This window comes from Haliotis rufescens, unplaced genomic scaffold (genome assembly GCF_023055435.1).
Source record: "Haliotis rufescens isolate VD_foot unplaced genomic scaffold, xgHalRufe1.0.p SCAF_26, whole genome shotgun sequence".
Lineage (NCBI taxonomy): Eukaryota > Metazoa > Mollusca > Gastropoda > Lepetellida > Haliotidae > Haliotis > Haliotis rufescens.
The window spans coordinates 5,118,622-5,190,710 of NW_025963957.1; the positions used below are offsets into that span (position 1 = coordinate 5,118,622).

Genomic DNA, 72,089 nt, shown 5'->3' on the forward strand with positions numbered 1-72,089 from the left:
AGCACATCATGATGGACCGTCTCCCGAACACCTCCAAGGATATTGTAGTGTTATATTTGTACGTTCACTTCACGCTTGTCCACCCGGATGTGTTTAGGCGACATGTTCGGGGACTTGTTCCCTCTGCAAAGAACCTCTGATTACGCGTTCCTAATTGCAGTTCGTGGCCCACATGCATTTCTTCAGATCAGCGCCTGGTTTGTTATCTTACTGGGGTCTTCTGTACACTGATATTTGGCATCAGAAATTTGCTTCTTTGCAAGACAAGATTGTCTAAATGTAGATTTCTGGGACTTGACTATGGCAAAGACATCTCGAGATTTTCACCCACACACTGACACAGTTGATAAAATGATTCACAACATGATGTCATTTCTACGCTTTAGAAAGTGAAAGATTTGTTTTTTTCGTGTGGATATATACTCAGTTGCCTGTATTGTAGCATGAGGGTTGTATTTCAACAATAAACTCACACAACAATTACAAATGTGCATGCATACGTCCGTCACTGCGCTAAGTCTGAGTGAGTATTGTTTAACGCCACTCTGTACAGTGTGGGAGAAAAGTCGAAAGTCATGTAGGTGAACAACATAATCAGGGCGAATCGGGAGTTCGAACACACGCTCAGAGAGAGAGGAGAGAGAGAGAGAGAGAGAGAGAGAGAGAGAGAGGCTCAGAGAGAGAGAGAGAGAGAGAGAGAGAGAGAGAGAGAGATGCTTTTCATTCATTGATGTATTTATGTATATATTTAGCGACAGACGATATTTAAACAATGTAGTGCTTAACTCTTCATCCAATCCAATGCAAATCATATCACCTAACCGAGCCTGATCACCCCTGCATTGAGTGAGTGAGTGAGTGAGTGAGTATGGTTTTACGCAACTTTTAACAATATTCTAGCAATACATTGGCTCCATACATGGTACCAAGGTCTTCGGCGTGACGAGTGAACGCTTTAACCACTTGGCTACTCGACCGCCCCCTCCCCCCCCTCTGGATTGAGACCCATATTGTAATCCAGAATCCCCATGGGGTGTCAGTGATGTAATACCGAAAATGAAAACGACACAATGTATTTCGTTGCCACACTTTCTTTTATGACACGATGTCACCCAGAAGGGCCAGATAATACAAGTCCCGCGTCCGTTGCCATCTGATAGAACATCCCCCTTTCTTCAAGGAGTCGTGTCGGGGAGTCCAGCTCCTTCACAGAACCGTGATCCAACACAAGGATCCTGAAATGGGGAAGTGTTATCATGATACCTCGAGTGTAGTAACTGGTGAATAATTGAGTTGGGTTAACGCCTGTTTAACATTGTTTTAGTTACATAAAGCCTCGGAAGCCAAAAATGATGTGCAGGTTGCAGTCGTTCCCTCGAAACCCACAATATTCAAACAAACTAATCTTAATTCTGATGTTTCTGATTGTCCGTTATCCTATACTGAGGGACCGACCATTTCATATTCGATAGGGGGCGAGGGTAGGGGTTGGGGTGGGTTGTCCTGGTGTGTGTGTGTGTGTGTGTGTGTGTGTGTGTGTGTGTGTGTGTGTGTGTGTGTGATTTTATAGGCTTGGTTTGTTTGTTTGTTGTTTAACGCCGCACCCAGCAATATTCCAGCTTTATGACGGCGATCTGTAAATAATCGAGTCTGGACCAGACAATCCAGTGATTGACATCATGAGCATCGATCCACGCAATTTGGGTACGATGGCATGCATCAACCAAGTCAGGGAGCCTGACCACCCAATCCCATTAGTCGCCTTTCACGACAAGCATAGTCGCCTTTTATGGCAAGCAAGACCTATTCTACCCCGGATCTTCACGGGTCCGATTTTTTATTGGAATAAGTAATGGTGCTTCAGGCTGTTGAAAAAGGAGAATCTGCCTGCCACAAAAAATACATTGTTGCAAAGTGTTATTTTAAAACAAAACAGGCACATATTTATAAACAAAAGAATATTTGGTTTTGAAGCTGAAGCCCCCATCCCCGAGTAAATCAAATGTAGGTCCTTAAATTGGATATGTTTTATTTTGAGATATAACTGTATCATGGTGCGTGAATTGTGTGCCGGAATACTATCACCTGTCGTAGTCCATGACCGTGTTGAGTCTGTGGGCGATAGTCAGCACCGTGCAATCCTTGAACTCTGACCTGATGGTCTGCTGGATCAAATCATCCGTTGCCATGTCAACAGCTGCTGTAGCCTCGTCTAGAACCAACACTTTAGCCTTTCGCAGTAGTGTTCTAGCTAGGCAGAGTAACTGTCGCTGACCAACACTGAAGATATGAACAGGGCAACTCAGATCTCTACTGTACGTGTATGCATTAAAGTATACCCATCCTCTAACTAGCCAGGCAAATTATGACACTTAAAGTCTTGTCTAAACCACGTAAACTACACACTGAAAGGAAGGTTATTGCCCTTAAGGCCTCATGACGTCACTCCGGGTTTAGTAACTTTAGTAAGGCACTTCTGTTTTATTCACATTGGCCAGAAAACATTTCAGCCGTTGAGGTAATTCTTGATTGTTTATTGTTGCCTCCTTTGGTGCCAACTCTTACGAACATGTCACATAACAGACGGATTGCTTCGGTACTAAAAAGGCAGAACTACCTTCAGACACTTTTCAGTGACCTTGACCTTAAATGAAGTACAGAATAAAGTTTGAAGTTAGTCGTTCTCCGTATCATTGATGTTTTTTTAATTTCACCCACCTGAAGTTGCTCCCGCCTTCTCCACAGTCAGTCTGCAGCTTGCTAGGGAGAGACACAACAAACTGTCGGAGATGGGTGTGGTCAAGAGCTGTCCATATCTCAGAATCTTTGTACAATTCCTGGGGGTCAAGATTCATCCTCAGTGATCCCGTAAACAAAACAGGATCCTGAAATAAATAAAGAATCGAAATAACACTCCAACAATTGAGTTGTTACATACAATAATAGATGACGTAGTCCATATGTAACAACGTTACGTTACTGGCACACCCTGTACTTCCAAGCACATGGACAATACGATATTAAATACAATACAAAAGTGTTTTTCCATACTTATAAACCGTCTAAATTGATTAAATGTTATAACGAGCATCTATAAATGAGGCGCTTCATTATAGCGCTTCCTTGAAGACGTGATATCATAACTTGCACGTGAAATTCGCTGACTTGCCAGGCGTTCAAGAGCACTTGGATGTGTCAACAACAAAACACAACTAAAATACTTACTTTTAAATGAAAGTGAAATCTTCGGTTTCTAAATGTTTGTGTTGCAATATCCCAATGAATAGGTTTATAAGTATGGTTTTCCACCAGATCTCTCTGATACACTGTTCATGAAAATTCGTATTTGCACTGCAGTGGATTTTAAAAAATATTCCTTGTCCCCTAACACAACTCACTTGTGGAATGATAGCAAGTTTCTCCCTCAGATCATGGAGTCCAATTTCTGATATGTCAATTCCGTCAATTAGAATTGCGCCCTCTGCTGGCTCAACGAGGCGGAAAAGGGAGAGCATCAGAGATGATTTCCCCGCCCCTGTTCTACCTACCACACCGACCTGTAATATTACAATGAAGGACATATTTACTAAAGGGGAGTGCATGTAATCAAAGTAGCTCAACATCATTGACCATGCACTGCAAACACGAAAAATCGATTTTTCTTTATTGTCAACGAATGTGTTTTTTCCGGAATCTGCGTTCAGCTCCAACATGGAATTTGCTGAAGAGAACTGACGCACTAGTAACTATAATCTTCAACCCTTATACAATGATGCAGGCACGCTGAAGCCCCCTTGAACTTCACTTGTGTTCCTTTAAACACAACGATCTGCTTGATCATTTACAGTTATAGAGATAAGCAGTTCACGTACTCATTCTAGTTTATTTGTAATATGTATTGGCTAGGTATTTTGTTTGTTTAATATTGTCGCACTCAGCAATAATCCAGCTTCATGACGGCTGTCTGTAAATAATCGAATCTGGACAGACAATCCAGTGATTGACATCATGAGCATCGATCCACGTAATTGGGATACGATGACATGCATCAACCATATGCATGTCAGCGTGCGTGACCACCCAATACCGTTAGTCTTACAAGCATAGTCGCCTTTTACAGCAAGCATGGATTGCTAAAGACCGATTCTAACCCGGGTCTTCACGCGTGACACGTGCGCTAATCTTCATTCGATTTAGCGAAATGACTTGATATTTCGGATTACTGTTGAGTGAGTGTTGTGTTACGACTGAGTCCAAGGTTATCACGTCACTCTTGGTCACTTAACAAGTGATTGATTGCATGGGCAACGATAAACGGTATCTATTCTAGAGCAGGGAGAAATAGGTAAATTGGTAAATTAAATATAATATTTGAATTCCTAATTGTACCATTATTTTAGAAAATACTAGATTCTGATCAGTCAATCAGAGGTTTCAAATCACAATAAACATCACTAATTGAAACAGCTGATGTAAAGGCGGCTGAGGCTGATGTTTGAAGAAAAGAACTTATCATTATCCGTCGGGATTTTGAAATAGTGATACGCGGAATTATATGTTACAGTGTGCAGAGTTTTAATGTAGAAACATCTTCCTGAGGCAAGAGAGTTAACTGACTATAAAAGTCCAGTTTTCACCCATGCCAAACTAGGCTTGAATTATGGAGTTATGTTTTGGCTGGACTAACGAGCCTGTGAATAGTCCAATCAAAATCTCGTAACGAAATCGACATCCGGTTCGTAAACTGATTTCGGTCGATTGCAGGATTTGCAAAGCATGGGTACCGTCAACTTGGTGTCAACAGATATTTTCCAAATCGTTTCATGTTATTAATCAAGGTGCTCACATGTTTTGATGCACTTCGCGAAGTAATACCCGTTTTATTACAATATAGATCCTTATTATTTATCAGATTCTCTTCACTGGGCGCCGTCATGTTGTTTGGAGCAAATGCATGTGATATCAGAGGTGGAATCTGATTGGGCGTTTGGATTGTCATAGAAGGGACATAACTCGTAATAGCCGCTGGTAGCGCCACGATCGAACCCATAAATTCTGGCTTAGTTCGGCAAGGTTGGGAACTGGAATATTTTAGTCAGTTAACTTCCTTGCCTCGGGAAGATGATGTAGAATGTACCATAATGCATTCTGTTCCCAAACTAAACGACCGTGTCACCTCTCAATGTTATAGCTTTCCATCCCAATAAATAACATTCCCTCACGATATTATACCAGTTCCGTGGTCCACTGGACAAAGACGTTAAAAGATGGTACTTGTTGTTACCCTGACTGACGCTCGGCTTTAGGGGACTGAAACAAGGATTGATCGGCTTGGAGTCAGGATACTGAGTGTGAGTGGGGTATTCATGTTAAACTACGTCGTGGTATCTCAGTGGCCTAGCACTATAAACTCGAAATTAGTCCAGACTAGTACAAACAGAAACACAGACACACTCGAATTACGAATTCTAGTATAATTCCCCTTGTATAAACACAATTCTACAAATATCTGGATGACATGATGCGTGTCATATTATCGTGAAATATTGATAGCATAGCCAATGAGTAAAAATTCAGCCGAAACTAGTTTTTGCATATTTCTACATTGTCAATTCCTCCTGCATTTCAATATCAAAAGGGAATTCCGACTATATGGTAAGCATGTTATATGCTTTATCACATTGGGATGCTGCCAGCTATACATCCCCCCGTCTGGCACCTTGAAAATAAATTCATATAAATGTCCTCCAGATGTTTGTCATAAAACTGTTTGAAAGCTTTACCGATGCCTTGATTGTTGTAACAAAGATCAAACAACAAGTCGTTTGACGGATAGTGCTCTTTTATATCTTCGTAGAAAGAGCACTGTGAAATGTAATTACAAAGACTGAAGCCGTTGGTATATTGTTTCACATAAAGGGCAAGTTGACCGCTGGAAAGTTGAAGCCATCCTTCACTCAATCTTTATGCATATATCTAAGCATGAAACAGGCCGGGTGGTTTAATAGGTCTTGTTCAGGTGCGTAATCAGAGCAAGCGAATTGGGTATTTGTACATTTTAGCACGATATCAGTTTCAATGAATTATCAGCCGATTCTTTTTCCAATGACCACAATAGACAACATTTCGTGTTTTCCGTATGCTACTGGATTGTGATATGAAAGGGTGACGAATGTTCTCAGCGACTCTGACACCAAAACCTACGAGGCGTCACACACTTGGTTCGTCTCAAACAAATTGCACCTAGACATGCTACGGCAGGATTCCATATTGGAATCACATGATTTAACCCCACTTGACATCTGTCAATCTTATTTAACTGTTCATACTGTTTGCGGGGCCTCCATCCAATTTCTGCTATACACAGAAAACAACGCAGGGGTTTCAAGCGCACTTTTCGCGGGACATGATGTTACACGGTTTATAGCCAAACCCTGCACTATCAACACCCCAGTGCTACGCAAGGTACCACATGTGTGGAGGAATCAGTCAAGTGGAACCTTGCGCTGTGGATGTATTGGACGAAACACCTTGATAAGCATTGGTAATACTCATCCTTACCTTTTCTCCCCCGTGAATTGTAAATGAGATATCCCGCAGTACCAAGTCAAGACCTGGGCGATATCGTAAACTGTAGTTCTGAAACTCAAGCTTTCCTGCGTCTGGCCAGCTTGGTGGCAACCGTACCGTGTCCTTTCTTCGTGCAGCCTATAACCAATGTGAGATCATGGCTTGAACATATAACGAAAGCTGGCTATTATTCATTCTCTGTTATCCAGTGTTGTATATCCCCATTATTTATCATCCAAAACTGGCTCCCACAGGAGATATTGCTTGGGTGAGATCAAGCGATATCTACACTGTAGATATCGCTGCAATGAAATTGTATCACAATGCTTTGCAGACCATTGTGACGTCATTGGTTACGATGACGTCACAATCAAATGACATCACTAATGGCTCTGCTAGTGAAGCTGTTAGCAGTACTTTTTACACTAAGACACTGCTTATTACTTTCTACAAACTGAAAAAGTTGTAAGAATGATGTTGGATGATAAATAAAATCGTGTCTTTTGATATCAAATATATCAACACTCGTTGATAAAAGTGGAAAAAAACCTCGGCAAGCATCGGAGTTTCCCCACTTTTATCAACTCGCGTTGATATATTTGATATCAAAAGACACTCAGGTGAGATTCTCTATATAATAGCTCGGAGCGATTCGCCACGACAGCTTCGTGTGGGAGTGACATTTCCTTCCCCATCTCCCGCATCGTAAACTTAGCACATAATGTCGCTCGTTCGTAAGAGGACTTTGATTGGGGGATATTTTTAGCGCTGTACCTTGAAATCGGGTTCAAAGCGAGGCCAGGGTATTTCTAATAACAGAATGGAGAAATACCCTGGATAATGGATCTGGGTTATAATTTAACGATGTGCATGTACTTCCCTGATGTTGGTTTCAGCCAAGGGCGTGAACCATTCGTGACCGACTCGTGTTATTCCGGGACAAGCCGAATAGCAGGTTACGGAAAGGGGCGAGTGGTGACGAATGGGGCGTGAACGCAAACTTAATACGACCGTGTAACTTTGTAACAACGCTGTACATGTAGGTTATTGTTTTTGTTTTTGTTTTTGATACATGCTCATGAAGGTAAATATACACCCGCAGCTAATTAGAGTGAAATTGCGCAACTTTCCTCAGATAATAATGAGCAGTTACCTCATTCGGGCTTTCAATGTACTCTTTGATTCTGTTCATAGAAATGAGGTTAGTTTCAACTTCACCCTGTAAAATCACAAACCATCCCATGCAGCCATTGATCTGAAACAGAGCAAAATAAGTAAATTACAAGTGATTCCAAGCCGTCGTGATTGGCTAACCAAGCAATTTACGTTTATTATTGTATAAACCGAAAAGAAATTAGGCCACACCCACTAGCGGACTACTTTTTCTGATTTGCTGATAATGGGCGGGGCTTGTGTTGCATTATCGCGCTGAACGATGTCGCTGATTTCGTACTTTATTCTACAGTTGTTTTGTATTGCTGAATACATAAACAGTTTGTGAAATATTATTGTTGGCTTATATATTTCATCATTTAAAGTTTTGAGTACATTGAGGTATACAAGTAAAACAACGATGTGTACGCTTTGCGTAAATTCGCATCGCATTTGAGTATTACGTTTAAACCTCCATAATGCACCAGTCTTTCCGATTGTCCCCAGTCCACCCTGGTTATAATGCCACCCTGATTATAATGCCACCTGTTTATAATGCCACCCTGATTATAATGCCCCTGGTTATAATGCCACCCTGATTATAATGCCACCCTGGTTATAATGCCCCTGGTTATAATGCCACCCTGATTATAATGCACCTGGTTATAATGACATGTTTTACTCAGAACGGATTTACTCAGAACGTGCAAAGTGCCCTGGTTATAATGCCAATGGCAATGTTTTCAGAACAAACGTTCCCATGGCCTGGTTATAATGCCTTTTTAAAAAATAATTTTGTCAAAATATTGGCAGTGTAGTTAATTTTATAATTAGGGTGGACTGTGCCTGAAATCAATTCTTACATAACCATCTGTTCTGCGTTACTTGGCTTACCTAAATCCCATAGGTCGGCTTGACAACTACTTGGATTCACTAGTTTCATTCGTTCACGTAACTATCACATGATACATCACAGTCTGGCAACAGTCGTGATCCTGATATCAATGATTCTCGATATTGAATAATTGAATTTCGCGCGAGGCAAACACAACCATCTTCGTGAGATTCTCACCACATCAGTAGACTACATGTACATGAAACACTTCCAAATGATTCATATGCTGTAATCCTCATTTAAGGCTGTCAAGAAGCAAACAATGTGAGTTCGAGGTTAACAATAATAAGACAGCTGTTCCAGTATGTCAGCACATATAAAAGCTGAACGCGCATGAAATCATTACACTTGTTCGTCATAAGGATATGTATTCGTGACTATTACACACAGTATATTATGTAAATGTGTTTTTAGTTTTGTGGTTAAAGGCATTCGCCCGTCACTCCTAATGTCGGGTTAGATTCAACGCCGTGAAAGTGATGGGATATTGATAAAAGCGGCGAAAACTATACTCTCACGAATCGGTTTCTATTTTTTATTGTCATATGTAGTCATTACCTCCATAGAGAAGGACGTCCCCAACCCAAGTAGAGCGCCAGACATGGGACCTTTGAAGACAGTACCGAGGAATGACGACATCGCGCATGCCAAGTTACCCACGCCAAGCATGTGTACACCCAACCATCTGCAAAACATTTGCAAGACTAAGTGCACAGAAATATAAATAAACGACAAAACCCTTTCCATATCCAATAGAAATGTCTGCATAAAGCAGAGTCGATTGTACGATTCAGTCTATATCATGAGCATGTGTTAATGAATCAGTATCAAATAGTTATGATACCAGGTGATCGCGAAAAGGTGAGCGTATCCTGCCCCACCGGTGGCACACGTCACAAACACATGCATAGGCAAGTCCTTTTTTCACCTGATAAAACACGGGAACATATGGTACAAGTCAAAATTTGGAAATGTCCTCCACATGTCTACCATAAAACGTTTTGAAAGCTTTACTGAGGCCTTGAATGTTGTACCCTTGAACAAACAACTTATGAGCAAGAGTCGTATGACGCTCTTTTAAATCTTGGTGGAAAGAGCATGCTCGATTGTATCTCAAAAGTTGTGAAATGAAAACACCAAAGGCTGGAGCTGGTGGAATATTGCTCGACATGGTAAAGCTGACTTTTGCAAAGTTGAAGTCATCCCTCTTGTCGTACAGTCTTGTTGAGAGTGTTTTGTAACCCTGAATCTGTATGCATAGATCTAAATATGAAACAGATGAGGCGGTCTCACTGGTCTCCTTTATTTCTAGTAGGTAGGTAAATCAGTGAGATGGAATTGGCTATTTGATTTTCATTGAACAGATCATCGATATACTACAAACTTAAGTTAAACTTCTTGGAGAATTGAAATTATTAATCAAATTTTAGGGAATTGGAGGAAAAGAAATTTAACATTGATAGGTAACATTACTGTTGTCAAAGCCTTGGCCCTGTCAACCTTAGTACATATATTTTCCTCTCTTCCAAACCAACCAAGTATATTCATTGATGAACTAAGCAAAATATTGTATAGATTCATCTGGAATGATGAAAGGGGCAAAATAATACGAACAACTTTAATTAGAAAATATGACGAAGGCGGACTGGAAATGATAGAGGAAAGGTATTTTATAATTTCTCTAAAACATCTCCAAAACAAGAACTTTCTACATGGGGCCAATATTGAAAACTGCATACACTTAGCTAACCTTCACTGGAGAGGGGGCGGTCGGGTAGCCTAGTGGTTAAAGCGTTAGCTCGTCACGCCGAAGACCCGGGTTCGATTCCCGACATGGGTACAATGTGTGAAGCCCATTTCTGGTATCCCCCGCCGTGATATTGCTGGAATATTGCTAAAAGCGGTGTAAAACCTCACTCACTCACTCACTCACTTCACTGGAGAGATGGTTTGGCTGCTTGGGGAACATTGTATAGAAGACACAAAACTAACTCCACAAACATTGAAGAAGTACATGTACTACCAGAACCTCTTTGGTGTAACCGTCAGTTTAAAAAAACTGATTTCATTATATGTAAGGATTTAGCTTAGTTAATAAGTATGGCAAATGTAACCTGCTCGTTTCACCTTTTATGAACATTGTTGTACACATGTAGCCAACTAAAATGTGCTGTCTGCTGTATAGTATAGGTATGTAACCTATACCTAATAAGTTTATCACCCGTGCTACTCTATGTATAACTATGTAACATCATATACTGAATTGAATAAAAAATATATTAAAAAAACCAATTTCCACTTTGGCTATAAACGTTTTGGAGGCACAGAGATGGACTTGACTCCGAAACTAGGCGATCAACTTAATAAATTTAACACATTCTTCTCTCAAACCCTCTTCGCCTCGGCTTGTCTGTTTCAACAAATGTAGCACTCGGCAAGAGTGACTGAGCTCTCAGACGTTTATCACTTTGAGTATGGTGCTGATAAACCTGGACACATGAACAGGCAGAATCGGGATTCGAACCCACAGTCATAAGTTCCTGGCTTTCCCAAGGGACGCAACTATGTAGAGTGATTTGCGGCGCCTAAGACGACTGGGTCACCCGTGCTCCCACTCGGCAAGAGGGTGACACATATGTTAGAAAGGTTTACAAATACCTGTTCGACAGCAAACCATAAAATTCCATCCTGTGCCAGTTGTCAATTACTTCCTCCAACTTTTTAGAAAACCTCCCTTGAGCTCTGTACGCCCTCACAATGTCAGCTCCTGCGACGGATTCGGTGAAGTGGCTCTCGATTGGCGACCGCAGCTTGGACTCCAAGCTCCTCATTTGACAACTTGTCTTGGTGTGACGCTTCTGTCGACATAACATTCTCCTCATTTTACAACTTGTCTTGGTGTGACGCTTCTGTCGACATAACATTCTCCTCATTTTAGACACATTGTATTTCTTTGAATGCTGCCTGGTATTTACCTGTATACTTTGTGCTGTGGAGGTAATACCGTATCGGATGGTTAACTTACCTGTATACTGTGGTAGTAATATCCTATTGGATGGTTAACTTACCCGTATACTGTGATTGTAATACTCTCAAGGAGGGTTAACTTACCTGTATACTGTGATTGTAATATCCTCAAGGAGGGTTAACTTACCTGTATACTGTGGTAGTAATATCCTCAAGGAGGGTTAACTTACCTGTATACTGTGGTAGTAATATCCTCAAGGAAGGTTAACTTACCTGTATACTATAGTAGTAATACGCCAGAGGAATGAGCAACGCCAGAACGTTGGGGGTGCTGTATGCAACCGCAAACATGGACACACTTATATTCATCGCACAGTCGAACCAATACTCGAGGCTATAGGGCAAATCTCCATCTATCTTCTCTATGTCTCGAGAGAAGCGATTGGTTATCCTGCCTATTGGCGTTGTTTCAAAGAATTCCATCGGTGAAGTCAGAATACTTGTCAGTAATCTGTGATGCAAGTCTCGGGACGCCCTTACAACACCTCGAGCCATTAACAGAGCATACGTCAGGATGCATAGCGCTGAAAAAATATTAGCAAAATAAATGTTTTTTCGTTTTCCCCTATATATTATAAAAATAAGCACTTCCGAACCAAGTATTGGTGATTTAAATAAATACATATATGGACAATAGAAAGACTACAGTTTTAGCAAGAAATAGTGGCGCACTTTTCGTAATAAATATGCATAAATGTTTTGGAAGGCCCGGTTAGAATCCAGGTTAGAATATGACCCCAGCAAGCTATTGCTTGCCGCAAATAAAATCGATAAAACCCTTTCCTTTATCATAAATAACTCTCTACCAAAAGAGTCCACTGTACAATGTGAGTGGTGCCATTGGTGTTTGGCAAACACGTGGTATCATCACTATTTGATAGTGATTCTTATAAACACATGCTCGTGATACAGTCGGAATCGTACAACGGAATCGTACAACCAACTCTGTGTTTTACATTTATTATGAATCACTATCAGGCTGTGATGATACCAGGTAAGAAATTAAATGGGATTTGGTCGGCTAGTTATTTGTTATTGCTGGCTGCATGTCATCGTATACGTACTCCAACAGCGTGAGAAGTTGCTTTTTTTATTCAGTAACTTGTAATCCTCTATATATCCAGAGCTAGTATTTCGGTAAACCCACACTAACGCCTGGATCCATTCCCGTGGTTGTATAGCTTCAGGGCGACTTGGACAAGAAATAAGTCTATTTGCGCCCAACACATCATACAATGTTTTACAATAAAAAATACAAGTAGATTCACTGAACGAAACATATAAACAATCTGACATAGTACCCGATTACTCTGATGAAATGACAGGATCGTCAGCTTATTGAAATGGATTAAAACATCAATCAAACACAAGTTGTTTTGAAAGGAAGCAGAAACTATAAGAAAAAGAGAAATGTTCAAACGATTTAAATTGATACATCTATTTGGCGCAAAGTTCATTTCTACCAGAGGACCTCATTAGATTGTCCCATATTTGCCTGATGCAGTCACATGCTGTAGTATGCCCTTTGAATGGAACCACAGAGCATGTTAGGGCCCGATATTGCCGGAAGGAAAAATGTTTCTCTTTTCGCCGCACTTCTAAGATTGTGTCTTATGTTAATACAACGCGGACATCCCAATAGGTAATGTTGAACTGTGGAAGGCGTCTTATTACAATGGTCACACAAATGAGATGCCTCCTTATCAATAACACCTGTGTCGGCATTTAGTGACATGTGACCAAGACGAAGCGCAGTTACAACAACTTCATCACGTCTCTTTTACTATTTTGTGTAACTAATAGACAGAGTCTGTACATATGATCCCAGTCGAACCAACATCCCACATTGTTGCAATTTTATGGAAACCGACTGCGCAATGGCATATTCGAAAATCCTTTGGCAAGGCCTCAACCTCATCCTTTAACAATTTAGCAAGATTATCCGCTATTTTATTATCCTCCATGACATTGAACCCCTACAATATCACATGAGAGATATCAAGTATTCACAATTGTGTCTTGTTTCAAAATTTCGTAAACCCGTGTACTCCTGATTGCAAATTACTTTCGGAGCTTCTGTCTGTAGTCTTACATGCATGAGTGGCCTCTTCGAAATCCTGATTGATTTTGCATAAAGTAGAGGTAAAGGAAATTGGTAAAACGAAGCAGGGTGGTGCCTTGACCTGGCTTTGGTACAGGTATACTTATGGCATGTCTCCAATCCTTTGGAACAGATCCAGACCGTCATCACATATTCAACAGCAAGCGAATAACTTCAAGAGCAGAATCAGGCATATTCTTAAACGAGACACGTCATGCTGTTTACGCTTTTTGTGAATATTTAAATAGTGTGAGTGAGTGAGTTGAGTTTAACGCCGCTTTTAACAGTATTCCAGTTATATCACGACGTGTGGTAGGAAAGCCCGACGTGATGCAGGTCTCAGACGTTTACCACTTCGGTGAAACACACGTGCACGGGTGTGGTACTTACAAACCTAGAAACATAATGGGGCGAACCGGGATTCGAACCCACAATCCTAGGTTTCTGGCGTGCCCAAAGAGCCATAGCCGGTCGTCCCCATTCCCGTGGTTCTCGCGATCTCAAATTATCCGTCCTTGATGTTCATGAACATTTTACTGGCTAATCAAAAGCCGAGATGGGCAAGGGAGAAAGATTTATGAGGGCTTTCTCTTGCGTGCCAGTCAGTTTTTCAAAGTGTCGAAATCAGTGGGACTGGTCGCCATGGTCGCCATGTTATGATATCACCCAACATTGAGGCTGGTTTGTAACTCGCATTCTAATTGGCCCGTTAGACTGAGTAGCGTAGCCAATCAAATTGGCTGATGGAAATCAAGGAGCGGGTGGGTGATCTACTTCATTGTGAACAGTATATACCATTGAGGAAGTTACTCGCAGTGACATTATACGTGAGCAAAATATCTAGTAGCACACATGCATTGAAACGTGCACGCTATTTTCAACAAATCATATCTTGTCTAGATTAGCAAAATGTAATCTAAGGGATTTTGGACGTTTGGGTCAACGCCAAAAAAGGTTTTACGCAACAGAAGTGCGATCATCTTCAGCCCCTATCGATTGTTAACATATGAAACAAAGATCACATCATTGCGTATAACAACCAAACTGAATATGCGTTCAACTATCAAATTTAGAACGGACATTTCTGCCAATTATGAAACATTGAAACTTCTATCTTCCAAATTAAGTAATGCTTGTGCGACATTTTTAATACATATGAAAACAATTAATTAAAAAAACATAAACAACATTTATGCCATGTAATTCTACGACGATACGTTCATTATTTATCAATACATTGTAAATTACGAACACAGAAGCATATAAACATATCTTATCGCATTGGGAATGTCATTATATCCTCTATATACGCGTTTGAACTTTGTGCATGGGTTTGGAAAATTACTAATTTTTAAAAATGGATTCCAATTATTGAATGGATTGGCAAGTCATGCAGCAAATTGACATGATACTTTCAGACAGACAGTATGAAATACGAAATGTTTCAGCTTGCTTTGACAACCCGATTGCATCAGTCAGGTACACGACTGAAGCGCACGCAAACACTTTCCAAGGGAGTTAACTCCCTGATCTTTTCAGTATAAATAGCCACAGACTTAACAATATAAACGCGGAAAATAAATGCTTGCTTCAGATTGCTTGCTCTTTTACAGAAGTTCGTAAATTTTATTTTACCAGAAGGTTCGTAGTATTTTAATAGGGGAAATTATGTTTTGATTTTAATTGGTTCAACAAAACTAAACTATAAATATTCTGGTTCGTAGTAGTATCTCATTAGGTAAAGTATGTTTGCTCAAAATATTTATGATCTCTATTTTCACAACATGTCTGTACGACTGCAAAACTTTTAATTAACTGTGATACCTGGTTTATCTACCGTAGCAAACCTTTATATCTTCACAGATGTTTAGAGAAGAAATTACAATTTTATCAACAAGTAAAGAATTTTTATTATCTTTGATATATCTTTTTAGAAACGATACCCGCACTATGGTGTAGAGTTAACATTTTGGGGAGCAATATACAATGTAGCGTAGCGCAATTGAGACCGGGGAACCAGGTTTGTTGTGTAGGAAATTAATAGACCAATCAACGTTCGCGTCTCACGGCGGAGAAGAGAGTTTTCCAGTCGTGTATATTGCACGGCATTGGTCCACTATTTGCACGATATCGTGTATATAGACGGTCCGGTGTGTGTGTGTGTGTGTGTGTGTGTGTGTGTGTGTGTGTGTGTGTGGTGTGTGGTGTGTGTGTGTGTGCGTGCGTGCGTGCGTGCGTGTGGTGTGCGTGGTGTGTGTGTGTGGTGTGTGTGTGTGGTGTGTGTGTGTGTGTTTGTGTGTGCGTGCGTGCGTGTGTGCGTGCGTGCGTGTGTGTATTTGAGATGATGGGAATGAATCAAGGGGTTAGTGCAGGTTTACCGAAACGCGAGTCCTGAAGATATAGAGGATGGTCACTCGTTTGCCTGACCCGGACTCCATTATTTACAGATCAGGCTCATATATATATCTCGAGTATAGCCCAGCCTAACTTCGGGATACAATAACAAAGACAAAAGTCTAATAAATGAAAATATCAATGCTCACACATGACCAGTCCAAATCCGCTGTAAACTCCAAGGTACTTCATGTTGATCCTCCATATGTCCTCCCGTGTTACATTCACCAGGTCCTCAACCCTAGCCCCCTTCAACAAAGGGTCCTCGGTCCAATTAGCGAGCCAGATGTTGGCCCAAACAAACAGGATATAGTAGAGCGCAAAGGCCACAACCAGCCCTAACATATGCCATTGACCAAAGGCTTTCATATAGTCAAAAAGCAGGATCCATTTTTCCTGTACGTGAAAAAAAGTACCACAAACATTTACACACTCATAAAATAAAAAAATGAATCAAAACTTGGAGAATGTACATATTATAGTGTCGCTTTTATTTTAATGACATGTAGGGCTTGGAGTTAATCTTTATAAACTTTATAAATGGCTGTTCTACTCTACCCATCCCCTATTATTTTGGATAGATCGAACATTCTTGCAATGTGTATGTATGTGTAACCTACGTTGCCACTAATATCTTTCGTCTCCTCCTCGTCAGCGACAGCGCCAGTCGTATCTTCAGTCTCCTCAGACGTAGACATGTGTCTGGAGGTCGTCGATGACTGCCTTTCGTATCCAGGCTCAGTGGAGTGCTCCTCACTGCATATAGATGGTGTTGGTAAACATATCACACAGTGAGGGAAGATGGTGTTGGTAAACATATCACAGTGGGGGAAGATGGTGTTGGTAAACATATCACAGTGAGGGAAGATGGTGTTGGTAAACATATCACAGTGAGGGAAGATGGTGTTGGTAAACATATCACAGTGAGGGAAGATGGTGTTGGTAAACATATCACAGTGAGGGAAGATGGTGTTGGTAAACATATCACAGTGAGGGAAGATGGTGTTGGTAAACATATCACAGTGAGGGAAGATGGTGTTGGTACACATATCACAGTGAGGGAAGATGGTGTTGGTAAACATATCACAGTGAGGGAAGATGGTGTTGGTAAACATATCACAGTGAGTGTGTGTGTGTGTGTGAGGGGGGGGGGGGGGGGGGGGGGGGGGCGTGTACAGGTGTTTTTTCGATACAATAACGACATAGTATAATTGGAAACTGTTAATTCAACACTACCAGCTATGCACTATCATCCCTATAAACCAGCCCCCTGTCTGCGACCTGTGTATAGTTGACGACACTAATTAGCAGGCGCAGCAGTCAGAGAACACCAGTTCAGCTTTTTGCATATTGCACTTTGCAGCTCTTCGGGATATTTTAGATCACTTAGGAAAGTACTTCCGAGTGTATGGTTGCAGTGTGTTATGTGAATTATGTCTGTTGAAGGAAAATATGAAATAACCCAAATGAGCCTTGAAGTCTAGGTATTGATGCCATTGTACATTTACTATATTTTGCAATCTTCAACACTATTGACCCTAATACTTTACAGAAATAAATATATTGATAATTAATTTGTCGACCTAAAGAACAACCGATTGTTTCATATGGCAAACATATGCCATGACAGATTAATTAGTGGGTTGGTGAGTTGGGTTTAACGCCGCTTTTAATAGTATTCCAGTTATATCACGTCATGTCAGCTTAATGTGGGAGGAAAGCCCAAAGTGATGCAGGTCTCTGAACGTTTACCACTTCGATGAGACCCACGAGCACGGGTATGGTGCTGACAAACCTAGAAACATAATCGGGGCGAACCGGGATTCGAACCCACATTCATAGGTTTCTGGCGTGCCGAAGGGACGCATCTCTGCACAGCGAAACGCGGCGCCTACGACTGGGCCACCCGCACCCCCAGATTAATTACTAAGATCGGGTGTCTATTATAGATTAAACTATGTGTACTACAGCATCAAACATTCACCGAATATTTTCAGTGAAGATAATAATAATAATAAGCATTTATAATGCGCCAGATTCCATTCACCAAGTGGATGCTCATAGCGCTACACTGTTATTACCCCGGTCAATGGATCAGTGGGCACTCGATGTTCATTGTCAGCTCCCTGGGGAGTATACAACCCAAAGCTGCCTGATTACTATTTGCTATGATAACGTGTATGATTACCACCACCACAGATAACGAGAGGTAATTTTACAAACCTTTTCAGCCTCTTTAGTGTACTTTTCAATTGATTTGATAAATCATCATCGTCAGTTGCCAAATCTGTTGAAAAAGAATGTTCAGTTTTCGGTTCAGTTTGTAGTTTTGAAACTATTTCAAGGCGGGTATCAACCTGACTTATGTATGAAAACACGAACACGCTGTTTTGTAAATGTCAGAACGTTTCAAAGAATTCTAGTCATGGTGTGACGGCACATTTTCAGTCATTGGATTGTTTTGCGCAGATTCAATTACTTACAGCCTGTCGTAATATTACTGGAATATGTAGTGTTAAACAACATTCAACATTCACTCAAACATTATAATGGCCAGCCCTTTTCTCCTGTTAAACGACTTAATTAAGACAGAAAAATCGCCAAAGAATGATTTGTCTTTGGGTAAATATTGTTCAAAAATCAGCTACAGATGTGGTGATTTAATATATACTAAGATATGAGGAATATTCGCGTTAAGGTTGATTGTCATGTTGAAGTCGAAAAGGTTAATCAATCTTCTGGTGATAATATTAACCACATCCATTGTTCAATATAAGAGTGTTACATTATCAACTATTGCATGTTTGTAAAATATAAGAAATATAAATAAAAATGTGTAAAAATATATGTTTCTTCGGCATCTTTGAAAACAATTTACTGTCATTCCCCGGCCTCAAATCGGCTGTTCACTATCGGAGCAAGACATAGAGAAATACATGTATGGTAGTTTACCTTCGATATCATCTCTATTGTCCTCGTACTCTGCCAGGCACGACTTGAGAACCTGGGTAAACGCCCCCTCGCTGTTGAGAAGGTCGCGGAAAGACCCTGTCTGTGCGACCGTGCCCCTCTCAAGGACGATGATGTTGTCAACGCCAGGTAGATATCGGACGTTGTGCGTCACCAAGATTCGTGTCTGTGTAGACAACAAGTTATGAATACAACGATTTAACTTACTACGTTGCACACATTTCATGTGTTTGCGTTCAAGGTGCGCATTTGGAGAACACTTCGATATCATTGTTTCATCGCCGTCCGATGCAGGTGTATGGTTTTAGTAGCTAGTGAGGTGAGGTGAGGTGAGGTGAGGTGAGGTGAGGTGAGGTGAGGTGAGGTCTTTTGGTATGACGCAGCCGGGGTTCGAACCCCCAACCTTCCGCTCTCCGGGCAGATGCTCTAACACTTGACCACGGGTGTGGTCTGTATGTAATGGGAATCACTGGGGGAGGGGTGGTCCAGTCATGTAACACACGTTGTGAGGTACCACTAGGGGGCCTCGGCTGGCCCAGTCGTATAAGGCGTCGGTATTCACTACGTAGAGTCCCTAAGGAGCTCCAGACACCTATGATGGTGAGTTCGAATCCCGTTCCACTCTAATTATGTTTCTATGTTTGTCAGCATCATACCCATGCTCGTCGTGTCATTCTGCAGCTAGTTGTCCTTTCCCTTCTCAGAAGACAGCCACATTGGACACTGTTCTAACAGGACAATGCAATGCCCTACACGGCTCGAATAATCCGGATTTTCTCAATATCAATAACGTACCCGTGTTACCCTCGCCGTCACACTCACCCGGCCTCTCATCGATCTGTGAGGTCATCTTCAGCGACACATAATACAACATCCACACCTGCCGAGCAACGTACAACATCCACACCTGCCGAGGAACGTACAACATCCACACCTGCCGAGCAACGTTCAACATCCACACCTGCCGAGCAACGTACAACATCCACACCTGCCGAGGAACGTACAACAGCTGAATCCTGCCGAGCAACGTACAACATCCACACCTGCTGAGCAACGTACAACATCCACACCTGCTGAGCAAAGTACAACATCAACACCTGCCGAGCAACGTACAACATCCACACCTGCCGAGCAACGTACAACATCCACACCTGCTGAGCAACGTACAACAGCTGGAACCTGCCGAGCAACGTACAACAGCTGGAACCTGCCGAGCAACGTACAACATCCACACCTGCCGAGCAACGTACAACATCCACACCTGCCGAGCAACGTACAACAGCTGGAACCTGCCGAGCAACGTACAACATCCACACCTGCTGAGCAACGTACAACATCCACACCTGCCGAGCAACGTACAACATCCACACCTGCCGAGCAACGTACAACATCCACACCTGCTGAGCAACGTACAACATTCACACCTGCCGAGCAAAGTACAACATCCACACCTGCCGAGCAACGTACAACATCCACACCTGCCGAGCAACGTACAACATCCACACCTGCTGAGCAACGTACAACATTCACACCTGCCGAGCAAAGTACAACATCCACACCTGCTGAGCAACGTACAACATCCACACCTGCCGAGCAACGTACAACATCCACACCTGCCGAGCAACGTACAACATCCACACCTGCCGAGCAACGTACAACATCCACACCTGCTGAGCAACGTACAACATCCACACCTGCTGAGCAACGTACAACATCCACACCTGCTGAGCAACGTACAACATTCACACCTGCCGAGCAAAGTACAACATCCACACCTGCTGAGCAACGTACAACATCCACACCTGCCGAGCAACGTACAACATCCACACCTGCCGAGCAACGTACAACATCCACACCTGCTGAGCAACGTACAACATTCACACCTGCCGAGCAAAGTACAACAGCTGGAACCTGCCGAGCAACGTACAACAGCTGGAACCTGCCGAGCAACGTACAACAGCTGGAACCTGCCGAGCAACGTACAACAGCTGGAACCTGCCGAGCAACGTACAACATCCACACCTGCTGAGCAACGTACAACATTCACACCTGCCGAGCAAAGTACAACAGCTGAATCCTGCCGAGCAACGTACAACATCCACACCTGCCGAGCAACGTACAACATCCACACCTGCCGAGCAACGTACAACATCCACACCTGCTGAGCAACGTACAACATTCACACCTGCCGAGCAAAGTACAACAGCTGAATCCTGCCGAGCAACGTACAACATCCACACCTGCCGAGCAACGTACAACATCCACACCTGCTGAGCAACGTACAACATTCACACCTGCCGAGCAAAGTACAACAGCTGGAACCTGCCGAGCAACGTACAACAGCTGGAACCTGCCGAGCAACGTACAACATCCACACCTGCTGAGCAACGTACAACATTCACACCTGCCGAGCAAAGTACAACATCCACACCTGCCGAGCAACGTACAACATCCACACCTGCCGAGCAACGTACAACATCCACACCTGCTGAGCAACGTACAACATTCACACCTGCCGAGCAAAGTACAACATCCACACCTGCTGAGCAACGTACAACATCCACACCTGCCGAGCAACGTACAACATCCACACCTGCCGAGCAACGTACAACATCCACACCTGCTGAGCAACGTACAACATTCACACCTGCCGAGCAAAGTACAACAGCTGAATCCTGCCGAGCAACGTACAACAGCTGGAACCTGCTTTATTGGAGGGGTTGGACCGCATACCCAATTAGTCATCAGAAGGCTTACATCATCGATCATGCGTTTGTTTCCAGGCCTGTCTGGACGCCCGAGGAGGACACACAAGACATTATTGCCCTTACTGAAGCTTTCAATTGTTATAAAATTTTCATCGTCTGTTTTGTGAAGCGACATTTAAGTCCGAAGATGTGATTGATAGCTTCTTATTCCTTCATCCCGAGTGCCATAAAATTGTCTTTTGGCTTGCTGTACCATAAATGATTGAACTTAATACATTCCAAATGACATGTGTACATTTTCTCGAATTCTTTTTATAAGCAGTCTAAGTCGATGCATACTTTCCTTTCATCAGTAGTTCATTATCTGGTAGAATTAACTGTCTTTGTAGGAGGTCCAGTGGCATTTCATACAGATACCCCCTATCAGAATTAACGTGATTAGTCATTACTGGATACTCCATGGAAACTACCTTGTTCCGTAACATGCTGCCGGCACCTATCACGTTGTCAAAGATGTGTTTGCCCACGTGGCTGTCCACAGCACTGAGGGGGTCGTCAAAGAGGTAAATGTCGGCGTCGTTGTAGACAGCTCTGGCTAGAGACACTCTCTGCTTCTGTCCCCCACTCAAGTTGATGCCCTGATGACAAGATTGGGAACACATAGAATACACAAGACACAGTAGACAGCTCTGGCTAGAGACACTCTCTACTTCTGTCCTCCGCTCAATTTGATACCCTGATGACCAGATAGGGAACATATAGAATGCACAAGACACAGTAGACAGCTCTGGCTAGAGACACTCTCTACTTCTGTCCTCCGCTCAATTTGATACCCTGATGATCAGATAGGGAACATATAGAATACACAAGACTCGGTAGTCAACTCTGGCTAAAGACACTATCTGCATCTGTCATCCCTCTATTTGATACACTGATGACATATTATATAGGAACATAAGTTTCTGTTGCAATTAAAATATTAAAATAATGCCATTAACGGGCTCATTGAGATAATCTAAACTTCTGCCAATGTCATCCAAAGTTGGAACTGACCCGCTCTCCGATCATTGTCAAGTCGCCATCAGACAGGACATCTATATCAGGTTGTAAAGCACAGGCGTGGATCACCCTCTTGTACAGCCCTTCGTCCAACGGTTTGCCAAATAAGATGTTGTTCTTCAAGGAGTCGTTCTGGATCCATGCTTGTTGTGAGACATAGGCTATACGACCCTGTGAGTGAGTGAATGGTTCAATAAATCTTACCAAGTTAACAAATTATGCAAGTTTTATCACAGCGACAAGTATCTAATGAAGTTGAGACCTGGTAAACCAGAGACTGAAAACACGAGCAACGGTCAAAGACATCGTCGACGATGAGCGTTAGTCAGCCAAACTAACATGGCTTGACCACATTATCCAATCTGGTTGACGCTTACGACAAGCATATTCTGCCACAAACAGACCTCACACATTGTATTAATATTGGGATCTTCGACATGGCAAGTAAATGTAATAACAACTATAGTTCCAATCGCCCTGGACAGGAAAGAGCTTTATTTACTAAAGGGTGGAATAGGCTTTGATTATTAATCCAGTGGTCACCACAAAAACCAGACTAACCTGCACTCCGAGATGACCTGTCACCTTGTCAATCTCACCAAGAACAGCTGCGACCAGGGACGTCTTACCAGATCCAACGTGGCCAACCACGCCCACTAAACTATTCTCGTATATGCTCATGTTTATCCTGAAATGATAAAGCGTACATCTCAAGCTATATAAGGCCTATATGTAGCACATCTCAAGCTATATAATGCCTATATGTAGCACATCCCAAGTTACATAAGCTTTATGTGTAGTACATCTCAAGCTATATAATGCCTATATGTAGCACATCTCAAGTTACATAAGCTCTATGTATAGTACATCTCAAGTTATATAAGGTTTATATGTAGTACATCTCAAGTTATATAAGGCATATATGTAGTACATCTGAAGTTATATAAGGTCTATATGTAGTACATATCAAGTTATATAAGGTCTATATGTAGTACATCTCAAGTTAAATAAGGTCTATATGTACTACATATCAAGTTATATAAGGTCTATATGTAGTACATCTCAAGTTATATAATGCCTATGTAGTACATTTCAAGTAATATATGGTCTATATGTAGTACATCTCAAGTTATATAAGGCATATATGTAGTACACCACAAGTTATATAAGGTCTATATGTAATACATTTCAAGTTATATGAGGCATATATGTAGGATATCATAAACTATATAATTCCGTGTGTTGGTGACAGGTGACTCACTTTCTTAGTGTTGGCTCGTGGTTGTCATGCCATGAGAAAGAAGCTTTTCTCATCTCTATTGCTACACCTGCAAAATACATATTCTAAACACTGACATACTCTTTGGTTTAGTGTGTTTGTTTGTTGTGTAACATCGACTCAACGACGTGGGACGGCTGTCTGTAAATAATCGAGTCTGGACCAAACAATCCAGTGACTGACATTATGAACATCGAAGGGGCGGTCGGGTAGCCCAGTGGTTAAAGCGTTCGCTCGTCACGCCGAAGACCCGGGTTCAATTCCCGACATGGGTACAATGTGTGAAGCCTATTTTTGGTGTCCCCAGCCGTGATATTGGTGGAATATTGCTAAAAGCGGCGTAAACCGCTAATACTCAATCTCTCCCTCACTATGAACATCGATCTATGCAATTGTTAACCAGTAAGCGAGTCTGGAAGGCTAGTAGTTCTAATCCGGGTCTTCAAGGGTCTCTTTGGTTCAGATGTACACGTTACGGTTAACTCTTTTCCTATGTCGATATTCATACAGTCTTCATCAAGCACATTGTAAGATATGTCATGGTTTAATGTTATATTCTATATCCTCTTCTCAGTGAACATAGAAAACCAACGATATTCCAAATGTAACATTTGCTCATGACCATCAGATAAATTTATTCACATTGTAAAGCAAGAAATATCTACTGTCTTCACATATTGTTTTCTTTTCAGATTACAGTTTACAGTTTCCATGGCATACATGAATGTACCTTTCGTATTTCCGCACTGATCCGGGTTTGTATCAAATTCTTCTTCCCTGAAAAACTTCTGTAGTCTCTGGATGCTGACGTCAGTCTGGAACAAATACAAGTGAGTACTGCTTCCCTCTCCTGTTTGTCCCAGCGAACATTTAGATTACGTGTATAAGTAAAGTTTTCATAGTACAATTCTTACCGTATTAAGTACAATTATACAATGTGGCATGATTGTGTTTCATTGCGGGGCCGGGGGCACGGGTGGCCCAGACGTCTAAGGCGCCGCGATTCGCTGTGCAGAGTTGCGCCCCTTGGGCACGACAGAAACCTATGATTGTGGGTTCGAATCCCGGTTCGCCCCGATTATGTCAGAACCATACCCGTGCTCGTGGGTTTCACCGAAGTGGTAAACGTCTGAGACCTGCATCACTTCAGGCTTTCCTCCCACATTAAGCTGATACGCCGCGATATAACTGGAATACTGTTAAAAGCGGCGTTAAACCCAACCCACTCACTCACTCATTGCGGGGCCAGTTCTTACCTTAATGAGATCGAAGATAACTTCAGGCGTTTGGTTGATGGCATATCGGAGTAGATTTAGGAGAGACACAACGGCGAATGCTGATTTAGGGGTCAAAATACTGTCTTCATTCAAGTAGAAGAAGCCACAGAACATCACTATGGAAATCTAGACAAAGGAAAAGACATCATGAGTAGCTCTAAACTCAAAACGGGAAAGGGTAAAAAACGGGTGCACATGACGTCCATTTTTGGATTTCGCGCAAGGACGAGGAACGATGAAGGCCGTTTCAGGCCCACGGGATCTGAGTAATGTACTTATACAGCGTTCAGAAATGGTTAAAACAAAATTATTAGATGTCATTGAGTTAATATGAATGAGGACAATTGAGTGTTATGTACTTGTAGCAACACTAAATGTATAGGTAGGAAATATGTCAGAAATGAGGATTTTAGAGGTTTTCAGGAAGCGCTGTTCCAATATTTAAACATGAGTCTTTGTCTCAAGCTTATTTTCAAAGGAGGGGCGGTCGGGTAGCCTAGTGGTTAAAGCGTTCGCTCGTCACGCTGAAGACTCGGGTTCGATTCCCGACATGGGTACAATGTGTGAAGCCCATTTCTGGTGTCCCCCGCCGTGATATTGCTGGAATATTGCTAAAAGCGGCGTAAAACCATACTCACTCACTCACTCACTCAAAGGAAATGTAGACAAAACTACAAATATAGGGTAAAAAACATGTTGGGTGACGGATTTATACTTACATTTTCATTTGAAGTTCGAAAAATCACTCACTTAAGCCACACTCATGTATTTCATGGTGTCAATTTATAATTGCAACTTAAATTCTGATGAAACTAGAGGGACTTAAATTTACCAGCAGAAACAAATCTGGGGCTAAACATCAACTAACAGCGAAAAGATGATGTCCAGGTATATTTCATTTCTTAACTATACGCATGATATATTTGTAGAAACACAGTTGCATGTGTCTACTAGGGTACGTCTCTGATGTTACCTACCTGTATAACTGGAAGTATGAACTGATGCCTGTCTAGTAGGTCTGTTAACATACCACAAAAGGCGCAGCGTTCCAGCTGAAGACGGTGAACGCCCTTGTATTAAACAACTGCTTTAGGACCACCAACTCCTTATTTCTGGCTGCATCAAGCTTGTCTCCAAAGCACTTCTCCCAGGCATAAAGCTTCAGTACCTAGGAAGGACGTTCTTGTAGAGTATTGTTTCCAAAATTATTGTCATTACAAGATCAGAATACACGTGGTAATATGTGTTTGTTTGTTTGTTGTTTAACGCCGCACTCAGCATTATTCCAGCTATATGATGGCGGTCTGTAAATAATCGAGTCTGGACCAGACAATCCAGTGATTGACATCATGAGGATCGATCAGGCAATTGGGATACAATGACATGCATCAACCAAGTCAGCAAGCCTGACCACCCGATCCCGTTAGTCGCCTCTTACTACAAACATAGTCGCCTTTTACAGCGCGCATGGGTTGCTGAGGACCTGTTGTACCTATTACACCTATATCGACCTTCTACACCCATTTACGGGTGTGGAGATGCTAATAATGCAGTAATAAGTCACAAATCACCCGTTTCTTGTATCCACATCTTCCCGAGGCAAGGGAGTTAACTGACATTAAAAGTCCAGTTTCCCCCCCTTGCCGAACTAGGCTGGAATTATGGAATTATAATTTGGCTGGACTGACGACTCCATGCACAGTCCAATCAAAACCCCGTACTTTATTACAATAAAGATCTTTATTATCGATCAGATCGTCTTGACAAGGCGCCGCTGTTTTGCTTAAAGCAAATTCAAGTGATATGAGAGGTGGAATCTGATTGGTCAGTAGGGGACAGAGACGGGACATAACTCGTAATAGCCAGAGCGAAATTTCAGCCTTGCTCGGCAAGGGTGGAAAATGGTCTCTTAAAGTCAGTTAAACTCCCTTGCCTCGAGGAGATGTGTATCCAATTATATACATGTATTGTACAACAACTGATCCATCGCCATCAAAGTACTGGAATTGTTATGACCATTCCACAAAACAATGTAAAACATACACTTTGGGAGGCAGTGGTAATTATGTTTTGTAGAATTTAATAATATATGGCATGAAATGGCAGGGATTTCCCGAATGTATTTACATTCCTGCAGCTCCGATCTTGGCTGTTTACACAACTTTTGGGGTACCATTAAAGCATGCTCTGCCTACAAATATTTTTAAGAGCGTCATGCGACTCTTGCTGAAATGTTGGTCAATCAGGGTTTCAACATTCAAGGCCTGAGTAAAGCTTGCAAAGGAGTTATTGTACACATGCGGAGGACGTTTCAAAATTTGACGTATCAGTGAATAAGCTGATGCCCTATGGAATTCCCCACTTTGATTTGAATCCTGCGTTCCAGTGTTGTTTTCAGGTGAACAGTTGGCTTAAGTTTGCATGTGTTTGTGATGTGTGCCACCGGTGGGGCAGGATATGCTTACCTTTTCGCAAACATCTGGTATCATCACTACAGTAAACTACGGTTATAACGAACACGCTTATAACGAACTGACGGATATAACGAACTTACTTTTTGGTCCCGACTATTTGCTGTAGTTATGATGTATATATGCTTATAACGAACTACGGTTATAACGAACTAAAATTAGTAGTCCCGTTGAGTTCGTTATAACCGTAGTTTACTGTATTTGATATTTATTCATTAACACGCGCTTATAATATGGCCTGAATAATACCACGGACTCTGGTTTTGAATAGATTTCGTAAGATACTGACCAAACCCACGGGGAATAGAAAGCGAAATTTCGGCGTGACGAGCAACCAGTCTTTCAAGCAAACGTTTCCTAAGCTATGAAGATGCTTATGTCTTCATCATTCAAACGGTAAATATCCAATACCTTCATCCCCGTGAGGACCTCATTGAGAAGTTTCATCTTTTCGTCCTTGTTTTTAGAGTTCTGATCGAACAAAGATCGCATCCTCACTGCGATATACACATTGATAGGCATTATAAGCAGCATAATGAAGAGGCCAAAGCCTGCTGATGGACCAAGGATGCTGAACAGCTGGTAGAAGACGACAATAAAATGGAGTGGAGTGAACACGACTTCTGTGAGATGGGCGAGGTGGTAGGCGATGGTTTCAGCATCACTGGACATGTAGTTTGTCATCTCGCCCATAGAGTATTTCTTCCTTGACCTCCAGTGGAGATTCATTGCCTGGAGAGGAACAACAGCGTTTAGATAGAACAAGAAATATGTATTATAAACTGCCATGCAACCATCTACACATGTCACCAGTTTATATATGTGTGGTCTCGTCGGGTCCTACCACTTGTGCCGGTCATACAGGTGTAGCCTCACGGCGTGTTCAATTCTAAATGTTGTAGCGAAATCAAGGAACCTTGAATAGCACTATTGCTATATTTAATATGCAGTGAGTGAGTGGGTAATTTGGGTTTGACGTCGCTTTTGATGTGTTCAAGTCATATCAAACCCAGAGTGATGCAGGTCGTTTACGACTTTGGTGAAACCACGTGCATGATATGGTGCTGACAAACCTAGGAGTGAGTGAGTGAGTTGGGTTTAACGCCGCTTTTAACAGTATTCCAGTTATATCGCGGCGTGTCAACTTAATGTTGGAGGAAAGCCCGAAGTGATGCAGGTCTTAGACGTAAACCACTTCGGTGAAAACCACGAGGACGGGTATGGTGCTGACAAACCTAGAAACATAATCGGGGCGAACCGGGATTCGAACCCACAATCATAGGTTTCTGGCGTGCCCAAGGGACGCAACTCTGCACATCGAATCGTGGCGCCTTAGACGACTGGGTGTGGTTATCGAGGGACATTTCCGTTACCTTCTTGAATACCGATGTCATGAGAGATGACCGAAGGTGCAATTCTAGCGTTTGGTTGTTGAAGAAAGCGTGTTCCACAAAAAGCCCTCCTGTCACGAGAAGTACCAGAAGCCCCGTGGAGAGGAGCACGCCAGTCCATGCACTGGAGGCAGTGTCATCGGCCACGTCCATGAGAACCCTGAAATATGAATCATGTCACATTGTGAAACTTATGATTTTTTATAAAGAAGATTATTATTTAATTTACATATTTTATAACATAAAGTTTGAATAGACTCAGATTAAAAATACATATCGGTATAAACATGGCAAGGAATGTTTTACAGAATGTTTATTCCTATTTTATGGCTTTAAATTTGCCATATTTGTTCGACAGAGCACAAAGGAGATTGAAACACTTCTGATACAGACTTCAGGTAAAAGGCGAGGCGGTCGGGTAGTCTAGTGGTTAAAGCGTTCGCTCGTCACGCCGAAGACCCGGGTTCTATTCCCGACATGGGTACAATGTGTGAAGCCCATTTCTGGTGTCCCCCGCCGTGATATTGCTGGAATATTGCTAAAAGTGGCGTAAAACTATACTCACTCACTCACTCACTCACTTCAGGTAGAAGGCCAGGCAAATGTTGCTTTGCCTTTCAAACCAAACTTACCTTCCGGCTTTAATATATTGCCGATATCACCAATTTTTTGTGGGCATATATGCCCATGTGAGTTGTCGAAAATAGATGCACTATATTATTAGTATAGATGCCTATTTTTCACGCTACATGCACCATGTCGGAATTATTCAATAATAATGTTCATCATCAATCCTAATTGTATGAATTATTAGCATTTCCACTGCAACGTTACATCTGAATATGAAATATAAGAATTGGATAAACATGTGTATTTGGGACCAACTACTTTTTGACATTCTTTGGGGCAGGGCTATAAATAAACAAACAAACAAACAAACAAACAAACAAACAAACAAACAAACAAACACATAATTGAAGAAAAACAAACAAACAAACAAACAAACAAATTATTGAAGAAAATGACTACAAAAACAAACTCCCCCACGTGTTCGGCTCCCCTGGTCACAGACAAATGCGTGTCCCGAATATTAAATGGTATGTCCCACATTTACTCACAGCATGAAATGTGGGTTTGTGATCCAGAATGTAAAATACTGCAGGAGCTTTAGACCCATGGCGCAGAATAATTGTCTCCAAAAGGTCTTCAGTATGGCAACCTTGAGAGATGGGCGTGTGATGCTGACCCCTGTGTCAGCAGGATCTACTCCCTGTCCTGATGGCGTCATCGATGAGTCATATAAATGCGTCACGTGACTAGCATTCCCATGTGATGATTTCTTCTCTTTCCTGTGTCTGATAGTGTCGTTGGAGCCACGGTTAGTTGATGATGATGATGATGATGATGATGATGATGATGATGATGATTGTGGAAGGATGTTGTTCGACTTATCATTTTTCCATCTGAAAATGAAATGGCACTCGTCAAACCTACATTATTATCAATATATATTTAAATACCGCATCTTATCCTGACATCTTTGCTCAAATGAGGTTTATGAGGTCACAGAACCATGCTCATTGACCTGACTTGTCAAAGCGAAACAATTTGCTATGCTGACACAGATTTCTGTGGATATACCTCAATCACATTATGTAATGTCCACAAGAATGATTTCACTAATACGCAATTTTATTCTATGTGAGGCTCAGGGCTTATAAATCAACCTCATATAACGTCCTTATTACATAGATGAGAACAATTTTTGTCAGTCATATCACGGCGTGCCGGTGTTATGTGTGCGGAAATCCCGACGTGAAACCCACGAGCACGGGTATAGTGCTGACAAATCTAGAAACATAATCAGAGTGAATCTGGGCTTCGAACCCACGAACGTAGGTTTCTAGCATGCCTACGCGACGCAACTCTGCATAGCGACGCCTCGGACGGAAAGGCTGCCCATGACCCGAAACGATAATGACATGAGAAAACACAAAACATGAGTTCTGGTGTTGTAGATTGCTATGCGATGCATCCGTGTTAAATATTGTCTCGAGTCATACTACTAAGTGTTAACATGGAGTTCAAATGGGATTCATTTTGAAGACGTCTACCATTACCTGCGAGCGTCTTGGTTCAACCTGCCTGCTGTCAGCATCCTTTCAAAGCTTGGGCACACATTGTGACACTTCTCTCTGGGGTTGAGGTCCCAGATGTTGTCTTCAGTTAGTATTTCCTTGTTAGCCTTCTTTACTAACCTGGATAACAACCAATGGTTAGCTGGATTCAGATACTTAGAGACTGTTAATGTTCGCCGCAGTCGGCGACATTTCAGCTATGCTATGGTCGCCTGTAAACAATCAAGTCGGGTCATTCCAGATAGTGGTCGATAGCATGAGTAACGAGCCACGATGACACACAATCATCCAGGTCACATACTGTAACCATCCTTGTATCGTAAGTCGGCTCTTGTGACGAGCATGGAGTATTGGTTGTCAGATTACAAACGTAATCAAGATACCTGGGAAATGTTGGTTTGTTATGAATAAAGCTAAGAATCAATAAATCCTATGTATACGGCCTTTATATTTCTGTTTTTATGTCATGTTTCCGAACTCGGTAGCTTGATTTTGTTTCATCAAATAACCAGGACTTTGTACTTCTAAGCGGGCTAAATAGAAGAGAGAAGACATTTAGTCACTTACAGAGCCACTAACAGAGGGGAACTGGCGACAGATGTTGATCAGATTTACAATACTCGATTTCAGTCAAGAAATGAAAGCAATGTGAGTTCAAATATGAAGTCACATCGACAATATATCAGTCATTTCATGGAAATATGAACAGTTGACCTCCTCAATAATCTTGTTCTCAATAAACATGCAGAAGTCCCTCAACAGTGTGGACAAATAGAATATGACTGAGTAGCCATGTAGCTTAACATTGAGAACTTGAGTTGGTACACAGCAGTGAATCAAGCAATATCGTTCACGGTATCAGAGCATGCGGAATGCCTAGTTGAAGCACATGTTAAATACTTACCTTTATCATATAATGGGTAGGTTTTTCGGCAGGATAAAGCCAACGGATAAAAACGATATCCGTTGGGGTCATATGCGGATAGAGATGCAAATATCAAAGGTCAAGTAGGGACTACTTTCACTGTTTATAAACAAACATGACGTCGCCCTTGTCACTCGGCAATTGAGTCAGAATTAACCATCGGGAATCTGGATAACCTACAGAGATAATTGGCCATGACGTCTCATAGACTAGGGTTAGAGTTGCTTCCCTTTGACAAAGGGCAGTTACTCTAGCGGACAGACCGATGGATTGCCGCGAAATGCAAGTAATTTTTTGTTGTTGTTATGCGTATATTTTGCTTCGCCACTGTGAAAGAAACAGATTTCAGTTGGAACTATATTGGCTACTGTCACTGTCCGACTGACACATCACTTATCCTGTGACTTAATAAATATTAATGCGCGCATTCCAGGAAAACTCGCAATGTTTAGGTAATGTTTGTGAGGGAGGGAAAGCGATTTTCAAGCACAAAATTAAAGAATGACATTATATGATAAAGAGGTTATCTCGCTTGTGTGTTTGGGGATGGTAAATATCCTGTATTAGGAATAAACACTATGTATTTTGCTCGCCAAGGCTCGCTAAATACAATGTTTATTCCTAATGCAGGATATTTACCATCCCGAAACACACTCGCGTGATAACCTCTATTTACCCAAGCCTGGGTTTGAAGCTGTACCTGCAAAATTATATAGTACCCATTTACAATCCCAACAATGTAAATAATTGCCCGCGTTGTACTGTAATGTGCACATGCTTACCCGTGAGACCAAAGGAAGAAGATCTTGGACAGCCTCGAGGCTGCTATCTCCGGACATGGCGCCAACTGATAATGTAGATGATATACTGTAATCAAACTTTATTTATTTATTTTTATTTACGATATCGAGCGACAGAGCCTAAGTCTACACAGTAAGAAATTGCAATTTGAATTAATTCTATTAGTTATCCTAATGCTATAGTCTTTGATTGATTCGGGAATTCAAGAAATTGTTAATTATTTGCTTTTTTATATTATGAAACTTGATTTATCTCACCGACATGTTTTAATATGACATTGTAAAAGAATTAAAACAATTTCAAAATTGATAGTAAACAGCTGTTCGATTGAGCGGAGGTTAACTTGTGATTTGTCACGTGGCTTTCGATGATTCGGAAATAGCGTGCGTTTTTTGCATCGAAGCGGAGGAAAAAAGGGATTTATTTACCCGCTAAGAAATTTATTTTATTTCCCTCCAAGGCGGGGATAAATAGTATTTTATCATGGTTACGTGGACCAATCAGATCTCATCACCTGACATGGAGGTATGGTAATGCTAATTATAATCGATCGCAGTCACCTGACTACCGATGTCTCAGTCGACAGCAAAATGGAGATTTATTGGAAAGCGAAATTTTCTATTAAGTTTCACAACTGAAAGAAATCACTGGAATGTGTCTTTTTCACTTTTGAAATATTAGAACACATACAGCTACCTTTGTTTACTTTACCCGTGCCCCCTGGTTTACCTGTTAACAAACAGCAATATATTCGGACCCGACCTTGGAACCAAGCTCTAGAATTGGATATTCCCATTAACAACAAAACTACCATATATTTTGAACCCTACCTTTGTACCGGGCGTCATGATAAGATCGATGCTCATGATGTCAATCACTGGATTTTCTGGTCCAGACTCGATTATTTTCAGACCGCCGTTATATAGCTGGAATATTGCTGAGTGCGGCGTTAAACAACAAACAAACAAACAAACAAATGTACTGTGAGATAAGGTTCGGCTATTAACATGCAGCGATACCATATATATTTTGCCCAAACTTTGTACTTGTAAGTACAATCTTGTACTGTGAGATACGGTTTGCCTATAACATACAGCGATGCCATATATATTTTGCTCACACTTTGTACTTGTAAGTACAATCTTGTACTGTGAGATACGGTTTGCCTATAACATACAGCGATGCCATATATATTTTGCTCACACTTTGTACTTGTAAGTACAATCTTGTACTGTGAGATACGGTTTGCCTATAACATACAGCGATGCCATATATATTTTGCCCAAACTTTGTACTTGTAAGTACAATCTTGTACTGTGAGATACGGTTTGCCTATAACATACAGCGATGCCATATATATTTTGCCCAAACTTTGTACTTGTAAGTACAATCTTGTACTGTGAGATACGGTTTGCCTATAACATACAGCGATGTCATATATAACTTCTTTGAGTGGCATTTAGAAGTTGGAGTGATGAAGTAAGACGAGTTCTATGGATGAACAACTTCTTATTACAATTAGTGCGACGTTTCGGTGTAGATCCTAACACCTTTATCAAGCAAGTGATGATCAAGGTGTTAGGATCTACACCGAAACGTCGCACTAATTGTAATAAGAAGTTGTTCATCCATAGAACTCGTCTTACTTCGATGTCATATATATTTTGCCCAAACTTTGTACTTGTAAGTACAATCTTGTACTGTGAGATATGGTTTGCCTATAACATACAGCGATGCCATATATATTTTGCCCAAACTTTGTACTTGTAAGTACAATCTTGTACTGTGAGATTATGCTTGCCTATTAGTGAGTGAATCGGGTTTAACGCCGTTTTTAACAGTTTTCCAGTTATATCACGGCGTGTCAGCTTCATGTGGGAGGAAAGCCAGCAAGTCTCAGATGTTTGACACTTCGGTGAAACCCACGAGCACGGGAATGGTGCTGACAAATCTAGAAACTTAATCGGGGCGAACAGGGATTCGAACCCACAATCATAGGGACGCATCTGGCGTGCCCTTTACAGTGTCACCCGTGCCCCCTGGTTTGCCTGTTAACATACAGCAATATATTCGTACCCTACCTTTGTGTCCACCGCCGTGATATTGCGGGAATGTTGCTAAAAGCGGCGTGAAACGATACTCACTCACTCATGCTTAGACACCCTTATTAACATACATAAATACCACCTTTGATACCCGAATTTACATAAACCCATACCATCTTTTTTTACCCTACCTTTGTACTTGGCTGCATGATATACTCAGCGTCAAGATCACATGTACGACGTTACAAGTATAAGCTCAAGTCATTTGTAACACTTTCTAAGTCAACGTGTTAAATACCCTGACGCGGAGTGGTTTCTCGGCGTGGTGCAATATACTAAACGAAGCTATGTCAATATAGTCCGCAATGTATAGATAAGGCGTAAGTGACCTCTTTATTTAGGTCGACGTTGTAACTAGCCAACCTATACAGTCAGTTAGTTGTCCCTGTTTATATGAGTGCAGCGTTTAAATGAGTGAGCCTGTAGAATCAGTGATCGATCGATGTATTATTAAAACGACCCGGAAAAATATGGTTCAAATCTTACGCCTCAATAAGTCTTTTTCATTTTTTTATGGTAGACACATGGAGGACTTTTCTAAATTTGTGACAAAACTGATATCTGGTGCAATTTTGACTCGGACAAGATGCACCCGTGTTTTTTCAGGTGGACAATTGACTTGCCTTCGGGGGCAGGATACACTCAACCTTTTGCAAACGCCTAGTATTATCACATGCCGCCTGATAAAGTCGGAATTGTACAATCGTCTCTGCTTTTAGCAGATATTCATTATTAATATGGAAAGGGTTTTGTCGCTTTTCTTACCATAAACTATTTGGAAGCTTTACTGAGGCCTTGTACCCCTGATCAAACAACTTTTGAACAAGCTCTTCGTAGAAAGATTATGCTCGATTACAGGCAATAGATTTTAACTAAAAGTGTGTTTATTAGCATTCTCTGTGAACACTGAATCTACAGCGTAGCACATAATCACGAAACACGAGCAATAGAAGAGCTTTCGAGTCTCTACGATAAACTAAGAGGAAAGCTGACAGCTATCGGTCATCCGCTATGTCAGACATTGTCACGCTTGGTGAAGCAGCAATGTCTGGAGTCGTGTATCAGGCTACTTTAATTTCGGGTTTCATTTTATCAGCTTAATGTAGACGGAAGGCCAAAACTATGTATACTAGGATTATATATACTTTCTCCTGTAAGGTGTTAGTGAATGTTGTCAATCTTCAGCTATTTAGGATGCCCTGTAAATAATATAGGTAAGGTGAGGTGAAATTGGGTTTAACGTCGCGTCCAAGATTATTGCACTTATATAGCGATGTGCATGCACGTGTGTGCGTGTGTGTGTGGCTGCTTGAACTAGTCCGGACAGATGCCGTTTTATAGTGCTAGCTCACTGAGATACCATCCCGCAGTTTAACATGAATACCCCACTCTGACACAGTATACTGACTCTGAGCCGACCAGTCCTTGATTTAGCCACTAATGCTGAGCGCCAGACAACAAGTACCATCTTTTAACGTCTTTTTGTATGACACGGTCGGGGAACGAACCCCGGACCTTCCGCTCTCCGGGCGGACGCTCTACCACTAGACCACGGAGGAGGCTGTAAATAATTTAGCCTCGACGAAGCAAAGGAAAGATCATCGCAATGCAGTTAATTTAACATGGATGACCTCCTGATTCCTATTTTAATCAGTTGTGTTCGTTTGTTTGTTTGTACTTGATCGCCGAACTCTGCAATACACCAGCTATATGACGGCGGTGTGTAAAATAATCTGTGATTGACATCATGAGCATCGATCTACACAATTGTGATACGATGACATGCATCAAGCAACGCAGCTAGCCTGAGCACACGATCCAATTAGTCGCCTCTTACTATTGAACTTTTACGACAATCCTGAAGTATTTAAACCCTGGTCGGAATATTTTCTAATACCTATTCAGTTCCTTTGTTTGTGTGTTTGTTTGTTGTTTAACGCCGCACTCAGCAATATCCAAGCTACATGACGGCGGTCTGTAAATAATCGAGTCTGGACCAGACAATCCAGTGATTCATATCTGGGACCGATGACGTGCATCAACCAAGTCAGGAGCTTGACTACCCGAGCCCGTTAGTCGCCTCTTCCGACAAGCAGAGTCGTCTTATATGGCAAGCAGGTTGCTGAAAACCTATTCTACCCCGGATCCTCATGGGTCTGTGTTGTTTAGTTAGGAATGTGTATTTGTGACAGTGGCATGTTACTTTGTTTGTAGCTTCATTCGTGGTTGATGCTTCTTTTTGTGGAAGTGGGAAAGGATCTGGTTGCGAATGAGGGTGTGGTTGATAATGTAGGTAATGTAGTTTGTATGGGTGTGGGAATGGGTACAGGTGAGGGTATGTTTGAGAAATAGGGTGTGGGTGAGGGTACTATGTGGCGGTGTGGGTGAGGGTTCGCATGTGATTGATCGGTTGGCAACGAGGGTTTGGATGTGTTTGAATGAGCGGGTGTGTTTTAATGGTTTGAGTAAGCAGCTGTGAGTGAAGGCCTGGATGTTGGAATGGATGTGGCTGTGTGTATATAGGATCCTTGAATGTTATTTTCAAAATACATTGTTCTTTGCGATTTGTCGTGTAGCTATCTCATATTTGCTGATGTGTAATGAGTAACATCACTAGAACCTCCAGTCAAGACCAAGGTTTAACACAGACGACCAATGCAATACACAAGTTAAAACATATTTTGCCCTTAAAGATCCGGAAAAGTACACTCTGGCAGTTGACTTCGGAATAAACATTGTATTTAGCGAGCCTTGGCTAGTGTTTATTCCTAATACAGGATATTTACCATCCTCAAACACACAAGCGTGATAACCTCTTTATCATATCATGTCATTCTTTAATTCTGTGCTTGAAAATCGCTTTCCCTCTCTCACAAACATTACTGAAACGTTGCGAGTTTTCCTGGAATGCGCGCATTAATATTTATTAAGTCACAGGGTAAGTGATGTGTCAGTCGGACAGTGACAGTAGCCAATATAGTTCCAACTGAAATCTGTTTCTTATACACTGGCGAAGCAACATATACGCAAAACAACAATTGTTTTTACTTGCCTTTCGCGGCAATCCATCGGTCTGTCCGCTAGAGTAACTGTCCTTTGTCAAAGGGAAGCTACTCTAACCCTAGTCTATGAGACGTCACGGCCACGGTCAGACGTTGTTGACAGTCGGTCTGTCCTGTCATAACGTTAAGAAGTGCAATCAGATGTACACACAGCGCCAAAACGAAACGAGTTAACAGTTCAAACATATTTCGGCTAAATCCAACTATTTTAATTTGTGGAAAAGGTTTCAAGACGCAGAGGTCTACAAGCACAGATATGGCTACTGATCCCGCTTGGCTAGGCCACGTGCCCTCGCAAAATTGTTTTGAAATTTATATCTCCAAAGTTGCCAAAACTTATAAAATGCCTTAGTTACGTCGCAGTTAGACACTGATTTTCAGTATATTAGACTGTTCTTTTGATAATTGTAGCAATTATCCCTGTAGTTTATCTAGATTCCCAATGGTTAATGACAATGTCGCCGAATGACAAGGGCGACGCCATGTTTGTTTATAAACACTGAAAGTAGTCCCTACTTGACCTTTGATAATTGCAACTCTTTCCGCATATGACCCCAACGGATATCGTTTTCATCCGTTGGCTTTATCCTGCCGAGAAACCTGCCCAATATATGATAAAAGTGTATATGTGCACTGCCATAAGTCAGTGCTGTGGACTCCGTTCTACAACGCGACCTTAGCTCTGGGTCGGTCGTAAGCCAAAGCTAAAGTGTGGGAGTTAAGATTATCTAAGGACTATGATCGCTCTCAAGAACGAGGCCTTGCTTCTAAGTGATACCACAGACATCCATATAACCGTGTGTTGTGTCGCTATGCATATGTCTCTCCCACCATGATTTAAGGGAATGCAATATTTCAAATTAGGCATTTTTTGATTGATAAGTTACAAGAAAATATCATGACAGAAATATGACATCTTAATTATGTGGGTGAATGTGCAAAGTTCAAAACACTCTACACTTTGTCGGATAAATCCGTTCTAACATCGCCAATATAAAACATAATATACATTACATGGGTGTTCACTATGCTAGATAACAGTTCAGACAAGTAGGCGAATGACAGTCCGAGTGAAGACGGCATATAATAAGCACACTCGGACGCACACGTCCCAGTAAACGCAATGTAGATCAAAGTATACGTATGAAGTTAACACGCATTGGGCAAAGGTACAGAGACAGAACAGATCTCGGCAAGGTTTAAAAGCAAAATCATACGTGTTCAACTCTAAAGTCGCTTTATTATTAAATGCTATCAACGTTGTAAGACGGATTCAATATGACAACCAGTTTCAGAGCCCCTGAGCTTGCTTAATAAAATTATGCTGACACTGTTTTCACGCCATTGTTTTGAGCAAGTCGGTTATTTCCCATAGAAATATCAAAGAAGAATAACACCAGTAGGATTATTATTCCTTGCGTGTCCATAATGTACCTGACTATGTTCATGTTGAATTTCATCATTTCGCAATTTGATACGTCAGACTCACATCAAGTCATAGCACAGCGCGGCCCGCTGTGGTACGTACATCTGACTTCTAAATGAAACAGGACTAGGGAAACGTGAGATCGACCAGGTTATCCAGATTACAGTGTTCTCACATAAGAAGTAATTGAATACAAAGGTCTAAGGGTGAATTAGCTTGAGGAAACATAGTCGTGTGATTGTTAAGGGTCTATCATTTTATATTCTGTTGTTTTTTCCTGAAAAACTATGTGTTTGGAGTATTTTGTTAGCCTCCTACTTTCAGTGAATAAAGTGTTTCTCTTGAGGCAACACAACGTTTCGGAGTATATCCTTACTCCTTCAACAGGTGAGTTCACCACCCGAGCCTGACCACCCGATCTCGTTTGTCGCCTCTTACGAAACGCATGGGTTGCTGAAGTCCATTTTTAGCTCGGATCTTCACGGGTTACAGAAAAACGTTTTGAGTTGTGTGCTTTCACTAATATTATTTTACTTACACAATTTGCATTTGAGCATACGATCTGTTCTGGTCATCTCAGACTTCGCAGTTCCCTATGCATCCTATGATCGTTTCAAATCCCACGATTGGCATTCTTTGGTGCCAGCCCCCAAAAGGTGTTCGTTGGTTTCACCAATGTGGTAGACATCAGGTTTCCATTCCGCTGACACAACAGGGTAGAGCCAAATAACTACAGAGGCAAAACGCTGTTAAGAGTACTTAGTTAAAAATACACAACTATTCTCATTAAAAGAATTGTGTTATGGTTTAATGCATAAGACAAACTTGAAAAATCCCAGGATGATTTTCGAAAACGTTATAGCACCGTTGACATATATTTTACGAGCAATTACCCAACGGTACTTGTCTAAGAAGAAGGGGGAATTTTATGTGCGCTTGGTGATTTGAGAAAAGCCTTTGTTTCAGTAAATATGTCCAAATAATGGTTTGTTCTGTAAAGTAGAATTGTTTCTTCAAAGGTGTTATATATATAACTCGTTGATACATGTTAACATTCAGCAAGCAATTATCCAACAGTATTTGTCTAAAAAGAGGGTAAATTTTATGTGAGTGTGATAAATTTTCAAAAGCCTTTGATTTAGTAAACAGGTCCAAATTATGGTTTGTTCTGAAAAGTAGAAGTATTTCCTCAAAGATGTTCATACATGTATGTTCAGATGATTCAGATGTTTTTGAATGTTCATTGGTCTCAGACAAGGCTGTGTATTGAGCCCATTCTTGTTTTCAATGTTTATAGATGAATTAGTTCAATGCCATGCTGTTGATTCCTCTTGTTCGCATGGGGAACAGTTTTATCCCGACTTAGCCCAAGTGTTTTTTACTCTTTGGTCACGGCGTTGTACTTATGTCTGACTCTGTGTATAGTTTAACAGTTTAACTTCTAGTAAACAGTATTGTATTGGTTATCACTTAAGTTGAAAAAAAACACAAACACGATGACTTCTAACAATAGGAGTGTTTTATCTAAACATTAAAAGTGGTATTACAGAGTTTCGAAAATTGAAAATATTCCATACTCAAAATATCTTCAAGTTCTCTTCTCGAAGACATTGACATGGTCGAACGTTATTGTAAATGTTTCATTTCAAGCCAATAAACACAAACACCATGACTTCTAACAATAGGAGTGTTTTATCTAAACACTAAAAGTGGTATTACAGAGTTTCGAAAATTGAAAATATTCCATACTTAAAATATCTTCAAGTTCTCTTCTCGAAGACATTGACATGGTCGAACAATATTGTAAATGTTTCATTTCAAGCCAATAAAGTAGTGTTTATTATTTTTAAGTCACTGTACATTGTAATATTTCCTAAGCTTTTAGACGGGGAAAGATGTGGTCAAATAATCATTACGATTGCGAGAGGTTTTTTATGATGGACAATGTGATAACTGTGTCTGACATGTTGACAGGGAAAAGAGAAATACATATTTACGACACACCAAAATACTTTCGTTGAGTGCGAAGCATTAGATGCATTTAATAAACTTAACATGTATATATAAGAATTCAAACATCGATTTAACGCCACAGACTACACAGCGAGCATTCAATGTCGCTCTGCCTATGCAATTTTTAAACGAAACACATAATCATAAAACATTATATAAAAAGACATGTTGCAGAACCTAAATAGCCCTTCATCATCTGGATCACATGCAGTAATTCTGTTACTTCCCCATCCAAAAAAGTGCATATTGAACGATGGACAGATGAATACCGTTTTCTAAATGTGAATTTTGAGTTTACTGTTTACTGGAGCCTGACTGATCTTAAATACACAAATGCTATCGATCACCCGTTTAATAAAAATACAGCTGCATTACACATTGTGTAATACCAAAGTGCGTGTTAATGTACTGTGGGAACAAGTTTCACGAACACATATCGAAATCTCTCAACATCCCTGGGCTTATTCAACGACATTGCGTGTGGAGATGATAGATTACTGAAGGGAGCTTATGCACACTTGATGACCCCAGCAACCCTGTTGCTAGGCTGACGCCACATGGCATTGTTTCGCCGGTGGATATTGCAACAAAATTTCACAAATTACGTCAAAGGGGATTGTGACGTGATTGTAAACTTTGTGATGCAGGACCCCGTTCCAAAAGGCGATCGTAGTGCCACGACACTTGTACGTCTAGGTATATGGGAGTTATTGATAACCTCAGCACTACGATAACTTTCTGGAAAGGAACCCTGAATTCTTAAGATGGGCAATTGCATGTTATTAAATTAATACGTGTTAACTTTTGACGTGTTTGAAGTATTGTTTGTTAAACACAATTGGATTATGCTGTGGATCGCGTAGATGTCTGCCTATATTCACACACGACAATGAAATTCTTAAAAAAGGTTTTCAACGGCAAGTAATAAATATAATACTAAACTCGCTCCCGTGTAGTACCAACTTAATGCTTTCGCTCGTCAGATACCAGAACTAAAATACCAAACTCGCTCCCCTGTAGTACCAATTTAATGCTTTTGCTCATCAGATACCAGAACTAAAATACTAAACTCGCTCCCCTGTAGTACCAATTTAATGTTTTCGCTCGTCAAATACCAGAACTATTCACTCGTTTCATAAAATTGGTATTACACGGGAGCTCGTTTGGTATTCTAGGCCTATATATGTTTGCACCACGACATGTTATTCAAAATTAAACAACACAATTACCAAATATGTATGCCCACATGTATGGATGTTACAATGAAGACGAACTGTTAACCTGTGGGTAACATCTTGTTTTAGGCCTGTGGTCCTAAGTACTTGATAACTGAAACAGCGTAACTTAATGTAATACATCCAGTGTCTGGTAATGGCAACAGTCTTCTGATCTCATGATCTTAGTGTAGCTTAAATCTTCGCCTGTTGACTAATAAGGCTTAGAGCCAAACTGCACTGGGTTGCTCACGTGCTGAAAGTGAAGACGGGGTAAAATAAGACTGATATTGCTGTTAGAATATTGGTATGTTACGACCTACACAATGCTGAAACAAATAATATGAACATGTCAGGCAGCCATTCCTGAGGAGGTGTTCCTAATTATATTTCACACAATGTTGATATATAGACATGTATATGTTATCATATTGTTGATTCGTGGGTGTTGTTTCCTGAATATGTTTAGTGTGTATGGAATGTCCTTTCAACGTAGAGCTTTGAAAATTAATACCCTTACAACTTGAACGTTTAAATTTAGAACCATTCATGTATTATTCATACGGTATTGACTTCACACGGAAGACGGGGTAGGGCCTATTGGTTAAAGGCCCTGGTTCGATTGCCCACGCGGGTACAAAGTGTGAAGGGATGTTGCTAATGTTGCAGATTAAAACCATGCTCACTCAGTCACTCACTCACTCACTCGCTTACTCACCCACTCACTCACTCACTCACCCACCCACCCACCCACCCACCCACTCACTCACTCACTCACTCACTCGTTAAAAATTCACAATTTTAAAAATGAACACTTTCACTGACTTTTATCTGCTCACATCAACGTACCTCTGGCTTGCAAGCCATAATACCAGAGAGGATTGTCGATACCAGGGCGAAGATCCAGCCGAACACGATCATGATGATTGCCCCTACTCCCATTCCATAGATGGACTCGGCTTCAGCGCATGCAGCACTTTTGTCACCCAAAGAACTGAAACCGACAACAAACATCACTTGAAGGACTGAATGGTTTGATATCATGCCTCGTTGGGCAGCATTCCTGGTATTTCAGTGAATGCTAGCTAAATGTAGACCTACATGTATGTGAACAAGAATCACAATGAGAGGTGAGGTGAGGTGAAATTGGGTTTAACGTCGCGGCCAAGATTATTGCACTTATATAGCGACGTGAATGCACGTGTGTGTGTGGCTGCTTGTACTAGTCCGGACTGATGCCGATTTATAGTGCTGACCAGTCCTTGTTTTAGCCCCTTAACGCCGAGCGCCAGACAGGGTAACAACAAGTACCATCTTTAACGTCTTTTATGACGCGGCCGGGGATCGAACCCCGGACCTTCCGCTCCCCGGGCGGACGCTCTACCACTAGACCATGGAGGCGGTCTCACAATTGGAGCGAACCTGGGAAGCAAATGTTAAATATATAACGTCAAGGGTGGGGTAAGTTGAATCCTAATCATAATATGTTTTGTTTGTTTGTTTGTTTGTTGTTTAACGCCGCTCTCAGCAATATTCCAGCTATGACGGCGGTCTGTAAATTAATCTGGACCAGACAATCCAGTGATTAATACTGTATCCTGATTGCGTAGATCGATGTTCAAGATACCATTATTGGATTGTGCGGTCCAGACTCGATTATTTACAGATCGCTGTCTTACAACTGGTTGGTTGGTTGGTTTGTTGTTTAACGCCACACTCAGCAATATTCAAGCTATATGACGGCGGTCTGTAAATGATCGAGTCTGGACCAGACAATCTAGTGATTGATATCATGAGCATCGAACCACGCAGTTGGGAGTCATGTAACTGGAATATTGCCGCACAAAGAAACAAACCTGCATGATGGTATATTGGCGGTAGCCAGAGCACCAAGGGCAATGATTCCAACGATGGCGAAGATCCCCATGATCAAAAGCGTGAGGATGGAGAACACCATGTGAGTGATGTACTGAAAAAGGAAGAAGTAGGTATAGAGTGTACATGTGTCGATTGTAATTTGTTTGTTTATTTGTTGTATAACGCCGCACTCAGCAATATTGCAGTTATATAATGGCGGTCTGTAAATGATCGAGTTTGGACCAGACAGTCCAGTGATTGACATCATGAACATTGATCTACGCAATTGGGACATGCATCAACCATGTCAGCAAGCCTGACTACCCGATCCCGTTAGTCGCCTCTTACGACAAGCATAGTCACCCCTTACGGCAAGCATGGGTTGCGGAAGACCTATTCTACCCCGGATCTTCACGGGTCGGCGGAAACAGATGTCAGGTGATAACCATTTTATATTTTCACATTAACAGGTTATCCTGTGTATCCGGAAATGTCAACATTTCAAACATTCGGCTGACGCTTGCAGTTCCAATTGACCATTCCGGACATTCCGAAACAGAAACACATAACGTTTGTCGACATTGTGAAATAAAAGGTCATCAGTATTAAACATTATTGAGATGACGTCATGACAATGGTGACGTCACAAGCTGTCGTGATACCTGAACCAGCCTCCTTTGCAGAATGTGGAAACAAACAACTAAGTTGTTCTGGTGTATGTTAATAAAAACTTAATTCTACTTAATATAGTATTTCATTAATGTGGCATTGACCTCGCCCAGAAGCACGTTGTTGAAATTAGGGATTGAGAAAAGAAAAGATATGTATCGAGTAAAAGTATCCATATGCAATGAAAACGATGAAAGCGCAAACTCCTAAACATTTACAATTATTACATATAGATAAGCACGACAAATGATAAAAAAATCTCTGCGAAAAGCTGAGTTAATGAGGTGAGGTGAAATTGGGTTTAACGTCGCGTCCAAGATTATTGCACTTATATAGCGACGTGCATGCACGTGTATGTGTGTGTGTGGCTGCTTGTACTAGTCCGGACTGATGCCGATTTATAGTGCTAGCTCACTGAGATACCATGCCGCAGTTTAACATGAATACCCCACTCAGACACAGTATACTGACTCCGAGCCGACCAGTCCTTGTTTTAGCCCCTTAATGCCGAGCGCCAGACAGGGTAACAACAAGTACAATCTTTTAACGTCTTTTTGTATGACGCGGCCCGGGATCGAACCCTGGACCTTCCGCTCTCCGGGCGGACGCTCTACCACAAGACCATGGAGGCGGTCTAGCTGAGTTAATGATTCCATTTACGATTCCAACTGTATCATGAGTAAGCATTTATGAATTTCGTCAAATTGTGATGATAACAGGTGTTCGCGAAAATGATCGGATGCAACCACAAGAATTAATGCCGATGGTCATTTAATGGGTGTTCGGGTATACAAACACGCCACCGTGGAATATTCCAGAGACATATTGACATGGAACAACCTCAACGGGCTTCAATTGTTCCACAATTGGGCTTCGAAGACAACTGTTCCTTGTGACTTCGAACACCAATAGGGGGCACGGGTGGCCCAGTCGTCTAAGGCGCCGCGATTCGCTGTGCAGAGTTGCGTCCCTTGGGCACGCCAGAAACCTTTGATTGTGGGTTCGAATCCAGGTTCGCCCCGATTATGTTTCTAGGTTTGTCAACACCATACCGTGCTCGTGGGTTTCACCGAAGTGGTAAACGTCTGAGACCTGCATCACTTCGGGCTTTCCTCCCACATTAAGCTGACACGCCGCGAGATACCTGGAATACTGTTAAAAGCGGCGTTAAACCCAACTCACTCACTCACTCACTCACTCGAACACCAATACAACTTGCATAGCCACGTGAAGGCAGATGTCATGATTAGGTTTCAACTTACCCCACCCTTCGCTCTAACAACTGTCGCGATGACACCAATGATTCCAGGGACGATGTACTGAAAACAGGAGTGTCGATAGATACATAACTTAATTGACAGATGAGGAAATGTGGTTGGAATAACGACATTGTTGTTTTGCTTACGAACAAATGAAATGTTGTGTCTAGATTTACCAGGCAGAGTGTGTTACAACAGGAGAACTGAAATCTCTTACCGCAAAACCCAACGCCCACACAGGAAGGTCAGCGAAGGAGATGTTGTAGCCGGTTTGAGTTTGAACAAACTCTTTCGCCTTATGTATCAGGGCACCAATCAGAGAGCTGTAGATGACACCTGCGAAGAAAAGATGAGTGAGTGAGTAATATTGACACCGTAGTCGGAGCACTTAAGCGGCTTAACAAGTATTGGCAGTCTTACAGTGTAACCATCCTCTTCAGACAGCTTTGAGAGACTGAGAGAAGTGGTTTCATCAAGGTGTCATCAAACAATTGTCAAAATATTGTAAAATAGTAATGGCTTCATTTACATAACTATTATAGCTGCCATCACTATTATACGTCACATCTCCTGTTAAACCACAACATGCTACTTTTTGTAGCCTTGGGCGTAATAAAGTTCTGTTCTGCTCTGTATCACTGTTGGATGGTGATTTAAAAAAACATGCTGATGATGTAGTCGGAATCATACCACCGAAAGTCTTATAAATGTGGAAAGGGATTTGTAGCTTTTATTTATTACTATTAAGTATATATTTATTTCGTTATTATTTAGGTTCGAGAAGAGTGAATTCTTGTTTTACATTTACATTTTAATATCCAAATATATATTAATATTTAAATGATTTTCAACTTAAACTTGAGTAATATTTGTTACTTTTGTAACTGTCTGTGACCCATTTCGAAAAGTTGTAAGACAGCTGACATATTGACCCATGTGTTGTTCCAACAGAGTACAGATTTTAAAGCGTTCTTCTCATCACAGTAGAATGAAGGTAAACCTGCTGTGTTTTGAAATTTGAGGTAGTCTAACAGTAGATTAGATACCTCTTATTGAATTTAGAACCAAGCGCTTTAGATCGAAGCTTCCGATCGATGCCTAACTATTACAGGTATATTTATTCAAATAAAGTAAGTTTATGTCATAATTCGTAAGTAACGCCAACGGATCTAATACACAACATTACGAGTTCGATCGCGAGTACATGCATCGCTCCACGTTGAATATGACAGAAATAAAGCGATCATTTGTGATGGAAAACGTAAAAAGGTACGTTGTCTACATTTTTTAAATAACGGCATGACGTTATACTTGAAATTACTAAATGTTACAATTCTACTTTGTACACAAATTCTTGAAAGGTTTTACATGTGGAACTGAATAATTAATAAATCATTTATATAATATTACTAATTTATTATTTTTATTTCATTTAGAGCAAAGCATGACACAAAATACATTACGGTTTTTAAGGAATATCAGTTAGAAATTGAGATTCAAAGAAAAGAATTATGAAGTCCATTATAAGCTGAATCGCGTTTGTATGAATTTATGCGTACTTTGACATGAAGATGGAATGCTCATTTCAAAAGGCTTTCGCGTCATGATCCATTTTCACCATAAATAAGTTTGATGAAAACAACTTGTTAAGAATGTTCACACTACGATGTTGTAGGTTGTGGCACCTGATACACGACAGTTCGATTCTTTCAGTGAACACAAAAACTAGCAGACACCTATAATTGGTATATGTCTTGCTTGTATGTCCCTTTGACAGAGAAAATATTCCAGGTAGGCAAATATGTAATCCTCTTAAACTCAACTGACTTTGGCATATAATAAGGCGGTCTATCACCATGGGATAATGGCCATCTATTTCAGCTGGTGAAGTCTGCAGTCCGTGCAGGGCGCATATTAAGCTCAGGTCATGCCCGGAGAACTGCTGTCAGCCTTATTGCCTGTAACGTTAATGTGCGCGTTGCTCAGGACTGTAACACTTCCTCGATATTAATCATCGATAAAAACGAACATTCGCACATTTTAACACTTTACCTATTAAATCAGACTTTAAGTCTTCAAACGTTGAAGCGTTATTCATCAAAATATGATCATTAAGACTTTTATCTTTGAGTATAAAGGTCTTATTATGTATAATAACACAGGAATGAAATAGGTTTTAGCACCGTGAACTCTTACTTGACGACTGCCATGGTTCGCATTGTTCTCATATAGTATAGGCATTGTATACGTCAACTACGAACAGGCTACTTATTAGGTTAAAGTAGCATCTACTCCATACATCAACAGGCTGACTCACACCCTTGAATATAACGTTACAGTAGATGGTTGCAATATGTATCATGTATGTAGGTGGGTGTGAGCACGCGCTGGGTTATGAGATGTGGACATACATTGTACCTTCAGCGACATATAAACATTTCCTATAGATAAGGGCGGTCGGGTAGCCTAGTGGTTAAAGCGTTCGCTCGTCACGCCGAAGACCCGGGTTCAATTCCCGACATGGGTACAATGTGTGAAGCCCATTTCTGGTGTCCCCCGCCGTGATATTGCTGGAATATTGCTAAAAGCGGCGTAAAACCATACTCACTCACTCACTCCTATAGATAAAGAGACGTTAAGATTACACTTTACAAAACGCGATTTAACTGTCAGCGGTGATATTGTTCAGATACATGTTAGCTTAGTAATCCCAGCTGTACAAAATAATCAATTTCATTTTTAGTATCTGCAGCCTACCAGCAGGAGACAGGTAGCCCCGTTTGTCCGACCTCTATTGTGAGGAGAACAGAAGAATATTGTTGGGAACGTCTTTTAGTGCACCGTGAATCCATACCCATATCGTTCCGAAAATAAACTAATCCGGTCGATAACATTGGTAAAATGGAAAACGCCAGCACCTGAGAATAATCAGTCTTGATTATCTCCCGAAAAAGATTCCGTTATGAAAGGTAAGATAATGGTGGAAATTATATGAATGGATCACTTAAAATCAGTGATGAAAACAGGTGTTCGCGAAAAGGAAAAGCATGTCCTGATCTACCGGTAGCGGAAAGGTAAAAAACCCAACACATTTTGCAATTTTGTTTCTAATAGTGTATCTAAAAATTACTGTTCGGAATAATGGCGTGTCGCTGTTTGTTTGTTTGTTGTTTAACGCTGCACTACGACAAGCATAGTCGCCTTCTACGGCAAGCATGGGTTGCTGAAGACATATTTTAACCCGGATCTTCACGGGTATGCAAGTATATGCACCAGGGCTATTGCCTGTGAGTAATTACTTGATGGGAAATGATATTGCAGGGTATTTATTTTGTTTCAAATTACTAATACTATCTGTCTGACAGACGGGGGACATCCTGCTTAAAGCTAAGGCATGGCATCTAGATTTCAGCGGTGGGCGTTGTACGAAGCCCAAATCTTTCCTCTATGTACTTAACATCGTTTCATTATAAAATATCGGCTCTGTCTTCGACCGCATGGAAATAAGAAACTCATCTTATAGTTTCTAATGGGCATAACCCCAAGAACATGTTCCATTTTTATGTATGATATACAATCAAAAGAAGTTAAAGAACATCCGATTCTTTTATATAACTATACAGTCGAACCTCGTTGTGTCGAACTTTGATGTGTCGAATTCTCGTTTTGGGGTCCAGAGTATCCAAATTAAGCAGAAAAGTTTCCTGATGTCTTGAAGCCCGTCTAACTCAAACTCTTTTTCAGGTCCCAACGAGTTTGACACAATGAGGTTCGACTGTAGTTTATCTGTCATATAAATAATATGTAAATAATATGCTCTTTGCCTTCTTTTGGGAGGTATAGAAAACGTGAACGACAGAAAAAAACGATTGTCTGCCGAAACAGATTCAATTTTTCATAAAAGGCAAAATGGTGAAAATTATATAAATCGATCACTGAAAATCCGTGATGACACCATGCGTTAGCGAAAAGGGAAGCAGTCGTTCTGCTCTACCGGTAGCAGACACGATAAAAAACAAAACAAATTGTGCAATCTTGTTTCTAATAGTCAACAAGCTCCATTGGACAGTTTCTGTCACTAAGACACAATTGTTATGTATGAGCAACTTCTTTATTACAATTGGACGACGTTTCCGTGTAGATTCTAACACCGTTATCAAGCAAATTGTAATAAAGAAGTTGCTCATCCATAACAATTTTGTCTTAGTTACCATTCCAACTTCTAAATGCCACTCAAAAAGGTTTCTGTCACGTTAGTCATTGTATATTGAAATGAAATTGCCATGTTATAACTAAGGTCAGTCAGAATATGATTGTAGATTCCAAGAACGACACTACATCTCGCAAGGATGATTCTAGTACAGTTCTACCCGGCGGTTGCATCTATTCTACAACTCACTGTCAAATAATTGTTTATGTCATTGTGCTGGGGTAAATGGAGTTTATCAGACTCACTCAATCCCATGACAAGGGATTACAAGTGGTGCCTTCTGTACACTGACAAGTAGGATAAAGGGGCTGTGTACATGGAAGAAGTGAGTCAGTAGTGTTTTTCACTGGACCAATGACTGCGAGCACGTCAGCAACAACCACAAAACCTCCCATAGTTGGCACGAGCACTGCAGGCAGAGTGGGTGAACATTGCCATGCCACAATTCGGGATCTGACTGCTTCCATGGGACACCGATGCCAGTCAGTTTTGGACTCTAATGGACAGATGACCCCCACCTTGAAAATCTATTGTCATATGGACCCTAGGCCAATGACATGTGCCAATATTTGAACAATCGATTACCATCTGTGGATTATTTATATGATATATAAAATATTCATCTAAAATCACTTTTGCTTTTCTCTCTTTGCAGAGTATACATGCCGATTTTATTAGAACCTGAACATTTACTTCACTTATTTACTCATGTACACAACCAACAAAATGATTTACCTGTCAAACATATTGTCTTTTCTATGCTTTATAACACTTGAACCTCAATAGTGATAGTTTATGTAAAAGAATTTATTCGTTCTTTCATGTTTTCGCAGAATTTTATTTACTGTTTATTGGGGGCGGTCGGGTAGCCTAGTGGTTAAAGCATTCGCTCGTCACGCCGAAGACCCGGGTTCGATTCCCGACATGGGTACAATGTGTGAAGCCCATTTCTGATGTCCCCCGCCGTGATATTGCTGGAATATTGCTAAACGCGGCGTAAAACCATACTCACTCACTACTGTTTATGGAAAACGAATGCGATATAATTTCATTAGGCAGGTGTATTGGATGAAATATTTATTTCTTAACTCGTATACACGTATCGGTGAATCCACTGATGCTGATGTACTTGTACAAACATTTATGTGGTGAACAAAACATTTGTGTGAGAGACAATGTTCTATTATGACAGAATACATAAGGAAGAGAATTTATGAATGTCAACTTCTTTATTATGAGGAACAAACGTTAAGGAGTATATACTTCCTCCTTCATCAGGTGAGTAAGAATATACTCCATAAATTCTCTTCCTTATGTGGATCACTTCTAAATGCCCTTCAAAGACATGTTTGAATATAGTTGTCGTAAGCTGTATATACAATGTAAATAACGTAATAATTGTGTATGTTTCTTTTCGTCAAAGCTCGGGCAATAAATCATCATTATAACCATAACAATAATATAATTTAATCCCGATATAACTTTAACTTGGAATTTTGCTCACATGAGACAAACACACTACACAGAGGACGCTGCAACAGGTGACGCCCCATAACTAACTTTGAACCTGTTAAAATGTTTAGATATTATATGAGTACATCTTCACTCTTGCGGTTCTGTATATCCCAATATGGATCTGTCAAATATGCTCACACCAACTTCATCACACTTTTCATAGGTCACTGAAAGTATGACCAAGACAGAAAGTTGAAAATAGTGACAAATCGGCCCAAATCTGATAATCTCCTTTTCAAATTGATTTTAATACTACTTACCACACGCCACGACCAGAAGGGATGCAACTCCATTGATAATGTTCATTCGGCTTTGTTCAGTCATGCTGGCGGTTGGAGCGTTCTGAACGTCCCGTGTCAAGTCCACTATACTACTGAATGGGACCTTGGTTACTGTGACACTTCATCATAAACGCCCGCTACTGATTTCACAATACCCGCATAATACCACTCACATGAGCCAACAGGTCACCTGCTGCCGAATATGATACTCTCATTTCGTCATGTTTACAGGTGTGAGGAAAAGGTGGATAAGATGAAAGCTAGTCAGTATCATATACAGAACAGTTGGCTGTCAGCATATTTCGAATGTTAATAAATGCATTTGTAATGACTAATGCCGGTTGAATAGTGCTTGTCCACTGAGATACCATACCACAGTTTACTATGGATATACTACTCAGTTTCCTGAGTATACTGACTCCGAATGGATCGGTCATTGTTTTATACCCTTACTGGCGAACGCCAGGCAAGCACCTTCTCTTAATTTCTTTTGGTTTGACACAGCCGTGGAGTGAGTGAGTTGGATTTTGTGCCGCTTTTAGCAATATTCCAGCAATATCAAGGCGTGGGACACCAGAAATGGGCTTCACACATTGCACCCATGTCGGGAATCGAACCCGGGTCTTCGGCGTGACGAGCGAATGCTTTAACCACTAGGCTACCCGACCGCCCCTAGAGTCGGGATCGGTCTCAAGCCGCTTTGGGCAATACGTCAGCCTCACCGCGGTATGACAAAGTATCGTGGAGAAAGTAACGTGTACTTCGGGGTTACAAATGATGGTCATGCAAGATTCAAACAAACTTTAAGCGACAGAACCTGAGTTTCAGAATCTTTAGTCATAAACTACACACTGTTCGAGAGAGCCTGTCCTGCCGTACCGGAAGTACAAGTCCGTCATTGAAAATCTGGATCATGAAAAGATAACTTAAAGACCATTCACGTCAAGGAATTGTTCTGACTCAACTAGTCCAAAGATGGCGGCATTGTCATTTGTATCACAAAGTTACCCAGAACCACTGCCAGGCAAGGAAACAACAAATAACGCGTCCGGGATCGAACCACCGACTTTCCGTTGTACAGACGCTCTATCTACTAGGCCACGTAGGAGATCAGATAGATTTTGAGAAATGTGATTTCCATTTATTCGATAGAGTTGGGAATTATACATGTTATATATCATCATCATTATCATCATTTTTTGGATAAAACATGCAATCTGAAATACGTCTAAAGATACGGGCAGCGAGTAAAACACACTTACGTATGTCCTTAAGGGTCACCTTGTAACATATATAAGAATGTAACCCCTCGCCTGGACTAGATCAGTATTATAAATAATATTCCACATGACCGAAAAGGAGTATAGTTTCTGAAACTAAAACATATTGTAACAGGTACAGAGTGACACGCATAGACATGCATCTGTATCAGCTTATAGTCTACATGTACACCCTGTGTGCAGGGTGCCCTGCTGTGTCATATCTTTCATAAGCGTCACATTGCAAACTTGTTTTGTATTCTTATGCAACCGTCTTGAAGAAAAATAGGAATAGTGCGTATTTCTTAAGCTGAATTCCTCTAGTTGGTTAGTTTGTTGTTTAACGCCGCATACAGCAATATTACAGCTATATGATGGCGATCTGTAAATAATCGAGTCTGGACCAGACGATCCAGTGATTAATATCATGAGCATCGATCCACGCAAATTGGATCGATGACATGCATCAACCGCCTCTTACGACAAGCATAGTCGCTTTTTACGGCGAGCATGGGTTGCTGAGGACCTATTCTACCCCGGATGAATTTATCTGATGTATTAGTCCGGTTAAAGAGAAGGTCCATAAATGACAGTCAATTGTTTCCCATCGTTGGCCATCGTTACGGGATTACGTCTGTTACACTGATCACGATAAAAGCTTTGGTTCAACATCGTGTTTATTCTCCTGAACTATGTTACCCCGCATTGAGCTAATTAACCTCTGTCCCATTGGGATTCCGGAGTAGAACAGGTCCCAGCAATCTACCTGTTGGTCGTAAGAGGCGACCAATGGATAGTGTCTTCAATACTCAGTAATGGGATGATAGTGTCAGCTTACCACGACGGCCGAAACGTTGTTCACAATATCAGTCTTGTCCAGACACTTTACTTAAAGGCAGGTATCACGTAGCTGGATATTGCTTCGTGCATCCAGTAACAAACAAATAAACCTCTCCCCACTCGTCAATAAGTTCACATAACTAAACAAACAATGCCATCGAATACTGATACTGACAATTTGTACGACATCAAACATGATCGTCTCTAATCAAAGTGATAGATACTTTCTAGGTCAACTTCGGGGCATTGTAGGTGTTCTTTTAAGTAATATATTTTCCCTATCATTTATCTAAACTTGTAACCAATTGTAAGCTACATAAACGCTGCACAACCACCTTCTAGGCCGCAATTGGTTAGAGAGTATTGGACAGAGAGATACAAGGACAGGTGTGTGGTTGAACGTGGGCAACAGGACAGCTTGGGTCGGAGAGTATTTTGAAATAATGTAGAGGTAAAGGGTTGGCAACCTTTGGATTGATTTTACACCAGATAGTATTTCGAGGTGGGCGTAGAAGTATGTGACTGAAGGAAGCCCCATGTATTTTGAGATACTTGTATGTGTATAGGGTTGTGCTACTTATGGAATATTTTCATACTGGATAGTATTTCAAGACAGGTCAAGTGGTATAGTGTTCTGCATCGTGTGGGTGATCCTCATATTTGAGAGTGTGGAGACAGGTGTAGTGGTAAGGGATTGTGCAACCCATGGATTATTTCTATATTAGAGCCCAGATAGGTGTGGATGTTTGGAGATGTGAAGCCCATGGATTGGTTATATCTATATTATACAGTATGTCGAGCTAGCTGCAGTGGTATGTGGCTGTGCAGCTCATAGGTCAGATTGGTTTTGAGAGTGCTGTGAGATCCATATACGAGAGTAGGATATTCTTGAAAGAAGCTGGACTCACTTTCCGGAATTAGCAAATAATACGTTCTTTGAGGGAAGACAACGCTGACAGGTGTTGAACACAAAAGGGTAATGGTGGTTTATTGAGTCATCTGTGCAGCGTGGATGTTCGTAGACATAAGTGAATAAGAGGCTGCATCTCGATGTGTAGAGTTGCGTCCCTTATGTGTGACAGGAATCTATGGTCATGGGCTCGAATCCCAGATTTGCTGTGATTATGTTTCTAGGCTTGTCAGCACCCGGCCCGTTCTTGTGAGTTTCACCTCATGTGTTAAACATCGAAACCACCCACATGCAGCTGACACGCCGTGATATAACTCACAGTCTGTTCAAAGCGTCCTCAAACAAACCTCACTCACTCGAGATGAAACGTTCTGAATCATTTCCAATATTCCTCTTTACAAGGTTTAAAGGAAGTGATACTTACTAAGGAGGGTTTTGTGTGGAATATTTCATATAACAGAGACATACCATCCATTCCTTGCGTGTGTTGCTATGTAACTTGTTGCTTTTTTAAATGCATGTAAAAACTGTATAAAATAGTCTTGTTCCACTATGAAACATTTCCTCTTATCCACAGCTAAAAATTCAAAGCCTATTTGGGAGATTATAATGGCCAAAGCGTCTCTAGTCACACAGAAGACCCGGGTTCGAATCCCAACATGTATTCAATGTCATGATATGACAACAATATTCTTGGTCTCTGTGCTGACATAGCCGAATTATTTCGAAATGAAAACCAAAACCAACATACTCCTTAACAAAATGAATCCCGACGGTACATTCATTATATGATCAAATAAGGATGTACCATGTACACTTTATGACGGGTTAGTGGGTGAGTGAGTTGGGGTTTAGGGGAATTTTAGCAATTGTTCAGCAATATCCTGTCTGTTTCTCCCATGTGAGGAACCATGACATTCTCTTCACGACTCGGCCATCAGTGCCCTATTACCGGCAATAACGTAACCCGTGGGTTAAATACTGACAAGTCTTGCTTCGCAGAAAACATCAAGGTAACGATAAAGACTTTTACAACTTTTAATAATTGTCGTTAAGTCCCTCAGCTTTAATCCGCAAAGAGGCATCAGTTTAATTTGTCATTTTTATGGGTATGGGAAAGTCATGAAATCGCCTCAATTGCAAAGTACGATTGACTGTTTAATACCCAATCAGCAGTATGTCTGTTGCATAACGACCGCTCGTAAATAATAGATTATAATAGGATAATAGAAACCCATGGTTGATAACATGAGCAACGTCCCACGACAGCCAATTGCGAAGAGACGCAGTTATCCCACTGGGCCACCCCTGGGAGGTAAAAAGAGAGAGAAACGCTTTTGGCCTTGTGTTTAGTTTGCCAGAAAACATATTTTTGTCAAATGTCTCGTGATATGAAGCAGATCATGTTCTGCATATTGGCATTTGACGTTGCATTAAAGAGCCAAGCTCAAATCAATTTCTTTTGCCCATGTGGTATGCTTGATGCGCAGGAACTAAGAAGCCTTCATGATGACATTTTTCAATATGAAAAAAATCCTATCTCCCTCCTCACTTCAGAAACAAATATGTTGAGAAACGTTTATTTTTATGCATCCTAACAGTCATGATACAAACCCCACAATAAATACTACAATATATACTACAATATATACTACAATACATCCTATAATACACATGGACATGCACACGCGGGACAAAACTACATGTGAGTGTAACTAATTACAAACATTAGAAAACTTCAAATCATCACCATTTAACTCATTTTCTTGATAAAATTCCTCTATGCTTGTTTTATCCCGTTCAGTGCCGTATCAAGCAATATTCCGTCTCTATGGTGTCGACCTGTACGAGTCGGAACCAGACTATCTGGTGATTGATAATATAACAACTATCGACGAGCACGGTGATACACAATGATCCAAGTCATCGAGCCCGACCACACGATCCATTAAATCGTCTCTTACTACATACACAGATTGCTGGGGACCTCTGTAACCTGAATCCCAATGGGGTCTTAGTGCTAAATGAAGGAGAACAAACAAGTTGAGAAGATATATGTTTAGTTGCTGAAGTATTCGGAGTTGTTCCTGTTATTGAGACGAGGATCTAAACAAATAGGAATCCTGATAACTGTTTACCAAAATGTCGAAACATTGTAAACACTTTGCAATGTTAATAAATTGCATACTAGGTTGAGTATTAACGCTACTTTGAGTATTTCGGTTGTCACAATGTGTCATCTTTAAGGGAAGAAAGCCCAAAGTGGGACAAGAAGTCGACTTTAATGACTGCGATAGAGAACTCACAGACCAAGTGTCACAATGTGAAATTCCTCAGTAACGTTCCTTGACACAAAAGTGCAATAATAAGCTATTAACTGATGTTCAGTGATGTATTCTGATCACTAATTTTGCAAATGAATTGTTTGAATATATCGGCAATACATACTTCGGCAATCCCTTATCAAGATATGGTTTCACTACGTGTATTGCCTATAATGCTCAGAACTGGGGAGGAGGTTTCTAAATGTGTGTTAAAGCTCCGTCTACCTTGAACATAAATCAAACTGAAACGGTGCTGAAACTTTTAGAAAAGTAATACAATATGTTTTCCCTGCTGGAGTTTTTTTAATGGTTGATCAGTGTTGGTATTGTGATCTTTTACGGCAACTTCAATCGCTAGCGCGTCCGTCATATTATTTAGAATCTGTCGATAATAGTGATCGAAGTTCAACAGTTCTGAAGGCATCCGCTACTCATTATCTCTCCTATAACAGACCGAAAGCTGTCAAACTCTCAGGGAACCGTGATAAGTTCATGTAGTAGACATAGTAGTGTTAAGTATTATATATATATATGTCATGTGATCAAACATAAACATCATAGTTTCTTGGTACTACGATTAAGTTATGAATTGCTGGACATGTCTGTCGGGAAGTTCAAATAAAACTTTCGAGCAACGACTAACACATGATTCAATCAAAATTAAATATTTTTAAGAGGCATGGGGATTCACCAACTACACTCCTCAAACATATATTATTCAACAGAAAATGACATCACTGTTCTAGGTGAGCGGACTCAGGTCACGTGATCTCAGGTACTGCCATGAGATAGGCCTTCTCTTTGTGACATTCCATTCCAATAGTGGATGTAATATCTTAACTATGTGAATTACTGTTGAAAGCAATGAACAAGATCGGAAATTGCCGTAAAGGAGGAATTGTCTCATGGTCTTAACCATGTACATATGTAGACATGTCTCACTTCACAGGGTTTTTTTAAATTTGAATATGCGGACAAATCGGCCACATGTAACATACAGAAACCTGTCCCCATCAAGACAGATACCACGGGGATCTTTCAGACCATCCTGATGTGTGAGTACATCTCTGACAAACTGCCCCGACTCTGTCAGCTGAATCACCTTGTGGGAGTCTTTGTCTGCAAGCAGGATATCTCCTGTGCTGGTTGTTGTGATACCCCGAGGAAATGTCAAAGCTCTGACTCCCGCGGGAGTGTAGGTGGAAACAGCGACTCCTTCACTGGTCACACATACAAGGGAGTTAACTCCACTGACTTTCAAGTCACCATTACTGGTGACATGGATATAGTCTGGACTCCTTATGATACCTGTGTTGATAGACTTCAGTATCCTCCCTGTCATGTCCAGTATGTCCACAGAGTGAGATTGTCTACATGTACCCGCCGCCAGCTGTGAAGGGCTCAGAGAGGACAGAGCGAAGTACTCCTTGCTTGTTTTGATAGTTGACAGTAATACAGGATCTGGGGTAACATTCACTGTAACTATTTCCTTATTGTTTGGAACACTGACAGCTATCTGACTCTCACTTAACTTTGCTATTTGCCAAGGCCAACCAGAAAGCAGTAAATTACCAAGCGTGTTTGGGTCTGATGTGTGATATGTTTTGAGGCTCTTGTTATAGTAATCTGCAACTACTGTTACAGTTAAACCATCAACAGTCAACACTGTGACGTCATTCAAATGAGTATCCTTCTTATCCCCGTCCGCCACACAGTCAATATTGTGATGTAAAACAGGGGTAGACTGGCGGTCACTCACACAACGGACAGCTGCAACCTCCCCCAGCTGTAGGTCATCCACTGCTTTACTCAGCTTGTCCATGTCGTGTGTGAATACAACCCTTCCTTGCGCTGGTCTGTTGTCCATGTCGTGTGTGAATACAACCCTTCCTGGTGCTGGTCTGTTGTCCATGTCGTGTGTGAATACAACCCTTCCTTGCGCTGGTCTGTTGTCCGTGTCGTGTGTGAATACAACCCTTCCTGGTGCTGGTCTGTTGCCCGTGTCGTGTGTGAATACAACCCTTCCTTGCGCTGGTCTGTTGTCCGTGTCGTGTGTGAATACAACCCTTCCTGGTGCTGGTCTGTTGCCCATGTCGTGTGTGAATACAACCCTTCCTGGCGCTGGTCTGTTGCCCGTCTGTCTGTTGTCTGTAGGCGCCTGACCCACCGACTCGTAGACAGCATACATGTCCCTCTCACAGTTGGACGTCACAGCATTGGCTGTGAACTCATACTGCTGCTGGTACATCTGTAGCTCAATCTCCTGGGATTTTATTTCTGCGTGTAATTCATGTAATTGTTCATCGGATGATCGGTCGACTTTATCAAGGAGTTGTTTTTCCTTTCTTAAAATCACTTCTACTACTCTCTGACGTATATTTCTGATTTCATCTTTAATATTTTGCGCATTTGTCTGTATTTCTTTGATTTGAGATTTCCTTAAGATGGTTATATTTTCTGAAGTTGTCATTTTGATTTTCAGTTCTTAGTTTTGATTTGACAGGTGTTCTCTTACAAGAGGAGTCATATTATCTAAGGTATCAACATCGTCACATTTCCTGTGTTCTATACTGCAGCATGTATGACAAATGGCTATCCTACAATCTTTACAGAACAACTCTATCTGTTTGTCTTTGTGTGTTTTACACATAAAGCGATGCCTAGGTTTTCTCTTGGTAGCATCAGACACATCCACAACGTCATGGTCACGTGACATTGGCATGATGTTGTGCATCTTCAGACATCCATCACAGAAGACCTCGTCACAGACGGAGCACCATGATGTTGCAGGAGTTGTCTTCCCTTGTGTTTTGCAAACACTGCAGACATTTGCATCGGCAGCTGTAATGACAAATATCAACCTGTGTTTTCTGCATAAAGGTACATATATATCATTATATTCAAAGGAAAACTATAAGGCTATCGGAATAAAAATATCACATCTAATTATTAAATATTCATGTTTATCAATTCATTAGTGTTAAATATAAGATAGCTACGCGATAAATCGTAGAGAACAATGATCAAACATTAAACAGGCGCTCGAAACTTGATGACGTCGTAACTTGGACAACGTTATTTTTTAGATGGAAGTTGTTCCCCATAGATGTAGCTGGAGAGCGCAGATGAACGCAATGGCCGACCGATCGCACCCAAAAGTAGGCGAGATATGACAATCAGTACTTGGAGGAAAGGAGCAGAAAATCGACGTCAGTATTGTGGGAATACCAAACTTAACTTCCCTCGACATAAACTGTAGTTGTCCGACATTTAAGAGGTCGGATTGAATTCAGGGAGTCATGATTATTTACATTCGGGTAAATGTTTTTAAAACTTGAACAATTTATTGACATCAAAGCATGTACAAAATGGTATCTCATATACGAAATAAAAAATAAGCGACTCATGGTTTATTCTCCCTGCAGTATTTTATTGAAAGATTAACAAGGACCACGAGTCGTTTATTTCTTAAATATGCAACAGAATGTAATTCAGTTTTGCAATTGGATTAAACCTCGTAATCTCTTGTTAAATATGTGGTTATACTTATTGAACATATACTTTCACTAAGTTACCTTCTGCCCCTGGTTTAAAGTCGTCCATCAGTCCCTGTATGACGTGGCTTGGTTTCAGATGACTGACCCACTCCTCTACTGGACTGTCAGGGGTGGTCACCTTCGTTAGTTGTCTACAGGAGGGACATGGGATGGACTTAGCTTGTACTGCTTCCGGCTGTGTCTTGGTGTACTTCAGCAGACAGGACTTACAGAATGTATGATTACACTGAAGTGTGGCTGGGTCTGTGAACACCTCAGTACAGATGACACAGGTCAGGTGATTGTCTGTTAGTTTCTTGGCGGTCGCCATCTGAAGTATAACATCTGGCTTAAAGAAATATAGATGCGTATATTGTATCTGAAGAAAGGATAGGGTCTGAAACAAACAACACTGATTTGCCTTCATAGAACATGTAAGAGCATGTATCCACACCGACATCCAATGATGTAACATCTTAATAGGACATGCGTATTTAGAATTAATATTACAGACAACAGAAGACACCTCGCTACACTCAGGACTGGGGCAAAGTCTTCAGTGAGGGTCAGTGGGAAGGGAGATAACTCTTGTATCTGTAGTTTCCTGCATTTATCTGACACACAATGTAAATGTACATATAATAAAACGTAATGACTGCATATAATTATAAATGAAATACATGCTGTTGTTGAAGCTGCTACCAGAATATGTACATAGATATTGCTTTACAAACAATCATGTTAATCATAAAGCGCGTGCATAGAACATACGTGTGACGGAGTGTCGTTTCCGTTGTGGGTATTTTTCAATTTGCATAATGTTCTTGTGTAAAATAAGCCATTTAAAAGCTTGTTTGGGTTTCTTATAGTACTCTGAATAACATATGTTTCTAGCGAGGTCTATTGGACTTTACAAGCTGAATTGGCGAATACACCACGAGACTAAGGCATGCAGTTTGCGTGTATAGTTTTGTACTGTTTCAAAATAACCAGTTCCTTGGGAAGTTTTGTATATACTTGAATGTTGCTAACAGTGCCGTACCAAAGCTATCTCACTCACTCACTCACTCACTCACTCACTCACTCACTCACTCTCTCACTGATTCGGCAAACTGTACACAGGTTAATGAGATGTATATGAACACACTGGTCTGTTTGCGGTATTTGGTTCACCTTTTCATGATATACATTTTAACAAAAGGCCTGTTCTACTTGAAAACAGCCAGCAGCATCGGAGCTGTGTGGAAACAGTTCTGCTATATTCACTTTTAACTTAATTCTGTTAATCGCGTCGCTTCTGTTTAGCCTCCATATGCATATGGACTATTGTTACATACAGGTTCGTGATGGTAATATAGTGTATCATTCCCACCTTTAGTGTTACCTCTTGAATGGTGGTAAATGCAAGTATTGAATATTAAGCGCCAAACGTGTGTATACAAGTACATGTATGTGATATATAATATATTCATAAAGGGAAATTCACGCTAGCTAACTTCCTACTAAATCACACACACGCACACGCACACGCACACGCGCACCCACACTCATGCAATCACACACACACAGACACCACCACCACGCTCGCCACGCCCCCAGGTCAAGTGGGCGACACAAGCCGATATCGCTCGTAGTTCAAAGGGGAAAATCTCTGTTTATCGTCACGAAGCCTTGATCGACTGTCTCAGTCTGTCTAGCTCCATGTTAATCAATGTTGATAACACTAATACTTAGTAGCATCACACCGAGAGTGGGTAGCCTTTTCCTAGCGATGATATTTCAGCTGCTAACCGCCTTACACAGAAATATCCAGATGCCATCCCATTTGAATCAGACAGGGAATACCAACTCTATTTTCTGTATTAAAGTGAAACGGCAGTCGTTGTATAACTACATGTACACATTATACATACATATGAGACCGCCTCCGTGGTCTAGTGGTGGAGCGTCCGCCCGGAGAGCGGAAGGTCCGGGGTTGAGATCCCCGGCCGTGTCATACCAAAAGACCTTAAAAGATGGTACTTGTTGTTACCCTGTCAGGCGCGCGGCATTAAGGGGCTAAAACAAGGACTGGTCGGCTCGGAGTCAGTATACTGTGTCTGAGTGGGGTATTCATATTAAACTGCGGCATGGTATCTCAGTGTGCTAGCACTATAAATCGGTATCGGTCCGGACTAGTACAATCAGCCACACAAACACACATACACGTACATGCACGTCGCTATATAAGGGCAATAATCTTGGACACGACGTTAAACCCCATTTCACCTCACCTCACATACATTTGATGGTAAATAAAAGAAACAGACCCCTTTACATAAACAAACGAAATATATGCTACACCACAACAAGGTACTATTACAAAAAGTCATCTGTACACTGCTGTATAAAATGCGTCACATCCCTCAATACCTGCTCCGCAGTGAATCGTCTTTCTGCCCGCGTCTCACTTTCTGGTTGCTTTCCTCGTGTGTGTCACGTGACGTTGCTTCGACAACGTGATTTCGTGATGGCGTTATCTGCATGTATCAAAGTACAAGCACGTATTTTATGAATCTATCCCAATCAATGCAATCAACATACCACACCTTTGTCGTAACGTCCTTTGTCTTTCGATGAGATATTTACCTCAAATAAATGTACTTTGTATAATTCCTATTTGGAAAGTGAACTGGTGAAAACGGTGATGGGTCGGTGACCTTGCCTTCCCACCATCTTGCGCACATGTTGAGAACATTGGTTTGTTAAGATATATATATATATTAGTCTCACAACTACGTAGATTTTGTTGGTTAGGATTTTATGGAGACAAATTATATTTTTTAATTTGTTTTTATCTAGGCCCATAGTTTAAGTTATGATATCCAACATTAGACACCTCTTTTCGTTTTGTTTTTTTCACCATCATATTTATTATAATAAATGGTTTGACCCCGAATTGAGATAAGTAACCTTTGGCCACCTGCCAATCAATTCACGTGACCAACTAAACAGCAAGTCCGATGTGATACGGATTCCGAGACTGTGTCCGTCAACTTCAAGCATGGCGGTCTCTTATCAAAGTGATAGATATATTCTGGTGAACTGGTATTGCTTATTTAAGTAAAATATATCCTCAATTGCCCCTCATTTATCTAAACGTATGACCCATTAGAACATGTAAAAGATGGAAGATAAATAAGAGAGAGAGAGAGAGAGAGAGAGAGAGAGAGAGAGAGAGAGAGAGCGTAAGGTCGGTTGTATGGTATCCCATTGGGCTAGCACTATAAAACCAGCATGAGTCTGGACAAGAACAAGTTTCAAAACCCAATTTCACCTCACCTCACCTCACCTCACCTCACCTCACCTCACCTCACCTCACCTCACCTCACCTCACCTCACTTCACCTCACCTCACTACTTGTCTGTATCGGATGGTTATTACAAGCATTAACTCTTCACGCTGCAGAGTGTGTGAGTGAGTATGATGTACGCCGTTTCAGCTATATGACAACAATATCATTGCAGGCAGCACCAGACTGTAAACTGGACCTGGATCTTTTCTCTTTCTATCCCTCTATAAACGAGTCGGGTACAGTGTCGCTGTTCAGACCACTATTTGTAAGTGGAAGGTGAAGGATGAAACATCTGTAATTTGCTGAGCCAAGTATCGACTCTAACTTCGTCAGATAATAGAAACGAACACACAGCGTGAGCCTTTCAAATTGTCATTAACAAGGTTGTGTTGTGCTGAGTTGTGTTTTGTCGTGTTGAGTTGTGTTGTTTTGTGTTGTGCTGAGTTGTGTTGTGTTGAGTTATGTTGTGTTGTGCTGAGTTGTGTTGTGTTGTGTTGTCTTGAGTTGTGTTGTGTTGAGTTATGTTGTGTTGTGCTGAGTTGTGTTGTGTTGTGTTGTGTTGTCTTGTGTTGTGTTGAGTTGTGTTGTGTTGTGTTGAGTTGGGTTGAGTTGTGTTGTAACCTCATGCCATTACACTTCCACCCCCAAACTGACGACTTTGAGTAAAGCAAGCGTCGCTACAACATTCTCCTGTATGGCTGTATACTCTTATACAACCATCAGAGCAGTCCAGATGAAACCTGGCAGCAATATTACTATATAGTCCCAGTCTTGGTGTCTAAGCCTCAGATGCCGTGTACACCCCCAGCTAGGCTCACCCTTGTGAGAAAACTTGGGCGTATCACTGGACGTCGGGGCCGGATGTTGTGATCCCTCAACCTGTTGCGTACGGCTCTGCTACTAATTGCTCTCAACCTAGGAATTGCTCAAGCTTTGGACGTGCTAGTTTGGTTGTCTTGTTGACGTGGCGTCACACGTGGATGACCGGCCCGTGGTAAATCATGATCACGAGTGTTGCCCGTTTAAGAGATGATATTGTCTTTCGGTGAACATGTCTGACAACTTTGCTTTGCGCCATCCCTGTTTGAAGCATACCAACGACGCGTAGACGTCGACTTTCAGCATTGCTAACCGTTTTGGGGGTTAAACAAACGTGTTTTATGAGAACCTGATAGCTGAACAGTCATTGTATGCTGTTCACATTCACAAACCACCTGTTCAACAAACAAGCAAACATGTGTGGTGTGATTGAACATGAACGTGCAAATTGTGAACCAAGACCGTCAAGTCGAGGAGATGTCTTCATGAATCTGTATTGAAAGATGCATTATTTAATTTCAGAATGAATTTATTTTTATTGAACTTTATATGAAGCACAGTTATCTTTTTCGTCAGAATATATTAAATCATATTTTACAGTTTCAGTGTACACTCGACAAAAACCATTCGCCAAAGCTGCAAAGGTTGTTACCTGGAAGTGTAATAAATCATGAAACACACCGTCAAGCAAGTGAACGTTGGTCGCGGATATTCGTAAAAGCTCAACTACCAGTGCCATAACAAATGTAGTTTATGTGAAAGAAGCTGGACTCACTTTCCGAGAATTAGCAAATAATACGTTCTTTGAGGGAAGACAACGCTGACAGGTATTAAACACAAAACGGTAATGGTGTTTTATTGAGTCATCTGTGCGCGTGGATGTTCGTACATAAGAAAAATTATCAGACGTGAGGTCATTTACATAAGTGAATAAGAGGCTGCATCTCGATGTGTAGAGTTGCGTCCCTTAGGTGTGACAGGAACCTATGATCGTGGGCTCGAATCCCAGATTTGCTGTGATCAGTTTCTAGGTTTGTCAGCACCCGGCCCGTTCTTGTGAATTTCACCTCATGTGTTACACATCGAAACCACCCACATGCAGCTGACACGCCGTGATATAACTCACAGTCTGTTCAAAGCGCCCTCAAACAAACCTCACTCACTCGAGATGAAACGTTCTGAATCATTTCCAATATTCCTCTTTACAAGGTGTAAAGGAAGTGGCACTTACTAAGGAGGGTTTTGTGTAGAATATTTCATATACCAGAGACATACCATCGATTCCTTACGTGTGTGGCTATTTAACTTCTTGCTTTTTTTAAACGCATTTAAAAAAATGTCTTTCCTCTTATACACAGCTAAAAACATCACGTTGTACAAACGTTGTATAGACGCTCTATCTACGAGACCACGTAGGAGATCAGATAGATTTTGAGATATTGCGATTTGCAGTTATTCTATATAGTTGGGAATTATACATGTTATATATCATCATCATCATAGTGTTTTGGCTGAAGCATGTAGCTGAAAACTTGTTATAATCTGAAAAAAACGTCTAAAGATACGGGCAGTGAGTAAAACACACTTACGTATGTTCTTAAGGGTCACCTTGTAACATATTTAAGAATGTAACCCCTCGCCTGGACTAGATCAGTATTATAAATAATATTCCACAGGACCGAAAAGGAGTATAGTTTCTGAAACTAAAACATATTGTAACAGGTACAGAGTGACACGCATAGACATGCATCTGTATCAGCTTATAGTCTACATGTACACCCTGTGTGCAGGGTGCCCTGCTGTGTCATATCTTTCATCAGCGTCACATTGCAAACTTGTTTTGTAATCTACTGCAACCGTCTTAAAGAAAAATAGGAATAGTGTGTATTTCGTGAGCTGAATTCCTCTAGTTCGTTGGTTGGTTTGTTGTTTAACGCCGCATTCAGCAATATTCCAGCTATATGACGGCGATCTGTAAATAATCGAGTCTGGACCAGACAATCCAGTGATTAATATCATGAGCATCGATCCATGCAATTGGGATCGATGACATGCATCAACCGCCTCTTGCGACAAGCATAGTCGCTTTTTACGGCAAGCATGGGTTGCTAAAGACCTTTTCTAGCCCGGATGAATTCATGTGATGTATTAGTCCGGTTAAAGAGTAGGTCCATAAATGACAGTCAATTGTTTCCCATCGTTGGTCATTTTATGCTTACGGGAAGACGTCTGTTACATTGGTCACGGTTAAAGCTTTGGTTCAACATCGTGTTTATTCTCCTGAACTATGTTACCCCGCATTGAGTTAATTAACCTCTGTCCCTTGGGGATTCCGGATTAGAACAGGTCCCAGCGATCTAACTGTTGGCCGTAAGGGCCGACCAATGGATAGTGTCGTCAGACTCAGTAATGGGATGATAGTGTCAGCTTACCACGACGGCTGAATCGTTGTTCACAATATCAGTCTTGTCCAGACACCTTACTTAAAGGCAGGTATCACGTAGCTGGATATTGCTTCGTGCGTCAAGCAACAACCAAATAAACCTCTCCTCACTCGTCAATAACTTCACATAACTAATCAAATAATGCAATCCAATACGGATACTGACAATTTGTACGACATCAAACATGATCGTCTCTAATCAAAGTGATAGATACTTTCTAGGTCAACTTCGGGGCATTGTAGGTGTTCCTTTAAGTAATATATGTTCCCTACTGCCCATCATTTATCTAAACTTGTAACCAATTGTAAGCTACATAAAGGCTGCACAACTTCTAGGCCGCTGTTGGTTAGAGAGTATTGGACAGAGAGATACACGGATAGGTGTGTGGTTGACCGTGGGCTACATGACAGCTTGGGTCGGAGAGTATTTTGAAATACATGTAGAGGTAAAGGGTTGTGCAACCTTTGGATTGATTTACACCAGATAGTATTTCGAGGTGGGCGTAGATGTAGGTGAGTGAAGAAGGACCCATGTATTTTGAGATACGTGTATGTGTATAGGGTTGTGCTACTTATGGAATATTTTCATACTGGATAGTATTTCAAGACTGGTAAAGTAGTATAGTGTTCTGCATCGTGTGTATGATCCTCATATTTGAGAGTGTGGAGACAGGTGTAGTGGTAAGGGATTGTGCAACCCAGTGGAAAGGGATTGTGCAACCCAGTGGTAAGGGATTGTGCAACCCAGTGGTAAGGGATTGTGCAACCTAGAAGTAAGGGATTGTGCAACCCAGTGGTAAGGGATTGTGGAACCCAGTGGTAAGGGATTGTGCAACCCAGTGGTAAGGGATTGTGCAACCCAGTGGTAAGGGATTGTGGAACCCAGTGGTAAGGGATTGTGCAACCCAGTGGTAAGGGATTGTGCAACCCAGTGGTAAGGGATTGTGCAACCTAGTGTTAAGGGATTGTGCAACCCAGTGGTAAGGGATTGTGCAACCCAGTGGTAAGGGATTGTGCAACCCACTGGTAAGGAATTGTGCAACCCAGTGATAAGGGATTGTGCAACCCAGTGGTAAGGGATTGTGCAACCCAGTGATAAGGGATTGTCCAACCCAGTGGTAAGGGATTGTGCAACCCAGTGGTAAGGGATTGTGCAACCGAGTGGTAAGGGATTGTGCAACCCAGTGGTAAGGGATTGTGCAACCCAGTGGTAAGGGATTGTGCAACCCAGTGGTAAGTGATTGTGCAACCCAGTGGTAAGTGATTTTGCAACCCACTGGTAAGGGATTGTGCAACCCACTGGTAAGTGATTGTGCAACCCACTGGTAAGGGATTGTGCAACCCAGTGGTAAGGGATTGTGCAACCAAGTGGTAAGGGATTGTGCAACCCAGTGGTAAGGGATTTTTCAACCAAGTGGTAAGGGATTGTGGAACCCAGTGGTAAGGGATTTTTCAACCTAGTGGTAAGGGATTTTTCAAACTAGTGGTAAGGGATTTTTCAACCTAGTGGTAAGGGATTGTGCAACCTAGTGGAAAGGGATTGTGCAACCAAGTGGTAAGGGATTTTTCAACGCAGTGGTAAGGGATTTTTCAACCCAGTGGTAAGGGATTTTTCAACCTAGTGGTAAGGGATTGTGCAACCCAGTGGTAAGGGATTGTGCAACCCAGTGGTAAGGGATTGTGCAACCCAGTGGTAAGGGATTGTGCAACCCAGTGTTAAGGGATTGTGCAACCCACTGGTAAGGGATTGTGCAACCCACTGGTAAGGGATTGTGCAACCCAGTGGTAAGGGATTGTGCAACCTAGTGGTAAGGGAATGTGCAAACCACTGGTAAGGGATTTTGCAACCCACTGGTAAGTGATTGTGCAACCTAGTGGTAAGGGATTGTCCAACCTAGTGGTAAGGGATTGTGCAACCCAGTGGTAAGGGATTGTGCAACCCAGTTTTAAGGGATTGTGCAACCCAGTGGTCAGGGATCTTGCAACCTAGTGGTAAGGGATTGTGCAACCTAGTGGTAAGGGATTGTGCAACCCAGTGGTAAGGGATTGTGCAACCTAGTGTTAAGGGATTGTGCAACCCAGTGGTAAGGGATTGTGCAACCCAGTTGTAAGGGATTGTGCAACCCACTGGTAAGGAATTGTGCAACCCAGTGATAAGGGATTGTGCAACCCAGTGGTAAGGGATTGTGCAACCCAGTGATAAGGGATTGTCCAACCCAGTGGTAAGGGATTGTGCAACCCAGTGGTAAGGGATTGTGCAACCGAGTGGTAAGGGATTGTGCAACCCAGTGGTAAGGGATTGTGCAACCCAGTGGTAAGGGATTGTGCAACCCAGTGGTAAGTGATTGTGCAACCCAGTGGTAAGTGATTTTGCAACCCACTGGTAAGGGATTGTGCAACCCACTGGTAAGTGATTGTGCAACCCACTGGTAAGGGATTGTGCAACCCAGTGGTAAGGGATTGTGCAACCAAGTGGTAAGGGATTGTGCAACCCAGTGGTAAGGGATTTTTCAACCAAGTGGTAAGGGATTGTGCAACCAAGTGGTAAGGGATTTTTCAACCCAGTGGTAAGGGATTTTTCAACCCAGTGGTAAGGGATTTTTCAACCTAGTGGTAAGGGATTGTGCAACCCAGTGGTAAGGGATTGTGCAACCCAGTGGTAAGGGATTGTGCAACCCAGTGGTAAGGGATTGTGCAACCCAGTGTTAAGGGATTGTGCAACCCACTGGTAAGGGATTGTGCAACCCACTGGTAAGGGATTGTGCAACCCAGTGGTAAGGGATTGTGCAACCTAGTGGTAAGGGAATGTGCAAACCACTGGTAAGGGATTTTGCAACCCACTGGTAAGTGATTGTGCAACCTAGTGGTAAGGGATTGTCCAACCTAGTGGTAAGGGATTGTGGAACCCAGTGGTAAGGGATTGTGCAACCTAGTGGTCAGGGATCTTGCAACCTAGTGGTAAGGGATTGTGCAACCTAGTGGTAAGGGATTGTGCAACCCAGTGGTAAGGGATTGTGCAACCCAGTGGTAAGGGATTGTGCAACCTAGTGTTAAGGGATTGTGCAACCCAGTGGTAAGGGATTGTGCAACCCAGTGGTAAGGGATTGTGCAACCCAGTGGTAAGGGATTGTGCAACCTAGTGTTAAGGGATTGTGCAACCCAGTGGTAAGGGATTGTGCAACCTAGTGGTAAGAGATTGTCCAACCTAGTGGTAAGGGATTGTGCAACCCAGTGGTAAGGGATTGAGCAACCCATTGGTAAGGGATTGTGCAACCCAGTGGTAAGGGATTGTGCAACCCAGTGGTAAGGGATTGTGCAACCCAGTGGTAAGGGATCTTGCAACCTAGTGGTAAGGGATTGTGCAACCTAGTGGTAAGAGATTGTGCAACCCATGGATTATTTCTATATTAGTGATTAAGTCCTGATAGGTGTTGCGGTTTTGGGATGTGAAGCCCATGGATTGGTTATATCTATATTATACAGTGTGTCGAGCTAGCTGCGGTGATATGTGGCTGTGCAGCTAATAGGGCAGATTGGTTTCGAGAGTGTTGTGAGATCCATATACGAGAGTAGGATATTCTTAACAGCTCAACTACCAGTGCCATAACAAATGTACTTTGGACTCACTTTCTGAGAATTAGCAAATAATACGTTCTTTGAGGGAAGACAACGCTGACAGGTGTTAAACACAAAAGGGTAATGGTGGTTTATTGAGTCATCTGTGCGCGTGGATGTTCGTACATAAGAGAAATGATCAGACGTGAGGTCATTTACATAAGTGAATAAGAGGTTGCATCTCGATGTGTAGAGTTGCGTCCCTTAGGTGTGACAGGAACCTATGATCGTGGGCTCGAA

The 72,089-nt window shown here is 41.4% G+C and overlaps 4 protein-coding genes across 5 annotated transcripts; all 4 read right to left on the reverse strand.

The window, feature by feature from the left end:
* Positions 1-1,075: 1,075 nt before the first annotated feature.
* LOC124147362 (multidrug resistance-associated protein 1-like) lies at positions 1,076-35,511 on the reverse strand. Its single transcript, XM_048402472.1, has 26 exons — positions 35,395-35,511; positions 33,140-33,204; positions 31,415-31,552; positions 30,413-30,757; positions 29,277-29,454; positions 28,315-28,635; positions 26,463-26,600; positions 25,412-25,558; positions 24,886-24,970; positions 24,138-24,204; positions 23,438-23,564; positions 22,871-23,047; positions 22,288-22,455; positions 19,092-19,275; positions 18,363-18,426; positions 16,760-16,895; positions 16,289-16,535; positions 11,858-12,168; positions 11,276-11,475; positions 9,176-9,302; positions 7,724-7,825; positions 6,562-6,708; positions 3,399-3,557; positions 2,719-2,885; positions 2,086-2,280; positions 1,076-1,235 (listed from the first exon to the last, which is right to left on the reverse strand). The coding sequence occupies exons 1-26, from the start codon at positions 35,410-35,412 to the stop codon at positions 1,109-1,111; spliced, it is 4,140 nt and encodes a 1,379-aa protein (XP_048258429.1). The 5' UTR covers positions 35,413-35,511; the 3' UTR covers positions 1,076-1,108.
* A 5,744-nt stretch (positions 35,512-41,255) lies between these two features.
* LOC124147319 lies at positions 41,256-52,893 on the reverse strand. The gene is made up of 6 exons (XM_046517997.2): positions 52,749-52,893; positions 46,981-47,099; positions 46,767-46,823; positions 44,835-44,947; positions 43,828-43,972; positions 41,256-43,234 (listed from the first exon to the last, which is right to left on the reverse strand). Exons 1-6 carry the CDS (start codon positions 52,810-52,812, stop codon positions 43,193-43,195), a joined length of 540 nt encoding a protein of 179 aa, XP_046373953.1. The 5' UTR covers positions 52,813-52,893; the 3' UTR covers positions 41,256-43,192.
* A 3,957-nt stretch (positions 52,894-56,850) lies between these two features.
* Positions 56,851-60,572, reverse strand: LOC125383712. Of its 2 annotated transcripts, none has more exons than XM_048402474.1 (2): positions 60,015-60,572; positions 56,851-59,924 (listed from the first exon to the last, which is right to left on the reverse strand). In XM_048402474.1, the coding sequence occupies exons 1-2, from the start codon at positions 60,570-60,572 to the stop codon at positions 59,046-59,048; spliced, it is 1,437 nt and encodes a 478-aa protein (XP_048258431.1). In that variant the 3' UTR covers positions 56,851-59,045. The 2 variants fall into 2 exon arrangements, with proteins under 2 accessions (XP_048258431.1, XP_048258430.1); XM_048402473.1 differs by having other exon boundaries at positions 59,970-60,572.
* A 15-nt stretch (positions 60,573-60,587) lies between these two features.
* LOC124147364 (E3 ubiquitin/ISG15 ligase TRIM25-like) lies at positions 60,588-64,095 on the reverse strand. The gene is made up of 3 exons (XM_046518060.2): positions 64,051-64,095; positions 61,678-61,969; positions 60,588-60,943 (listed from the first exon to the last, which is right to left on the reverse strand). The coding sequence occupies exons 2-3, from the start codon at positions 61,967-61,969 to the stop codon at positions 60,588-60,590; spliced, it is 648 nt and encodes a 215-aa protein (XP_046374016.2). The 5' UTR covers positions 64,051-64,095.
* Between the last annotated feature and the right edge of the window lie 7,994 nt (positions 64,096-72,089).

Excerpts from the sequence above, each read along its gene's own strand:
- LOC124147362 (XM_048402472.1), bottom strand. Across the intron at positions 28,636-29,276 it reads TGACATCGGTATTCAAGAAG|GCAATGAATCTCCACTGGAG; the intron begins GTAACGGAAATG and ends GTTCCTCTCCAG. Across the intron at positions 18,427-19,091 it reads CAATAGAGATGATATCGAAG|ATTTGGCAACTGACGATGAT; the intron begins GTAAACTACCAT and ends CTTTTTCAACAG.
- LOC124147319 (XM_046517997.2), bottom strand. The coding sequence starts at position 52,812 with ATGACTGAACAAAGCCGAATGAACATTATCAATGGAGTTGCATCCCTT. Across the intron at positions 43,973-44,834 it reads GCCAATATACCATCATGCAG|TTCTTTGGGTGACAAAAGTG; the intron begins GTTTGTTTCTTT and ends TGTCGGTTTCAG. Across the intron at positions 43,235-43,827 it reads TTATGGCTTGCAAGCCAGAG|CACGTGAGCAACCCAGTGCA; the intron begins GTACGTTGATGT and ends CTTCACTTTCAG.
- LOC125383712 (XM_048402473.1), bottom strand. The coding sequence starts at position 60,572 with ATGACAACTTCAGAAAATATAACCATCTTAAGGAAATCTCAAATCAAA. Across the intron at positions 59,925-59,969 it reads GGGTTGTATTCACACACGAC|ATGGACAAGCTGAGTAAAGC; the intron begins ATGGACAACAGA and ends TTCACACACGAC.
- LOC124147364 (XM_046518060.2), bottom strand. The coding sequence starts at position 61,969 with ATGGCGACCGCCAAGAAACTAACAGACAATCACCTGACCTGTGTCATC. Across the intron at positions 60,944-61,677 it reads CTTTAAACCAGGGGCAGAAG|CTGCCGATGCAAATGTCTGC; the intron begins GTAACTTAGTGA and ends TTGTCATTACAG.